This window comes from Dreissena polymorpha, chromosome 6, assembly GCF_020536995.1.
Source record: "Dreissena polymorpha isolate Duluth1 chromosome 6, UMN_Dpol_1.0, whole genome shotgun sequence".
NCBI classification, from domain to species: domain Eukaryota; kingdom Metazoa; phylum Mollusca; class Bivalvia; order Myida; family Dreissenidae; genus Dreissena; species Dreissena polymorpha.
In genome coordinates this window covers 68,442,459-68,503,406 of record NC_068360.1, presented here as the reverse complement: position 1 = coordinate 68,503,406, position 60,948 = coordinate 68,442,459, and the positions used below count along the sequence as shown (strand labels likewise).

Sequence of the window (60,948 nt, the reverse complement as noted above, 5' to 3'; positions counted from 1 at the left end):
AAACACAAATAAAAGTGTGTTCCTATAATAAAAACAAATACAAAACACAAATACAATTTGATAAAGCTACTCTAACACACTAACAGTTGTAATACGTCACAGTGCGCCATTTATTTCCGGTTAATCGACTTCCGTTACATCGATATCCGGTTCCAGTTCAAAATTTAACTGCTGCGCTGACGCGATATTTAAAATAACTATCAGTACTAGTCAATAATTATCCAATCATAAACTTAAGCGTGCGCTCTTAACGCTAGCAGCAACGAACCGATATCGATAAACTCGATGAACTCTTCTATCCGCAATATATGTAAAATTTACAGGTCTATACTGAAAACCTTTACAATATTCCGAATTAAATTAACGCACGACCGCGAACGATTCGAATCACGCTACCTTGCAAGGATTTTCTTTATTCACCTTCTTTATTTTGCAATGAAATTGGTTTATACTAATTTCATTGAAAAATAACTTTCAACAAAACGGTCACGTTCACCATATACCTCTGCAATCATAAAAAGCACGGGTATATCGAGCTAACTGTTAATAAATAAGGACAGATTGGGGGTTAACTAATTCTGCTTGTGACTAAAAATACAAACTGGCTTTTACTAGCACTAAATACAGTAATGTGTTTTATAACTGACAAATCTATATAGCAATATATTGTTTAAAGGATTAGTTGTCAATGTATAGAAGTGTTTTGCTCAAATGCAGGGGCGTAGGTTAGATTGCATGCAACTTAAATGTTAGTGTTGTGATTCCTAAATGTATTGTTTAAAAAAATGAAATATAAAAAATGGTGTCAACAATTATTCTCAAAAGTACAACGAAAATTAAAACGCTCACCACACCACCGTAGAAATGAATCGTCAACAACGAAACAGAATGTTCACACACTGTCACAAATACACTTAATGTCAAAACTCCAGCGTAGAATTCTCTGGTCTTGTGATGTAACTGTCAAAAAGAAGGAGGAGGCATTTTAAACGTTTCGTTCCCGCGGGTTCCCAAATATCAATGGTACCGTCTAGAAGAACCGGTCTACCAATCTGCACTGCATTCCATTTGGCCAAACATCAGAACACGTTGGGCGCCATTGTCGTCCGACCTAGCTACGCCTATGCGCTCTCGGATAAATAGACAACAAGTCGTGGATCTTTTGTCTGATAGATTTGGATAGGAATAAATCCCTGTAGGTTATAATTAAAGCCTACACATATGGATAGTATTCAATGTGCAATAAACATCGATCAGCCTTGTTCAATGCTGTGTGAGTTCTGCGGTGCTCGTGCAGAAAAAGCGGGAAGATAGGTTACATTCAACTATGTTAGATTAAAAAAAAACACACATATACCCTACACTAAATAACCTTAATTTCTTTTACTACTTCTGTACTATCGATCTAATACAATTATATTTACACCCTACGACAATAATATGATTATAATCCATCGTAAACACACACAATAATCGTTCGATGCTTAAAAAATATTTAATCGTTAAATAAAAACCCTCCAAGTCCGAATTCATGTTGTCCTTAAATCCAAAGCGTCTAGCTAGTTTCGTCATTTAAATTACGTCACACGAGATACGTCATAAATTGCGTAATCAATTGAATGAAAATAAAAGTACGGAAAGCTGGTTCTTCATTAATTTTAGTGAAGAACCAAAATAGTATTATAGTATGACTCAAAATCTGTGCCAATCTATAATTTAGTATAAAAGTAAGATATATATTATAGACGTTAATACACGGCTGAGCCGGGCCGGGCAGTGATAATCGGCCCTAGGTCGCAAACCAGGATTATGCTCCCTGCGGGCCGATTATCACTGCTCGGCCCATCTCAGCCGTGTATTATCCTCTAAATAATCCATCGTAAACGCACACACTCGTTAACTCGTTAAACGACTGCGTACCCAATGACCTGAATGACGCAATCAGGGGTGAAAGGCCAAAAAAAGTAGTCCCTATGTTCTAAAAATAACTGTGGAGTAAACCTTATTTAAAATTAACCGCGGAGAAAACCTTATCTTTTCTTAATGAGTCGTATTTGTTCTATAAAATCATTTAGCTGTAGGATAAAAAGGTTTACAAAATAAAAAGTGGGATAAATAGAATAATAGATTAGTGTTGATTATAGATCAGGTTTATGATGCTCGGCACGAAAACGAAAAAGCACTCGCCAAGGCTCGTGCTTTTTGTTTTCTAAGCCTCGCATGATAAACCAGATCTATAATCAACACTTACCTATTATTCTCTCTCTATATATATGATGCTGTACTGCGGCCTCGTACCTACTACCCAAAGTGATGCAATACCAATGCGCTACCACTAGCCCACGAAATCCCAGAAAAAAAGACAGACGCAAGCGTATTTAACCTTACTGTGAACAGGGCGTTTCACACCTTATCATGCATTACAAACGGACCTTTTCTTCGCAGATCTAAAGGCTGAGTGATTATTATGTATAGTAACTGAATCATAATATTCTTAAAGATGAACTTAAAAAAAAAACACTGTAAAATGCAGAAGATAAGTTAAACACGACTGGCACTTGAATACATATTTAACATACATTTTAATTAAAAAAAAAACATAATTGTGATGTATTAGATAGTTTGCCTTGCTGCCATAATTAAATTCAACATATATGTTGAAAAACAGAATTTTAATTGAAGAATATAGCAAAATGCTATAGCAAAAAAGGTACCAAAACGTAATATGTGCGCTTTGCACAGTGCCTTCCGCTATTGCGCATTTTACAACTCTGTAAAGTAGACGGAGTAAACCGGGCTCTTTGAGTCCACCACCATCAGGAACTGGTCGTGGTAGCCTGATGTCTTGAATATTCTTCTCTTTTCACACCACTTTCTTTTTTACTATCAGCCTCACATACCTTGATCACCCTCACTTCATTGATCCGTTTCGTATGTCCCTCTCCCACTCTCACTCATTTCTACTCCTGCTCTTTATCTATTCACTCCTCTGTATTCGCTCTTTTCCCCCACTCCTCACGCGCACTCTTACTGGCTATTGTCATGTCCGTCTCTTCTCTCACTCCCACCTGTCTTTTTTCACATTCCAATATGTCTTTACGATTAGTCGAATTGGCATTCGCGGAAAGTTTTAAGGGTCACGGTGCCTATCCAATACGGATAATACAGGACACTTTTGTGCGTTTCCACCTATCACGCGAAACAGCACCGGGTCATATCAGAACATATTGACTACTTTGAGGTCTGTGTTCTTTTATTTTCAGTATCCTCTTCTTTAAGTTTAAATTTTACAACAAACCAATATTCCATGAAACAACTAGAACATTCATTCAGTACATTTTATATTCGTGCTTAATAACAAAAACGTCAATTTGCGGTGGGAACCTGTATTGCCCAACAGTTTATGCACAAAACATTTGTAGAAACGGAAGTAAAATTCAGACATGGTCCATATAAACAATAAAATTCAAACTTCTGAGCTAGTTTCCTGATGATTAAGGCAGCATAATTCTTGTGAAATTATTGCCATGACGAGTGACGGTACATTTTGTAGAAAAACAGTCTTTATATGTCGATTGCTGGCACAGGATAATGCATAAAGTCGGCACCGGATAATAGCCGAAACCAATGAACGTAAAAAGTGCCAAAGAATTTTAATTAGTATTGATGATTTGTAATCATATGATATGAAATTTAGCGATAATGGATCTGCGAAAAAATGTATCGTATCGTTCATGTGAACTACGATGTTTATTGAAACGGCCCCCTGGTAAACATTTAAAGAAATTCTCGATTTTACATTATTTAATAAATGGGCCTGTTATTTCTCGTCTCTCAGCAATGGTCGTTTTAGATTATTTCATGATCGACATTTAGAGCTATTATCTATTTTATGTGTACACGATGTATTATTAACAAAAAAACAAAAGTGTTCATTTCATTCTTCACTTATTACTGTACATGTATTCTATTTCTTTCAGATTTCATCGCCCTTACATCTGACTCTGAAGTTCGAAATATATTATGGTGAGTACAGTCTCAGTTGATAAGTTTATTCATTGGACTTAAGGCTAATGTTCGATATTTCTTTGATTGGATATAGCAGTAGACTATAATTAACTTTAAGTTTTATTGGAACAATTAAGAATTCATCCTTCTTTGATCACCTGCTATGCTTATGCTAATTTATTTCAGGATTTCACGACGGACTTGTGTTTTTCGGGTTTGAAACTGTAGATACTGAAGAGGAGCAGGATGGTTTTGTGTTTTTATCTGTAACTGTTCTCCCTGGTAATGAAGACATATACAATGTTGAATCTGGAGTGGATAATTTATTGTTTCAGGTGGACTGCAACAATAATGAAGGTGAAAAGGGCCACTGAGCAACCATGAGATAATTGTTTACATTAAGAATGTGCAGTTGAAATCGCCGTCTACAATAGTAAGAAGAAATCGTATGAGTGAACAATATGTGACAACAAATATGTAGGACAAGAACTGGCTACAAACGACATTTAGTAAGCCACCCCAGTTGAGGTCACGAGTGCACTGTGTGCGAAAAAGTGTTTTATTCCAATTTAACCTAAAGCATCCATGTTTACGGTATTATCCGTATTGTTTAGGCACATCGTGGGTGTTGCTGACGGCTTGCAGATGGGAGAGGTTTGGGTTTATTGATGATATAGTATTGTCGCTGATACTTCGAAGAAACGTACGCGAACCAAAATCGCCATCAATCGATAACTACTATTGCACGATTGTGAGACGGTTGTGGGGGTACAATAACATAGAATTTGTGAATTTGGATTGTCCAATTACGGCGACCCTAACCGCCCCGGTGTAAGCTTACCAGTACTAAGCGTCACGGCGGCCCTAACCGCCCCGGTGTAAGCTTACAAGTACTAAGCGTCACGGTGGCCCTAACCGCCCCGATGTAAGCTAACAAGTACTAAGCGCTCATTACGGCGGCCCTAACCGCCCCGGTGTAAGCTTACAAGTACTTAGCGCTCATTACGGCGGCCCTAACCGCCCCGGTGTAAGCTTACAAGTACTACGCGCTCATTACGGCGGCCCTAACCGCCCCGGTGTAAGCTTACAAGTACTAAGCGCTCATTACGGCGGCCCTAACCGCCCCGGTGTAAGCTTACAAGTACTAAGCGCTCATACTTTTGCCTGTATCTGGCACATGGCAAACACACTGGAATCAGTGGTAGAAGGAGACAGGCCGTCAAAATAATTGCATTACCATTCCGCACATACATAAGTTGTGGTGCCGAGCCGGGAATCAAACCTTCAATTAATATAATGATAACAACTGCATAGAAACATGGTAAACACGGCTGTAAGATGGAGCCAGGTTTTCAGCTCATAAACCTGGTTTGTAAGGTACCATAGAAATCTTAAACGATCTATTCATCCACATAATTTCATACTTTTTAAAACATGTTTAGAACTGTGTTTTCAAATGCAAACCATATGTACATATCAATACAATAAACACATATTTACTTCTCTCATGATTCAATTTGGTTGACTTTATTTTATCGTCAACAGTCTTTCTAGTATACCTCATTATTGTTTATGAGCTATATTTTAATGGTTTTGTAAACATGTCGGGAAAGTTAAAAAGGTGTCAATGGAATGATCAAGTCACGCGCCCCGTTGGCATGATACGTACGGCGACTGCACGAACCCAGAGCTTTGTCATTGACATTGTTTTATTAAAAAGAAAAGCTTAATTCAAATCTGTTATCTTTTATTACATGCATTTCTTCTGTTGTTGGCAGGTTAAAAAACACAATGAATTTTATTTTCAATGTATATAGGATTAAAAAGGAATGCGAACGATGTCATACGCTAAGCAGTTAAGAAATATTAGACTGTTGCTGTAAGGTGTGCGCTGGTTCTCAAAAAACGGGAGTCAATTTCTGTCACAATAACATCATGGTGGGATTGTAAGCTGATCTCGTCATTGACATATATATGCAATCTTATACTGCGCAAATGCAGAGACAGTCAAGCAACAGGCAGAGCGGCAGTAAGTTAACGCCCTCATTTAACTCACATCTACTATATAATTATTAAACTTCTAGGCGTGAGCTTTTCTAACTCATGCTTCCTGGCACGACCATATTGAATCAGAAAAAAACAAGCATGGTAGAAAATAAATCTAATGAGATCTTTTTGTGCTCATAAAATATTCTAAGAATGTTCTTATGATATTTTATTTGAGTTCAAAATCCGTTACAGTGGGTTGGAAAATATGTTTGCCATATGGTCAAGCTTTAAATGTTTACAAATATGACACATTCGTTTGAATACGTGTTTAAGTAAGTTTTTTGCGGAGGATGATGATATTAATGTTGTTGTTATTGTTGATGATGATGATGTTGTTGTTGATGATGATGATGATGATGATGATGATGATGATGATGATGATGATGATGATGATGATGATGATGATGATGATGATGATGATGATGATGATGATGATGATGATGATGATGATGATGATGATGATGATGATGATGATGATGATAGCTTCAAAAACATAATCAACAACCCCAATTTCAAATTGTTATAAATTGTATGCTGTCATTACTTCAGATTAATATTTTTATGCTTGCAGAAAATCACAAAGTGAAAACACCAGTAAAGCATAAAGAACTGTTAAGTATGAACACACATGTATGATTACAATAAGATCAAATAACGATATGTACGTGGTAATTGGTATGCCTTAATCAGTTGAATACGCATCATGAGAAAAGAATGAGATTGGATAGATGGGGAGATAGAAGACGGTAGATGCAAATGTTGAGATAATTTCAGTGTTAGTAGAGAGATGATGTAGACAAAGTTGAAAGAGTGATGTAGGAAGGAAAGTAAAGATAATGAAAAGAGGGTAATAGCATAGTGAAAAAAGACAAGTTAGAGTGATAGTAGATGCAGAAAGGGATTATGTTATGCCAGAGAGGTCAAAGAGTTAAAGTGTGCGTGAGAATACTGCGAAGATTTAGAGCATAGATAGAGGAAAGAGAGAGAATAGTAGAGTAGAGATTGATAGTGTTAGAAGAGGGAGATAGGAACAAGAGGAGTGATAGAAAACATATCAATTAAATGAACATGTAGAGGTAAGTGAGGCTGTCAGCTGGAGAAAAAGTGGTGTGAAAAGATAAGAATAGAAAAAAAAATCGGGCTACCACGACCAGTACCCGATGATGGCGGGCTCAGGGTGACTCCGTCGATTGGACAGAGTGGAAAATTCCGCATAGCGGACAGCGCTCTGAGTAGCGCAAAAGTCTCTGTTGTTTGGTAAGTTTTTATTGTACATTTTTATATTTTTCAGTAAAGTTTCGTTGTCTCAATATAAATGTAGAATTTAATTAAGGCATCGCAGTGAATTAATATATTTACTACAATTATGGTATCTGGATTAAATGTTTGTTTAATATGCATTTAAATTACGTTCACGTTTAAATTATCTGTTGCATTTTACAATTTTATTTTTAATCAGTTCATCTTGTTATGTTTCAGTTACTATAATTAACGATTATTTAGGCTATAGATTTGCGAACAACAGAAACTTTTGTAAGCATGATAAGGTGTGAAAGGCCCTGTTTACGGTAAGGTAAAATATGCTTGTGTATGTCCTCTAGTAATACAGGGATTTCGTGATCTAGTGGTATAGCACTGGCGTCGCAGCACTTTGGGTAGCAGGTTCGAGGCCGCAATGAATCTTCACCACACGTAACATGGGATGTAGTAACGAAATAACTCCTTTTCCTATGACGTATTATTATAATATTAATTTTATATAATTCAACTATTAACTAAATAAGTGTTTAAAACATTCACAGACACTATAGTTCACGTTGATTATTTATATATCATTGTTTTAAATAGGGGTGTTAAAATGTATGATTGTTTAAATGACATTCTAGGTGTGTAATGCAAAAACAGAAGATATTGAATCGATTCATGTGATTCGAACCGGTGCCTGATACACTTGATTTTGAACTCCATGAACTCGTTCAAAAGTATTAATACAACTTTTGCCTCTACGTCAAACAAAAATACATCTGCCACCGCCTGGCTGAGACTATAACATTTTGACGTTATTTTAAGTAAACCGACCAGAACTTTAATTGTGTACCCGTACACTTTCCACGAGAAATACCTGACGTTGTTTATTCAGCATATCGTTCGCGCGCTTTTATATCTTTGGACAAAACTAATTTGTATTGCAATTAAATAGTGAAATGATGGTGTTTAATGATATGTATGTATAGTAACTGAAACTTAACAAACTGTAAGATGAACGTTTTAAAAATAAAACTGTAAAATGCAAGAGATTTTTTTAAACACGTATCATTTAAATGCATATATAACATAAATTTTGATCAAGATACCATAACTGTGGTGAAATAGTATGTTTGCCGTGCTGCCTTAATAAAATTCACATTTATGTTGAGGCACCTAAACTTAATCGACCGAAGAATATAGCAAAACTCTATATAAACAAGTTTAAAGACAGACAAGTGTGTGCTACTGAGAGCTCTGTTTGCTATGCGGATTTTTCAACTCTGTCCAATAGACGGAGTTTGCCGGACTCTAATAGCCCATAATTATCGGGTACTGGTCGTGGTAGCGCGATGTCTTTCATCTTATTCGCTCATCACAAAACTTACTCCTACTATCTGCATCAATTACCTCTATATACCTCATTTAAAAAGGCTCTCGAATCCTTAAAACAAAGGAGAACTAAGCATGAACTGACCCTCCTCTACAAGATGTATACTTCTCTATCACTCAATATTTGTGTGAACTGATCCCATCATGCGTGGGTGAAGGAATGGCATACCCGCTTCGTAATTAAGACAATATACTCAACATTCCTCGTAAATCACAGCTTTGTTCACGATTGTTGTAACTTAAATGAACATCTATTCGAGAAAAAAATATTGTCGCAATATTATTCAATTAAATACATAGTAGTTGCATTCTGTTTTGTGTACACCTTATCTGCAGCACTTCAAACTGTCAGAAAAGAGACATAGCATAAGCCTTAGGCTTTTAGTCAATTCTGTTATATTACACATTTCCTAGTGTTAAGCATATGTTGTCAAAAGTAGAAGGTATGATTATATTGTATTGTATTGCTTTCATGTTGTATGTGAAAAGATAAATACATACTGTTTCAACAAAACTCACAACGGTTATGTTTACATCTAAGTATTTTTGTTTAATATAATGTTTTATTATCTTATGATTCTTTTATACATCTACCGGCATGATGAATAATCAATTACAATTTTCGTTTTTTTATGAAGCACTGAGAAAATCAGTTTTGTCTTATTTTATTCAGATATTCATAAGACAGACATCATATAATAGTGCATTGATACGAAGTTCAAACACTTTTTACTGTTAAATCAGTCACTTTCTTTACTGACATATTGAGTATTTTTACCATTTTTTATAATTTCAGTTGATGTGTCTGTTGTGTATGGTTGTTGTTGGTTTTTGTGCAAGAATGTAATATAATCATTTTCAATACAATCAGCATTTTCATCTTTATAAATATAATAGCACTCATAGTTAACTATTATCATCGTGTTTTACTTTATATAGTCATCATCGTTATACTTTGTATAGTCATCATCGTAATAGTTAACTATTATCATCGTTATACTTTGTATAGTCATCATCATTATACTTTGTATAGTCATCATCGTTATATACTTTGTATAGTCATCATCGTTATACTTTGTATAGTCATCATCGTTATACTTTGTATAGTCATCATCGTTATAGTTAACTATCATCATCGTTATACTTTGTATAGTCATCATCGTTATAGTTAACTATTATCATCGTGATACTTTTTATAGTCATCATCGTCATAGTTAACTATTATCATCGTTATACTTTGTATAGTCATCATCTTCATAGTTAACTATTATCATCGTTATACCTTTTATAGTCATCATCGTTATAGTTAACTATTATCATCGTGATACTTTTTATAGTCATCATCGTCATAGTTAACTATTATCATCGTTACACTTTGTATAGTCATCATCGTCATAGTTAACTATTATCATCGTGATACTTTGTATAGTCATCATCGTCATAGTTAACTATTATCATCGTTATACTTTGTATAGTCATCATCGTCATAGTTAACTATTATCATCGTTATACCTTTTATAGTCATCATCGTCATCTTAATCACCGTCATGTTAATATGACTCACAAAAGATTGCAGACGGAAAGTATTGATGTTCACGTGGATTTTGACAGTTACATTTGAACATACATCATCCTGATCACTTTGCAGGAAACCCAAATAGATTCTAGACCGTTTACTAATTGTAGATAAAAAAAATCTCATTTTGTCGACGATTGCTAATCTTTCCCACAACGGTTTACGTCCTCAACGCCATAAATAGTGTCAGCAGTATTAAATTGTTCGCTGTATTTAATTAACCCGCACGTTCAATGGGAGGGCATTCGTTCGTTTAAGTGTGCATGAGGGCTGATTGGGATCATTTAAGAGACTTACTAGTGATCGATTGGTGTTCTGTGTTCAGGCGGATTATTAGACAAGGCCTCTATTTCTCAACAACAATATTGGTTGCAACGGTTAACCCTACGCTTTATATTTTGTTTGTAAACTGAAATTCTTATATTCATTCATTTATATATGTTTATATAATTATCACTTGCACACTTTAGTAGTGTCGTCGACTTTTGATTCAACATCTGTGCCGAATGCGAAATACTGAAACGTTTATATTTATCATAATAATCCATTTTAATAATTCATACTTCATTGTGTTTGTATTAACACAATATCAAACATATTCAATATTGCTTTCTCAAGGAATTGATAATGGAAACGCACATTTATCATCGCACAGACTGGGACCTCATTAAGCTGGAACTAATTGTGGTTATCGGAAAACATTCGTACCAGTCTGGGATTCCAGCAAACAGAGTTAAACCGTTGTGTGTTTTAGTAGAAAATGAACAGATGTCTGGAGTTTTAAATTATGTGTGCGTTTACCTTATAAATATAGGAATAAAATGCTAATTTAATAGCATCACATATTGCTTATGATTTTTTTACTTGCAGTTCACCCCGTGAGTAGGTAGTGGTTTTCATAAGTAGTATTTCTCGGCCAGGTGCACGAGTCGCTCGTGTCTTACTTAGAGCGAATTTAGCTAGCTGCTATCCGCCATGTGAAGGAAACATTGAAACACATGGTTCTATCGATGAGCAAGCATACAGAGAACTGGCATTTATCTATACTCATTAGTGGAAGTATTTGTACCTGAGAGATATTGGTAACGGCGCGTGTGATGCATCGTTTATGATGAAGTGTTTTACATACAATGTGCATGATATATTATGTATATGATTGTTTGTATCATGTGCAGCTGAATTTATTATTGGATTATTGATTGATATCAACTGGCTGCGAATAGTTGTGTTGAATAGGAGTGGATGTTTAAGCTATATTCGAAATGTGATGATAGATCCAGCAACCGTCGGTAGGTATGTCTGTCAGTCGATCAAGCTTTCATATCTGTAGGATGAGGGGAATTTTTATACAATATCCCATTTTTTATTTCATTCATTTATTTAAAGTTATTTATTATGATGTAGTTACTTTACTTATTATTAATGATAAACATGTATTTCAAGATTAATGCCGCAAACTTATGTTTTTATTTTAAACATCTACGTAATAAATAATTAAGCGCATCTTCTTCATCATCAGTGTAGATTAGTTAAATAGAGGTTATTTGTTGGATTCGGTGAATTATCGATTTTAATTCACTCGTGATCATAGAATATAATATTTTCACGAATGCCTACCATGCAGTATTAATGCGATCTACATGCATAACATGTGGTATAAATATGATCTACACGCCTTCCATGTTGAATAAATGTGATATTAATACTATTTGGTATACAAGTGATCTGAATGACTACCGTGTAGTATTAATGTGATCTAAATTACTACCATGTAATATCAATGTGATTTGAATTTCTGAATGCCAACCATGTGGTATAATTGTGATCTGAATGCCTACCATGTTGTATAAATTTGATCTATATGCCTACCATGTAGTATAAATTTGATCTATATGCCTACACTGTTGTATAAATTTGATCTATATGCCTACCATGTTGTATAAATTTGATCTATATGCCTACCATGTAGTATAAATGTGATCTGAAAACATTCCATGTGCTATAAATGTGATATACATGACTACCATTTTATAAATTTGATCTGAATGCCTACCATTTGGTATAAATATGATCTACATGTCTACTTTGTAGTGTAAATCTGATCTGAATGCCAACCATGTGGTATAAATGCGATCCGAATGCCTACCATGTGGTATAAATGTGATCTGAATGCCTACCGTGTAGTATAAATATGATAACCATGCATACCACGTTGTAGAAATGTGATCGGAATGCATATCATGTGGTATAATGTGAACTAAATTCCTACCATGTAGTATACATTTGATCTAAGTGCTTAAAGGGATCTTTTCACGCTTTGGTAAATTGACAAAATTGAAAAAAGTTGTTTCAGATTCGCAAATTTTCGTTTTAGTTATGATATTTGTGAGGAAACAGTAATACTGAACATTTACCATGGTCTAATATAGCCATTATATGCATCTTTTGACGATTTTAAAACCTAAAAATTATAAAGCGTTGCAACGCGAAACGATTGAATAATTTGGAGAGTTCTGTTTTTGTCGTTAAATGTTGTGAAACTACGAATATTGCTTATATAAGGTATAAAATACTTCATGCATGTGTATTTGGCGGAATAGCTCAGTAGGCTAAATCGTTTTTACTTCAGGACTCTGGCGGGACTCTAGGGGTCACTGGTTCGAAACCTGGTCCGGGCAATGTTCTTTTCCTTTTTTTAATTTTATTCTTGATTTTTTACTGGAGCTTTTACGATCCAATGTTTACATTTATCGATATAAAGCATTTAATGAATAAGTTAAAAAATGCCAAAATCTGTGAAAAGGCCCCTTTAAAATGTAGTATACATCTGAACTTCATGCCTAACGTTTGGTATTAATTTGATCTACATGATTACTGTATAGTATACATGTGATACATAGACTTACCGTGTTGTATAAATATGGTCCTTTGATTGTGTTTTAGGTGGTCTGCCTTGACGCTATCAATCCGGAACAGAGAACTGTGAAGTTGGTAGCTGGATTTAGTCTATTGGAATCGAATGATACTAGTATAATCCTCGGATGTTAGTTTCGCTGTTTGGAACAACCGTGGGAAACATACAACAACGTATTTTGATAAAGATACACTGACATGAGATGTACGTCCATATGTGTGATCGATAGACCGATGAGATACAATGACAGAACTCTAGAACTTTTTCTGGGCAGTCGTTTGGCGGCTGGGCATGCCCGTGGTAGGATACTGTGTCAAGAGTGCTGTTTGGACACTATGCTGGGGGCATTCGGACTTAGTCTCGTCGCCTTATTGGCCTCACTTATAGGTAGGTCAAAACTGCATGTACGATATTAATAAGTATGTAAATTACTTTATTTGAAACGATACACACAAACATTACTGGAAAGAACACGATACACACAAACATTACTGGAAAGAACACGATACACACAAACATTACTGGAAAGAACACGATACACACAAACATTACTGGAAAGAACACGATACACACAAACATTACTGGAAAGAACACGATACACACAAACATTACTGGAAAGAACACGATACACACAAACATTACTGGAAAGAACACGATACACACAAACATTACTGGAAAGAACGATACACACAAACATTACTGGAAAGAACACGATACACACAAACATTACTGGAAAGAACACGATACACACAAACATTACTGGAAAGAACACGATACACACAAACATTACTGGAAAGAACGATACACACAAACATTACTGGAAAGAACGATACACACAAACATTACTGGAAAGAACGATACACACAAACATTACTGGAAAGAACACGATACACACAAACATTACTGGAAAGAACACGATACACACAAACATTACTGGAAAGAACACGATACACACAAACATTACTGGAAAGAACACGATACACACAAACATTACTGGAAAGAACACGATACACACAAACATTACTGGAAAGAACAACCAGTGGCATAGTCTTGCCAGTGTCTTGTTGGGAAAGAAATATGGTTGTGAAATGCAATCCCCATTTATAATTGATATGACTATAACTCAAGCTTTCGGCCAAAGAAAGCTTAGATGTTTAGATGTAAAGATCCGGCTTATGTCTAATGCTACTTTTTTTAATTAAGGCAAATAAAAACCTATTTTGCGTAACTATTCTGCATATGGATTGATTATGAAAATAAAGTGAACCCATTGACATTTCTACACCTTTACATTGAAAATATCAAAGACAGGTGTAAACGTGTAAAGTTGTACGCCCAACGCGTGCCACTTTGTTATACAGTAAATTAAATATGGATGTAAACCATTTATGATGAATGTTGATATAATTGATAAATCGATATATAGTACATACCACATTTAAAATTCATGTTAATAGTTAAATACTGGTTTAAGATATAGAAAGCAAAGAAAATAAGTATGTTAAATAATCTGATGAAACATGCCTTTGAATTGACACCATCTAAAAAAAGTTGGGTTAGCTCGTTGCATATACTGTTGTTAAATTTAGAGTTTTTAGAAGTATGGATACACCAAGGGGAAGGACAAAAAGAAGTTTTCTTGTCATTATTCAAACAAAGAATTAATGATTGTTTTTATCAAAATATGAATTTGAGATTAACGGAATCTAGAAGAGCTTTGTTTTACAGGCATCTTAACATAAACAATGATTTAAAAATGTACCCCACAAGCACCTCACATGAAAACCATCGCATTGCTTTTTCTTAACTCAGGGTATCATATCATCGTTAAATAATTGAACCTGGCAGCTGGCATAAACCTATTGCTACTCCTTATAATGAAAGAAAATGTACAGATTGTAAAAACATTGATGACGAATATCATTTTATCTTAGAATGTTCTTTATTTAATGACTTAAGAAAGAAATATATCGATAAAAAGTATTGGTTGCGACCCAATGTGAAAATATGTATTGCACTTATAAATTCACAAAATGCAGTAACATTAAGAAAACTAGCTTCTTTTACATTTCTCGGTTTTAAAGTAAATAATTAACACCTTAATCAATAATATAAGTAATGTCATTTATTATATTAAAGCTCCTATATATCGTGACATATTTCATTATGAATTATTTAACTTAACTTTACTTACCCTGTATAATTAAGAATTTGATATGAAAAAAATAATTTATGTATGTTTTGCTGATGTTTATAATACTTTTCTTTCTTACGTTCAAATGTATTCATCGTACAAAGAAAACTATGATGTGTTTATATGCTCATACTGTGTGATCGGCAACTATATCATGATCGCCTCTGTTAAAGCTTATTTGAGAAAGTATATAATGCATTTTTCGAATATTATTATTTCTCACTCATAATGGGCTTTTTCGCTTTTTTTCATGATTTCTGTGTTGTTCATGTACGTTTTATGTGTGTTTTTTACTTGTGAGCGCGTGCATGGGTGGGGGCGTATTCGTCTGCGCGCGCGTGTGTGTGTTGGGCGGGGGGGGGGGGGGGGGGTGGAGGGGGTAGCGTGTGAGCGTGTGCATGTATTTTTTTTTTGTATTTTGCTTTGTCTTCGTTTTTGTTTATTTTATTGTGAATATATGTTGCCCGCATGTGCCCAATATAGCGTATTGGATAGAAACAAACACCTACCATATACGTTTATATGCGTACATTCCTGATATTTACACGCTATAACGAATATAAAGTAATTAATGTCCATAACATATATGTATATTCGAACGGCAAACATGTCTACCTAGATATATATGACACTACATATAATCGCACTATATTTTTTCCACACAAGTCATATTATGTATTTACGATATTGTGTTCTTCCCTGTTTAAACATACAGGATTGAAGTTTTTGAATGCGAAGTTGCTTTTCTAAGCGTTGAAGTGTTTTACAAAATATTTATTTCCTGTAAACCTCATTGCATTTTGAATATACAAATCTTACGATGGTACTTGTGTATTATAACCAAACGCACAAATGTCGATACCCTTCAGCCATGCAGACCCCGCTGTGAGCTGGAAACCCTGCAAGGTTGAATATTATGTAGTTCAAGAGAGTGCAAAGTTGAAACAACTGGAACGTTGGCGGAAGAGCTCGTACTTTAACATGTTTTAATGTCAATATAATATACTATATAATTTGAATTCGTACGTATGTCAGGGAAAGGAACAGTAAAGAACAACCGTGAGTATACGATATAAAATATATTCTATATAATGCAACATGATCATAAATAATTATTAAATATGACTATAAATATTTAATCGGTGAGGCGTTGTAAAAAGTTAAGTGTTACACACAAGCTGTATAGGTTTAGAGATTCGATTGTGAGTCTGTTGTTCCTGATACGCCATTCTATACGATGCACAGTATTTTTGCTATCAAAACTACGTTTACATTTCTGCAAAAGGCAATGCTGTGTCACTAGTATTTACAAAAAGGCCTTATATTTTAATGATTTTGACAAACTGGCCGAAATTGTCAAAACATTTAATTTGATATAAATATAGGTCAATACCTGAGTAAAGACAGCTCCGCCGAAAAATGAAGTTAAATTTCGATCGTGCTTTACAACTGTTTAGCCCTAAACCTTGATTGTTATTGTATTTGTATGACATTAATGTTAGGTACTTTGTACGGGTTTACCAGTTCTGCTCTTAGCTACGCCACTTCGTATATCTATAATTTCAATTTTATTCGATCTTCTTACAAGATTTTTGTGTTGAATTGCTTCTGATTTTCTTCAGTGCCTCGCATGAAGGCCGTGTTCATATCCCCAAATAACCCGTATATAAGGACATTCTTCTGAAAAATGACCTTCAATTCTTAGACAGAAGTTTAGAAAAAATGAATGTTAAAATTTGAACATTTGGTACATTCCATTATATGGCGTGTACGTTTGTTTGTGCACATGCGGAGATGCAGACAGGGTCGGTAGTTTCAGTCTGTGTACTATCAGAGGCGTTTAAAAGTACTCACGAAATTCATGCTTAATTAAATACGCGTTTGTCTTAGTGTTATCGTGTTATCGAATACTGGTATTTACGCAAACACAGTATCGTAATATTTATATATAAAAGTTGTATTTTATAGAGTTAACAGCGGATTTACATGTTGGTCAGTGAGGTTATAATTAGATTTTTTTGAGCTTTTAGTGTGTTGAATATTTGTTAACTATTAAACCTTAATGAACTTTGTGTACGTGCGTACAGGACCGTCATCCGAACGTTTTTAAAGTGTTTGCGTAAAATACACGGTCAAATTTGAAACAATATATCAGTCATTGAGTCAAATACGCGATTTGTATTATAATAAACCTCCGTGCTGTAGAGTTTAAGAGAAGTCTTTTACAATAAGAGATCCCAGGATCAATTATCGTGGCTGTCAAATTTCTATTCACGTTTTTCTGTCCAGTATCATTGTTTTGTACTGTTCCAACATTGATAATAAATAAATGGCATTTAAAAAGAAAGAATGATAGTGATAATGACCCTCTTATTCCCCAGTTAAAATTCCACCAATCTTATACATAACGGAATGCTTAATTCCAATATTTAGATGAGCATTTCCTTCATGCTCTGTTTAGGGAACATTTAAACATATTGTGTGTTGCGCTATGAGCTAATAAGTAACTATCCGTCATTTTGTCAGGTCCATGTGTTTTATTGGAACAAAACGCATTTGACCATTTACATATTATTAAAGGACATGCTCAAAGTGCATCAATACAAATACAATTATTAACATAAAAACAACAAACATAGACATAAACGTCATTTAAAAGTTTTCAGACATCTTGTACAAACGTGTATGTATTCAAGCACCTCCGTTAGAGCAAACAAGTAATAAATAGACAATATACACTCTCAACGCCATTGTTTCATGCTTCTTTTCTACTGCTTTTCATAAAGTACTTTTGAATGCAATACCTGTAGTCATATCTCACACAATGTCATATTGGTTTGGAACGGTATCTTTCCTTTGAATTAATGCTTCCATGACATTGATCCATTGTCATTTCAACATGTAATATCTTGCACGAGACACACAGGGAATGTATCAAAACATAAGGTAGGTATCGATATTCTGCATATTTCGTTTCACGAATACAACGAATTTAACACCCGGGTGGTATATATTTGCTAGAATACGTTTGAGTAAACTCCATTTCGTATCTATAGCACCGACTTCATTTATATTTGTATCAGGAAATCCTCTCAACTTTCAACCAAACTACATCGTTATTGACCAATTAGTGTCTGCATTAAATTTTCTAAATGGAATGTTTCTGTGTACATACAAAACCACAATGATTTAGTACAAAAAGAACAACAAAGATGAATGCTCCAACCCGGGAATAGATATCAATCTTTTTTCTTTAATTAATCCGGTGATTTGCTTTATTCTATTTCTCTGGTGTATTAGGAGCAAAAGATACGATAATTGCATAGAAGATGCTCTTTCTTATCTTTACTGCAACAAATAATTTAAAAACGCAAAAGGCTAATGGTAAATCCATTAATTCTAAGAAATATTAAGATTCCCAAATGAAATTAGTATTTGTATGCGCTACTACCTGTTATAGTCTTAATAAACTTATTATTTGATCTTTAACCATGTCGTTTAAGACAAAAAATATTTTCAGTATGCTTACGCTATAATCCGAAAAAAGACATTACACAGAATTATACTATCATAATTGTTCTATCTATCTTTGATTGTGTGTAAAAGATATTGTGCAAAGCAGTACGTTTTTACTGCATGTGCTTTAAATAAAAAGCAAAGCCAAATCGACAATGACAATTAACAAGAACTCTATGAATACAGAGCACCCGATTATTCTTCCGCTTTGAAAGTATAATGTACATTTTTGTCGGACATCCACTTTTTTACCTATTTAGTTCATTGTAATTAACTTTGAACACTGGTTCTTCTGTTAATCCATCATTAAACACACTTACAGCACAACATCTCTATCCACGTTCAATGTGTGAGCGGAAACCATGTTCCTCTTTTTTCTTAACACTAATCCTATCCCAACTGTCAAAAAGGGAATCTCTCTCTAGGTTTGCATTAAAGCTACATACAAACAAAATTGAAACACTATTCCTCCCTCAAAACTTAAATTATTGAAAGGAAACCTGCTTTTTCTAGCAATTATCTTTAGTCCTACTGACAGTAAACTTGATCATTCGGTATAATAACATGTAACTTACCTACACAAACAATTTCAGCGAGTTCAACCTCGCTGTTGCCTGTTTTAAGAAAATTTTAAAAGTACAAATCTATGCCGTTAAACTTCACTGTTACCTGTTTCATGAAAACACTTCACCTTTTACTAGAAGACTCAGAGGTAATTGTGCTGTCTTATAGAGGGCTCTGAAAGATTTTTGATAGAACAAAATGTGTTGTCAATAAATTTGCAAATGTTTAACATTGTCATTTTATTGATTTTGATAATTTGTGTTCGTGGTTTTGGCAACGTTTGACGGCCACCAGACATTAATATTCATGTAAAAGCATAATCATACTGGTGTTTCAGCGGACATACATCTTGATTTTATGCATTTATTCATGTTATGTTATAACGCAAAACTTCTACAATTTATAGCGTTACAGAAAGAACAAGGCTATTGTCATGCAATATGGTCCCCTACCGGCTACGCAATTGTCAGAAAATCTACCATTTTCAGAATTACTTTTTTTGGGTTGCCATAGCAACCACAATTTTTGACGTAGGAACAAAATGAAATGACGTGCATAATAACCATATTGCCATCTATCCATGTTGCAAGTTTCATGAAAAAATATTAAGAACTTTTTAAGTTATCGCAGGATCCAGAAAAGTGTGACGGACAGACAGACATACTGACTGACACACAGAGCGCAAACCATAAGCATATCGCACGGTGTATAAAACTTCAGTACATAGCTAGATTGACAAAATGAGTTATTTTACGCCCTCGAAAAAATGATCCGCCACATATACAGCAAACAATATAACCGATAACAATTCTATTTGTAAAATTAAAATTATTGCTAGTACATGCGTTCCAGCACACAAATAACTAATCATCGCTAACTTTATGTTACATGTAGCCAGTGGTGTGATATCGGTGTGTACTCCCTCTGTTTAGTAGTCATTCCATCATTCAAAGTTCTCCATCGAATGGCAACTGAGATCAAGTAATAAACGTGATTAGTTCCTGCGTTGTATTGCCAGATAAGCTTCTCTTGGCCTTATCTATTGCAGCGTGGTCACATAAATAGCGGCCCTGTCAGCTTGCAGACGTATTAGCCACCAGCAGGGTCGGGGTAATTGATTGCCCCAACTCTTAATATACTCTACCTCAGAGGTCTGTTGGTTGGTTGCTATTGTGCTTGCCGAATCTAACGAATAAATAGTTTCAGTTTCACATACAAATTAGCATGATGTTGACAAACGGTTGGTGACGATGTTTATAGGCTCCAAACGAGTAAGTCGTTCAAGTAAGCAATAAGCGACTTGTTATGAGAATTATCATTCAATGAATCTTAACATACTTGTTAAGTCCGTAACTTGAACGTGTGAAATCCAGTAAAACAAAATGGCTCGTTTCTTTGAAACTGACAAGTGTCAAAGATATACATTACAGGGCTAAAACTGTGAAAATGCTACATAAATGCAGTATTCTCTCGAGATGAGAATATTGACATTTTCACTGGTGACATCATGCGAGCATAAAAAAGAGAATGATATCCGAACTCAGGTTGCAATTGTGAATCCAAAATTCAGCAGTTCGCATTGCAGCATTGCTCTCTGTCTGACATCAACTGAAATAAGAAGTAAATGTCATGAGTATCTGTTTTCGCAATGTTGGTGCTTTCCGATAGCTGTGCTGTAAAATATTACATATTTCAAGCGTTTGTGAATATAGGTTGGAAATGCAAATGTTTTTTTAGTTAATTTTTAAATTAACGATAGTAATCAAACAACGCAATAACACAATGCCGTTGGTGTAACAAACTTAATTAAATTGTAATCAGAGGTTCCTCGCATCATATACCGTTCATGGAGATATGCTTATTGTCGGCAGACAGCAAGTGGTCCCATGGGAAACATCCGGGACGCCATACGTAGAGGCAGCAATCCGCAGCTAGCTCACCGTGAATGAGGAAGGCTGACCGAAGGTGGATAGCATTTGTCCATTTATCTCTGTGGTAAAGAAGGTTTAAAAAACAAACGGATTATCGCATTAACCGCCAGTGCCGTCATCTTTGCCTTAATGCTGCAATATCGTTGACACCACAGTTGCTAAACGTTATAACCCGTTCTCATAAGAATATAAAACCTTGATTAGCCTATTATATTGTTCGGAAGCTGCAAGGAATCAATGCATCACAAGAAAAGCATGTCAACCAATCGGAAGTTGTGTATGACAATGTTAAAGTTCAAATGACTTCTCCGTGTAATTTCATCAGTGATGTAACAGATCTATCTCCTGTGCGGTATTTACGGGTCATTACGGCAGCAATTACCGCAATTTGCTCGTGAAGACATTTCAGTTTCCAAATACAGACCGCGATTAGTTCCGTGCAGCTGGGCTCACGACATACCAAAAACCGACACTAGCGACATTACCTCGTTGCTGGCTCGGCGTCGTCTTATAGCCAGAATGGGCTGGAATGCGTACAGACATCCTGTTGTGTATTGCTTGTGTTGTCGCTGCCGTTGGTTATTTTATTTAATAATTTGTCGAGCCTCTGTTATACAAGCTTTTAAGAGTTAATAGGTACACCAAAACAAATATGCTACGCCCACACAATGAACACAAACAAAAAACATATGGAAACAAAATCATCACACTTGTATAACATGTGAAAAAACAACTATATTTTTAACAATAATATCTTTATTATTTAATGATCATCATCATCATCATTACTATAATATATATATAATATGTATAATATATATATATATATATATATATATAATATATATAAAGGGTTAATATGGTTTAAAATTGATAAATGTTGTTTACAGTCTGAAAATGATGCTTATGTTTTTGTTATACTCCTCCGGAAGAATCGGCGATATATAGGAATATTAACTCAATATTGTACGATTTTGATTTTTTCCGAATATTTGAATACTGAAATACGTAAATACTCGGATGGGGTCCGTTCCATCAACGATCGGTGTCATTTTCTTATTGCCCTCTATCATACGGAAAGTTTTAGCTAAAAAGTCAACATTATGGTGTATTTTTATTGACTACCAGAGGGCCTTCGATTCTGTTAATAGAAATGAAATAGAAATTGTATTTGTATATATGTATATGATTGTCTTTGCCATAAGTTTTTTTTATTTGTAAATGGCCAAAGGCAAATATTTTGCCGATTTCTAATAAACTGAAAGTAAACTGAAATATCATCATCACATGATATTACATTAATTCTTTTACTCGATATTATGTTTCGTGCACACACATGACAAACGAAGTTGTTCAATAATGTGACAGATTTTCTTCCATCTTATCTGCTGAATAACCGGCGCTTACCCGAGCGGTAGGCTGTGATCGATTTATTGAACGCTATGAAATATGGTACAAAACACCATGCAATCTTTTGGATATTTAATACCAATGTAAACTAGAGCTTCATATGTGTGTATAGCTTCTATGCCTCGGGAAGTTATTAACCGCAACTATTACATGGGTTTCTCTCCAGTAAACATTGTCATGAGAAGTCCATATGCTCTTGCCCATATTTAACCCTTATAGCTGTAAAGTTGAATGTCCATATTAAATAGCCTATAACGTACCCATATAAGACATACTGTCCATGTGTGCATGTCGATATTCCACCCGTATGGAGCCCATATTGCTGTAGAGCTGAGATACATTATTTGAATTGTGTTCATTTTGTACAGAAGTGTTATTTTGCGCTGTTTTGTTATAACACAGTTCTAAGCAACTGTTATTGTATTGTGAACCGTATAGAGAACTACGGAACGCCAGTGCTGCCTTCTCATGGCACTGGTCTTTATGTTCTGTGCATTAACTAAGTTGTTTTGTGTAAACTACATTTTGTCCTGTAGAAACATCATTTCGTTCTGTGCATTTGTCATTATGTTGTGTGCATTTGTCATTATGGTGTGTGCATTTGTCATTATGTTGTGTGCAATTGTCATTATGTTGTGTGCATTTGTCATTATGTTGTGTGCATTTGTCATTATGGTGTGTGCAATTGTCATTATGTTGTGTGCAATTGTCATTATGTTATGTGAATTTGTCATTATGTTGTGTGCATTTGTCATTATGTTGCGTGCATTTGTCATTATGATGTGTGCATTTGTCATTATGTTGTGTGCATTTGTCATTACATTATGTTGTGTGCATTTGTCGTTATGTTATGTGCACTTGTCATTATGTTGTAGGCATTTGTCATTATGTTGTGTGCATTTGTCATTATGTTGGGTGCATTTGTCATTATGTTGTGTGCATTTGTCATTATGTTGTGTGCATTTGTCATTACGTTGTGTGCATTTGTTATTATGTTGGGTGCATTTGTCATTATGGTGTGTGCATTTGTCATTATGTTGTGTGCATTTATCATTATGTTGTGTGTATTAGTCATTATGTTGTGTGCATTTGTCATTACGTTAGGTGCATTTGTCATTATGTTGGGTGCATTTGTCATTATGTTGTGTGCATTTGTCATTATGTTGTGTGCATTTGTCATTTTGTTGTGTGCATTTACTAATTCGTTCTGTACTAACGACATTATGTTTTGTGCATACATTATTTAATTATGTGCCAACGTCGTTATCATGTTCGGATACGTTACACTGGGCAATAAAAGAGAGAGCACTAAAAAAGGTTACATTCCACTAGAAAACGACCGAAAAAAAAGTTGCAAAAACAGTCGTGTTTGACTTTTGACAAGTGTTTTCTTGGTTCGTACATGACATATCTTTTTTTATTGCACAAATCGACTCCGCTTAGAATGGCCTTTAAGAAAAGGTATGGTTATTAGTGTAGCAAACGGGCCCAGATTATTAGCTTATTTTAGGGGGTAACTGGTCTACGATTTTCAACAGCAAGTGTTATATGTCAAAATGTTCGTATAGGTCTGTAGTTATTGAAAACGACTTTCGTTTTCTCCAAATAGGTCGGAGATCGTAAAAAAAAAACAAGATGGCGTACATCATGGCCGACACTTATATGTAAAGGCAAAATTAAATCAACCATATTAGTTTAAATAAATTTTATTTTGAATAACAACACCATAATGTATTTAAAGTAATTTAATATTGTATATTTATACAATACATTATTAACAACAACTCAGTTCATAGATAAAAAAAATGGCAAGGTCAAAACGAATTAGTGTCTATTATAACACTTTTTTACACTTAAATGCAAGAAAATAATAAATAACACACAAACAGTGCAATTTATATTACCAACATCATTTACCGAGTATTATCATAGATTTTACATTACATAACAATCATGAAATATATCAGTTATGCAGTTTGGAACAAGCTAACATGTGTTTTGTGACACATATATAAAACATACTGTTAGATACATTATTATATTTAAGATGAACATGCTTCAAATAATATAACAATCTAAACCAATAATGAACTTTTCATCAACTAGATGTACAATTTAAAACAGGTTACATACTATTAAAATGTTATCTATATTTAGTATTTAAGAAGATAATGATTAATACAAAAAAAACTGTCATTTAGATTGACAAAACCATTCACTGACTATAATATTAAAGGATGTAACATCACAAAACAATCTTTTTTTTCAGAAATGCCTTTTGGAACCACCTCACATGTATTTTGTGACACATACATGTTTTAAATCATACTGTTTTATACATTATTTTAAAATAAGATGAACATGTCAAAATTATTGTGCAATGACATACACTCACATATATGAACAATATAACAATTTTTGAACATACTTGTTAACAATGTTTTATCAACTAGATGTAAATATTAAAACCGAGTGAGTCACAGGTTCTTCCCACCAAGGTTTGCACCTTGACAACCAGTGATTGTCGGGCTTGTCATTTCTGTCGTCAGTTGTCAAAACACCTATATACTGTTTGATTCCAATAATGTCGCTTTAATGGAATTACAATTTGTATACATTTGATTCTTAATATTTAATCACCTAAACTTGTTTTATTAGTAGTTCAATTTTGCAGTACCGCCCCATTAATATTTTTATTTTTACTTTACAGTACTGCCCCTGGATTTTGTTCACGTCATTGTGTCTTCGCTTGTCAATTACGTCATAACTCTTTCTCTGTTCCTGGGTACATTGATTGTTGTGACGTCATACGACCAACTTTCCCAGTTGTAATCTACAGGCATAGGTCATTGGGTTTATAATTTTATTTTCTCTGTGGCAGGCGTTTCTTGTTTGATTTATTTTTTAGCAGTACATAAACAACCAAGCAATGTTATATGGAACTTTTACACCCATTATTGCTGCTAATTCCTGTATTTGTGCGATGATGATCTGAAATATAAACGGCATGGTGCTATATTTTTAAATCTTTTTCTATAAAGAAGGAATGTAGTTGACACTTGTTCATAGTTTCATTCCATCGTTCCTCAAAATGTTGTAACTCTGTTGCTCTGGTAACTTCAATACCATTGAGTAATTAAATGGTAATTAAATTGAATGCGTTTTAATTCCCTTTTATTATTGTTTCATTTGAGTTACAATGCTATGAGGTTAAATTTTATTTACACTTAAATGTATTATGAATATTACTAGGCCAAGTGTGAGGTTGAGCGCTCCAAAACCGGTTTAAACCCCCAATGCTTTGCATTGACCGTTCCAAGGCGGTGACCCCAGCTTTATTCTTATTTGTGTTTATGTTGTTTTGTATTGTGCTGTATTGTGCTCTTTTGTACTGTTTGGGCATTCGGTCACTTGCCTTAAATGAAGGACCTACTAATTGTTTATAATAATAATTCAATACTACTCCAACAGCTGGAGTTTCACTTCTTTATATTGTAACCGCAAATGTCAGACATCAAAGGATTTATGTGGCAATTTTATAATCTTGTCCAGGATACAACATGTTCTCCAGCAGTACTTAACTGGTGCAAATAAATTAACATGACGTATTTAAATTTCTGTCATATCCCTTTTCATCATGTTTAAAATGAAATTTGATTGATATGAGCATTACTAATAAGCTGTTTACAATTAAATACATATAAAGATAATGATCATGAACAATGTAATGACAAATTGTTATGTTGATAGTAAATGTAACGATGTGTCGTTATTACAATAAAGTTAGAAGAACAGAGCATTAGCAGACCGGTGCCCAGGGTCTTCCTGGTAGCTTCTGTGTGACAGTGCTATTGTAGGAATAGGTTCCATACTCGTGGACTGGAGTGCATGGTGACTCCAGTTTTGAAACACTCAGATAGGCTTGTATTGTCCACTGTGTGCATACTGTGTATATGAGTGGACTGTTTTAGGGGATAAGTATTCTAGCCGTCATAGTGAAAGCACGGTGACTGTAATTAATAATCGCACAGGCAGGCGTTTTTTTAGGTGTCTCAGTTATTGTTGTAAGTTTTGATTGAAGTTAATTAATTCATGTTTATATGCCCCCATCATTTGTTAATAATATCGTATCATAAGCCAGGTAGGCTGAAGGAAAATTATTCGTATATCTAAGCAGTGTGATCACACCCCCGTTCACGTTACAGTAAACAATTGTTGGACACACAACAATTGTGAAAGTGCAAATCATGTCTTAAAAAATGCAACACAGTGGCGACAACAAGATTTACCACAATTTATTAATACGCTGTACAACCTCGTCAAAGGTGAACAGGAAGTACGAGTAATAAACATGCGCGACACAGGAATTTGCTCGTCTATTTTCATTACTCATATCGTAAGGCATTCAAAAATATTTGGAAATTAAACCATTTCTTGGTGGATTTGAATGAAATTTAAAATGTAAACATAAAGTAACGTTTCGTTTATGAAAATGCAAATGTTGTTTGTATTAAAAACTGAAAACGTCAAACTTGCTTACATATAATAAATCTTTCAAAATACTAACAGGATGTGATGACGTTGATATCGACCGGAATTTGTATATAAATTTTCCTAGCACGATCTTTCACTGTGTCTATATTTTGATCCAGTCACAGTTGGGAGTGAATTGTTAAACTACACCTTGTTGTTTGTATTATAAATTAAAAACGTCAAACTTGCTTACGTATACTAAATCTTTCAAAATACGGACAGGATGTGATGACGTTGATATCGACAGCAATTTGTATATTAAGAAACAACATGTGTTTATTTCGTTTCTATACACATATCTGAAAGCGACATCAGGTACGTTGTTATTTTCGTATTTTATTGGTCACACTTTTCGGAAATGTAACACATGATTACAAAATAAGGCTTAAAGTTTTTAAACCGTAATTGCGTAAATAATAAGACATGTGCGCATACAGCAAAAACAAAACACACACACTGAATAACGATGATTTAATCGTGTTCATAATTTTTTTGCAAAATCAATGTTCATTTCTTAAAAATATGCTGATCCATGGTTGTTTATTGGTCAACATGCAGCGATTTGGAGTAACGATATTTCAAGTTATATTAATACTTACATTTTACTAAAATGTGATTTTGCGTAAAATTGAATTTTTCGTGTATTTTATGGCTTTTATAATAGTGATTTAATGAAACGCTTGACGTATTTGTTTCGAACGGATTAGACCTAATATCGTATAATTAAAAGTTGTCAAAATTATGTTACCTGTTTAACAGTACACATAGCGTGTCTGTATGGTTTTCTATTCGACCACATCAAAGACGATAATTATCAAAGCACTGAAGGCACTGAAGTTGTTCGCTGTTGTCGTCTTTGATTAGCTTGTGCGCATTGCACAGACTAATCAGTGTGCATAGGCTTATCTTATTTGACGTGCATTAAGCCCCATTTTCCCTGAAAGCAGCCAATATGTACAGATTTCAATGATAAACACTAGACTGGCCAATGTCGACTTACAAGCTGGTATATAAACTCACTGCTAGAGGGTATATACACTCACTGCTAAAGCAGAATCATTTGTCGTCTGCTGCAGAAAGGCAGCGGTAATCGTCCCTTGCAGAGTGAGTTGTGGTTCTTTCCATACTTAAGGCTTCTAAGCACATACTGATTTGCAAAATATGCCCTGTAAATTTAGCTGGCCGCTAACGCGACCAACTAAAAAACCCCTGATGTTGCAGTGTTTCTACGCAGGTATTTAAATCATTCTGCACCGCGCAAATTTGATAATAAATTATTTGAATATTAAGAGAGATGTACAATCTGCTTGTAATATTTATGAACACACGCTGAAACCCACATTTAACTGAATGATGTGAATAAATAATGTCGTGATTAACGGAGCTATTAAATTGAACAATCACGTGAAAACATGCCAAAGAGTTGACTGTATTACTGTTGTAACAACTATTTCAATCATATTGAAGTTTATTTAAAGCAGTCTGTTGTTTCTATTTCACATTGAGTTTGACACCTATTTTTTACTACACGTATATTCAAGATTGTATGGCATTATGCATATTTACCAATTGACGATGATATACTAATGATATCGTCAAGCATAATGATGTACAATGATAAAGATGTACACTGCACACATTTATATTATTGGATAGTGGGACTTTTACAACGATACCGTTCTGCTATAACTACTTCGTATATTATTACTACTATTTATACGTTTTTCCAGCGCTCTCGAAGTTTCACCGAAACAAAATTGTGTTGAGAACAATATTTAACGAAGAGACTTTTTTTTATTATGGAACCATTTAACAAAAATTATAATTTAATATATTTTTTCAATGTAATAAATAATGCGAAGTCAATGTCTTTATAATCTTTGGTACATTTGCAAGATTCCTAATAATGTTTACATAATGGTCTTTCTTCTTGATAGTTAACATGAGGTACGCGATTATTGTAGCGGTGTTCCTTTGCCTTGCTATGTCCGGTATGTTTAACACCTAACATGATTTATTCATAAAAGTTGGACAGATCCGTAAAAAGTTGTTTTTTCATTTAATAGCATATTTCATTCTCATCTATTTACATCCCAATTAAATTATTAATGTAAATAAATTGTATTACCAATCAAATTTAATTATATTGAGGTTTTAATTAAAGAGCTTTTTACTATTTTGCATAAATGCATTTTAAGAATATAAAGGGACTGTCCAACAGATTTTGGCATGTATTAAAGCTTGTCATTAACTGCTTAAAATGCTTTATATTGATAAATTTAACATTTGAACAAAAATCTTCAGTAAAAAATAAGAATACAAATTTAAAAAGAAGAAAAAGCGTTAACCTCCACAAGACTCGAACCACTGACCCCTAGAGTCATGGAGTTATGGAGTAAAATGTCTCCCGACTTTACCACTCGACCATCCACGATCACGATTAATTCGGAGGTATTTTTATAGCTATATAAGCAATCCTCGTAGTTCCCCAAAATATCGATTCGCGTCGAACGACGCTTTTGACTGTTGGACAGTCCCTTTAAAACGATACATTATCATTTGATTTTACCCAATACATATTTGTTAACTAAATTACAAAGCGTATGCCATTCATATCATACTTATTAATATTGCAAATAAATGTCCCCTTTCCGAAGGCCGACGCCCCTTTCCGCAACGAGCTCTTTCCGTTACTCGTATCGTACGGGATTCAACAATATTGTACAATTTAAAGCATTTCTTGGTGGATTTGAATGCAATTGAAAATGTAAACAAAAAGTTAGGTTTCGTTTATGTAAATACCAATAAATGTCTTTCAAAATTTTAAAATCAATAATGGTAGCCCCTTTCCGAAGGCCGAGCCCTTTCCGCTACGAGCCCTTTCCGTGGTGCTCGCCCCTTTACGTTTCTCGTATCGTACGGTATTCAAAAATATTGTAAAGTTAAATCATTTCTTGATGGATTTGAATGAAATTTAAAATATAAACACAATGTAAGGTGTTGTTTATGAAAATACCAATAAATGTTTTTAAAACATTGAAAATAAATTTATAATGTTAAATCATTTCTTGATGGATTTGAATGAAATTTAAAATAAAAATACAATGTAAGGTGTTGTTTATGAAAATACAAATAAATGTTTTTAAAACATTGAAAATAAAATTATTTAGGCCCTTTCCGAACACCGAAAACCCTTTCCGCGGAAAAGGGCCCTTTCCGCTAATCATTCATACTCCCGATGTTTTTCCTGCGAATTGGGAATTTTTTTATTTGAATTGGGAATTAATTTTCATTTTGAAATTGGGAAAAATGGTTCCATTGGGAATGGTGCCGATTTACGGTACTTACTTTATATAGAGGAAAAACGCTTTGCCAAAATTTGTTTTTGTTTCATTTTCTGCAGACAGAACATCAAGGTCATCACTCTGGATCAGCAGACGATTTATTTCATAAATCTATCTTACGGAGGAATCCGAGATAGCCGATATATCACGATTGCAAGGTCTTGTCTTAATAATAACAAAGGGAAGCAATCACAAACTTACTGTCTGAGGTGAAAAGAAACTATGTTTGAACTTAGTCCACGCAAACAAAATAGTTTGCAATTGTGTTTTTTTTTTCTACTTTAAAGACTTCTCATCATTTAATAAGATTTCAACATTAATGACATAAAATTGAAACAAAGCTAAGCAAAAAACATGCCTGTGTTTACTAGTCTTTTATGACTTATTCAATACATGTTAATCTCTAGACTAACAGAGCTTACTGGTAAAAGCTACTATTCGAAAGTAAATTTTAGAAACTGAAACCTAATTATATCTACAATGTTAATATTATTACATTATTTTCTCTATATCGTAATTATATCTCAGAGTAGTTTATTCCATTGGCTCGCTTGCGTGATCTTATTCAATTATTTGACAAATTAGGGGCGGAACATAGGGTTGAACGAGATCCTGATGTCAATGCATACTTTACATTTTTTAAAGGATTATTTGAAAATAAAGTTAATAATTGAACCAATCACAATTTAAACTGTGTTTTTCTCAATATATGTTATTATAAATCAATATATTATTAAAAACAGCACCCGCATGAGTGTTTTTTATTCATTTTATTTCAAATAAATGGTTTACAAATATATATTACAAGCATTTTGCTGCTGTTTTCACTGAAAACGTCTATTTTAATTTATAATGTTATGTATTATGGTATAAAATATAGAAATTGCCATGACAAAATGCTTAATATGGCCAACTATTCAACTTAAGGTGTGCTTTTGGTTTTGGCGGCCATCTTTGACGCCATTTTGTTTCCATGGCAACTCCAACACTTACGGAAAAAATAATACCAATTACAATAAAATTCAGACTTAGACCTGCATTTTGATATATAAAACTTGCTGTTGGCTTTCATAGACTACTCTGGTCCCATATTTAGGGTATCATTTGCTACACTATATGGGCGTCTCTATGTGCAAAATGTTGCATTTATTTTCGCTCAAAGATGTTGCTTGAATTATATAGGGAAACTATTTAGTATATTGTGACCTAACCACGTTGGAAGGCGCTCTCGCAGCTGTTGGCTTAAGCGCCATTTTACCGAGATTGATAGGCGAAAAAGTTTATTTCAAGATAATGAAAGAAATGCCTGATTGTGAATTTAGTAGAATCGGAGTGGAGACCATTTGGGATCGCTCAAGGTTGCGACAAATAGCAACTGGTGGTAGTGATACAGTTCATACAAGCCACAGTAGCACGCAAGCACCATCAGCTACAGGAAATTGTAATCAAGATAAATTTTACGAAGAAATTAAAATTCGATGTTAAAAAGTTTTTTTTCCATAATTATAATATATGAAAGTTACATCCCTGGTTTTCGTCTAATACTGCCATAATTTGTTACATCCTTTTGTTCTAGTCATTCTCAGGGGCGTAAAAATGCGGTGTGTACACCTAAATACAGCAATGTATACATTTCTACGTAATGTGGCGAAATGAGGCGTAATGCTGTATGAAGAATGTGGGGAAGTTAGTGTAATGTATATATCTGTCAGTTACTGGCCAAGAAATGAAACTAAGTGATTTCCAACAAATTAATTCATAATACACGTGCTCATTTCGGTCTCAGATTTTACAATTCATTTTAATGTTAAAGACCTTAGACCTTCTAGATCTATGTAATGTACAAGAAAAAATAACAGATGTCAATAATTAATTGTTATAAGTTATAGTTTTATTCTTAAAACTTTTTATAGTCCAAATAGATTTATACCTAAATGTTTGTCAATTCATTTTAAGTTAGTTTTTTTCTTTCAAATTTAGATAAGTCCGGGGTTGATTATAGTTAAAGCTACAGCTCCCGCTTCAGCTATCTAAATATATTCATAGAAATATAAAATATATATCACTTATCAGTATAGATCTAGTAGTGCCTTATTAGTATTACACATTTTTCTCATCGTAATATATTTTATTATTTCTACCTTTTCTTGATGACTTGCTTTCACTTTAATTACCTCGATAATAGGCAAAGATTTTACTTTTTTTATTTCAATGTGTTATAATGAAATTCATCAGTAGGGGTTATCATATCAATTAAGATAATTGTTTATATAATATTTGTATATTTTACAACGTTTTCTTTGCATTTATATTCTGATGAAAATATATTATTCACGGTATTTTTTTTATAAATTCTATTTACCCGCATGAAAAGTAGCCAACTTGGCTATAGAAAAGGCTTGATAGGGTACATGATATATGTATTGGGATATATACAAGATAGAAAAAAAAAACTTCTTAACATCAAATTTAAATTTTCTTCGTAAAATGTATCTTGATTATCAAGAAAGAACTTGTCAAAAGTCGAAATCGACTGTTTGTGCAACGTTTTTTCGGCCGTTTTCTAGTGGAATGTAACCTTTTTCAGTGCACACCGGTATTCTCTCTTTTATTGCCCAGTGTAACGTATCCGAACATGATAACGACGTTGGCACATAATGAAATGATGTATGCACAAAACATAATGTCGTTAGTACAGAACGAAATAGTAAATGCACACAACATAATGGCAAATGCACACAACACAATGACACATGCACACAACATAATGACAAATGCACCCACCATAATGACAAATGCACACAACATCATGACAAATGCACACAAAATAATGACAAATGCACACAACATAATGATAAATGCACACAACATTATGACAATTGCACACAGCATAATGACAAATGCACACAACATAATGACAAATGCACCCAACATAATGACAAATGCACACAACATAATGACAAATGCACCCAACATAATGACGAATGCACACAACATAATGACAAATGCACCCAACATAATGACAAATGTACGCAACATAATGGCAAATGCACCCAACATAATGACAAATGCACACAACATAATGACACTTGCACACAACATCATGACAAATGCACCCACCATAATGACAAATGCACACAACATCATGACAAATGCACACAACATAATGTAATGACAAATGCACACAACATAATGACAAACACACATAACATAATGACAAATGCACGCAACATAATGACAAATGCACCCAACATAATGACAAATGCACACAACATAATGACAAATGCACCCAACATAATGACGAATGCACACAACATAATGACAAATGCACCCAACATAATGACAAATGTACGCAACATAATGACAAATGCACACAACATAATGACAAATGCACACAACATAATGTAATGACAAATGCACACAACATAATGACAAACACACATAACATAATGACAAATGCACGCAACATAATGACAAATGCACCCAACATAATGACAAATGCACACAACATAATGACAAATGCACCCAACATAATGACGAATGCACACAACATAATGACAAATGCACCCAACATAATGACAAATGTACGCAACATAATGGCAAATGCACACAACATAATGACACTTGCACACAACATCATGACAAATGCACACAACATAATGACACTTGCACACAACATCATGACAAATGCACCCAACATAATGACAAATGCACGCAACATAATGACAAATGCACCCAACATAATGACAAATGCACACAACATAATGACAAATGCACCCAACATAATGACAAATGTACGCAACATAATGACAAATGCACACAACATAATGACAAATGCACACAACATAATGACACTTGCACACAACATAATGACAAATGCACACAACATAATGACAAATGCACCCAACATAATGACAAATGCACACAACATAATGACAAATGCACCCAACATAATGACAAATGTACGCAACATAATGACAAATGCACACAACATAATGACACTTGCACACAACATCATGACAAATGCACACAACATAATGTAATGACAAATGCACACAACATAATGACAAACACACATAACATAATGACAAATGCACGCAACATAATGACAAATGCACACAACATAATGACAAATGCACAGAACGAAATGATGTATGCACCTAACAAAATGTCGTTATTACAAAACGGGTTGGTAAATGCACACAACATAATGACGAATGCACAGAACGAAATGATGTATGCACCTAACCAAATTGCGTTAGTACAAAACGATATTGCAAATGCACATAGCATAATAAAAAATGTACAGAAAAAAATGATGTTTCTACAGGACAAAATGTAGTTTACACAAAACAACTTAGTAAATGCACCTAACATAAAGACCAGTGCCATCAGAATGCAGCATTGGCGTTTTATAAAGAACACTTAAAAGCGTATTATGGATGGGCCAAAATGGGTCCAGTCTGGTTCTAAAAATATCCGTGAACAGGTGCGCAAAATTGAATTTGAAATACGATGTTCTTTGCCGCGCTAACACTGAAGAAAACGCATGTTTTTTTTATTTATTTTACATGTATTTTGAAAAGAACATACGGAAGAGCTTTGCAGGATGGGAATAACCGGCCCGTTGTCGATATTACGGGCCGAGGGCTGTTATACGGCTTGGGCCGATTATAGACGTTAGACGTGTTAGCTATTTTAACCGTTACGAAGTTCACACACCTATGCAAATAACTCACAACTGCCTTTATTGAATCAGAGGTAGGGGAGGATTGCGGTAGAAAGGATTGTATGTCATATTGGAGGTAGGGGAGGATGGCGGTAGAAATGATTGTATGACATATTGGAGGTATGGGAGGATGGCGGTTGAAAGGATTGTATGACATATTGGAGGTAGGGTAGGATGGCGTTTGAAAGAATTGTATGACATATTCCAAGATTTCTAGCCGGTTATCGCCCCGCTATCCTCGCATGTGTAGCCAAGTGCTATACTAACAGAGCTTTGTCATTCGGCGTGACTGTTCCGATTTGGGATCTTTGTTCTGTTCATTATTTTATATTCTAATTTAAAGAAAGATAAACGCAATACATTCAAGCTGTAAATTATGTTTGCGTTTGTGGTGGCAAGAACTTGTTCAGAAACGCTTAAAATAAGTACATGCACGACATCGTTATTGTTTAAATAATACACGTATCAAAATGTCGTTTAAATCTTTTCTTTGAAATAATTGCTCAGGTTAAAATTAGTTTATTTTTGTTTTTGCCTATGAGAGACATTAACTGATATGTTATCGTCAATTATTATTTAATGTCATTCTACACAGTTTTTTTTACCATGTCCTTGTTGTAGAAAAGCATGTGATAAAAAAGTTCTGATGCTCGTTGCCATTAGATACCGTAATTTATTAAACTCGTCCATGAAATTCGTAAGGAAGCTCGCCAAAGGTTCGCTTACTAAGAAAATTCCTGAACTCGTTCAATAAAATATGGTTTGATATGAGAACTCGTGCCAGATCCTGTATGTATGCGTCGTAGGGTGAGGATATGTCCACCCCTGTTGTGACTAGGTCTAGATTAAATAAGAGAGAGAGAAACAGACTACTCACATACTCTTTCTCTCTAGATTTAGTTCACGATATGTCGATATATTGTTGCATGCACTGCCATTATTTATATATCATTCATAGTAGCCCATGTCAATATGTAGTCAGTTCAGATCTATGGCTATCTACATGCTCGTAATGAGGATGTATAAGCAGGTTGCTCCACACGCCTATAACTTGTCTGGTCTGCCATGAGCGTCCATGATGACGGATGGTGGCGCATCACCTGTAACTTGTCTGGTCTGCCCTGAGCGTCCATGATGACGGATGGTGGCGCATCACCTGTAACTCGTCTGGTCTGCCATGAGCGTCCATGATGACGGATGGTGGCGCATCACCTGTGACTTGTCTGGTCTGCCATGAGCGTCCATGATGACGGATGGTGGCGCATCTGCTGTAACTTGTCTGGTCTGCCATGAGCGTCCATGATAACGGATGGTGGCGCATCACCTGTAACTTGTCTGGTATGCCATGAGCGTCCATGATGACGGATGGTGGCGCATCTGCTGTAACTTGTCTGGTCTGCCATGAGCGTCCATGATAACGGATGGTGGCGCATCACCTGTAACTTGTCTGGTCTGCCATGAGCGCCCATGATGACGGATGGTGGCGCATCACCTGTAACTTGTCTGGTATGCCATGAGCGTCCATGATGATGGATGGTGGCGCATCTGCTGTAACTTGTCTGGTCTGCCATGAGCGTCCATGATGGCGGATGGTGGCGCATCACCTGTAACTTGTCTGGTCTGCCATGAGCGTCCATGATGACGGATGGTGGCGCATCACCTGTAACTTGTCTGGTCTGCCATGAGCGTCCATGATGACGGATGGTGGCGCATCTGCTGTAACTTGTCTGGTCTGCCCTGAGCGTCAATGATGACGGATGGTGGCGCATCACCTGTAACTTGTCTGGTCTGCCCTGAGCGTCCATGATGACGGATGGTGGCGCATCACCTGTAACTCGTCTGGTCTGCCATGAGCGTCCATGATGACGGGTTGCTCCACACGCCTGTAACTGGTCTGGTCTGCCATGAGCGTCCATGATGACCCGATCGTGGCGCATCACCCACTGAGTCTCGAAGGGCAAGCATGAATATGTATGAGCTGGAGAGGAGAACGCTCAATTATTTCACTATTGGTCATGTGTGGTTCACGCTCAGTTAAAACGGAATATATTATGCCTTATTGGAAAATACCTTCCCAGATGCATTTTAGACGTTGCCTTGCTTAACAATAGTTATCCAGTCAAACGTAAAGAAAATGAGTGGGTCTGTATAATCGCCGTATATCCGCGCAGCTGTCTGTTTAGTACATGAGGCGAGGTACTTGCAGGTATTCCATTAAACTGCGCCCTTTTATAATTTAACATGTTTTGGCTGTTGATTAATGGTTCAGCTGTTGTTGAGTAAAACAATTGGTAGAACAAACCACGAAATGAAAAAACGACTATTTTGAGCTCGGTGTCTCCTAGTATACCAGTAAAACGCTACTGTGCGTGCAGTATTTTAACTCCCTTCAGTGTTGATCTTGACTATTCTCCCTAGGATGTCTACTTTTAACAAACTGCACTACTACTATGCCAACGCAGTATTGAAAATTGTTACATTTATGGGCATGAATATGAATTCTTGAGAGGTCGCTGTATAATTCTTAGATCTGTTTGATACCTCGTTCTATTGATTTTTTGCAATTGGGGTGGTCTTTGTTTAATGAAAGTCTGTCACTGGGCTTGCTATCATAATGAAATCTTAGCAGTTCTCGAGTAAAGGCTAATATTGCAGTTTGTCAAGAGCAAGTATTTACTGTAGATTGGATCGCGTCTGTCAATTAAATCAAATCCTTGGCCTACAGAGACTTGGCGCGATGATTACGAAGAAGCAGATGCGGAACGCTATTCAATGTGTTAAAACACAAAATGCTAGGCATGCATGCATCTCATGTCGCTGAATAAGCAGACACCACTATGACTCTGGGTATCAAACTGAAATAGAAATCTGTGATTATAGAATTGTATTGTATTTTCACACGAACGCGAACTTTCCCCATTACTATTGCTTCGTGGCCTTTGTGATTATATCGCATTGGACACAAAAACATTTAATTAGTTAGCATAACATTGGAATAAAACATTTCATTAGTTAGGATAACATAGGATAAAACATTTCATTAGTTAGCATAACATTGGAATACGTGTAGAGCGGGTCAGGATTATAATACCAATCATGGAAAGAAATTAGGAATACCGATTTTAAAATGAAACATAATGGTGTTTACGTAATAACTTGCTTTCTTTACTATTGTTGATGTATGTATCAACAAAGTGGCATACCAATACTCTATCGAATCCTTGCTACAATTACACAAATGCTGTTGATGTTAGATTCAAATGTTATTGTGATGTCATATAATTGAAAGTCTATATATTTGTAGTATACCTTTTTGAGCGTAAACCTTACAAAGAAATTTCTATAATTCAGAAAATAATACTGATTTTCACACAAAAAGCTACATTTGATAAATCCGTCCAAATTTGGCAGGATTTTAATTGTTTATGCAGTGTCTACCGTCCACTCGTATGGGTCGTAAACACTACGAAGAGTGTGCTTTTGCTTCCGAACTCTAGTATTTCCGCTCCTTTAAGTGAGGTAAGTTAACTTACGTCGGTTCAATGTGTGAATGTGTCAGGGTCAGCCGGTTGAGACCACAGCAACAGAGCTGTGACATTTCAATGTTGAAGTTGGTTTAACTGTAATAAAGGAATCCTGAAGTGAAAACCACAATGCTTCAACCCATGTGCAGTACAGCTATGAACCACGGGTAGAATGATATCGCGGCACTCGCAGTGAGTGTGTTGATATCGACCCTGCGGTCGTGATACAACAATTATTTCAAGTTATATCCTTTATAAACTTTATTTGTCATTTTATTAATGAACGTTATGTATGTTTTAAATGCATAAAAAGTGTTTTGGAATGCGTTTAAACGAGCACGCATGCCATGGTCATTATTATTAAACTGTGCTCAATAATGACACGTGCACACAATGTCACATGGTATGAGTTTTGCACCAATACTTACATATTTCAGGGACATAGGTCCCTGCATATTTGTATTGCACAACTCGGAACAATTAGCTACCCTTCACTGTATATTAAAATATTCGACTTGTCAATACTCGCTTCACCAAAGAAACATTCATTTGGCCAATAGTTTCTTCATTTCTTAAAGAACATAAATGAACTCATTTGGCCTCTTGATAATTTTTATTTTTGCCCATTCGATGTTATTAAACGATATCGAAAAGAGATGTCTGGGCTTCCGACAGTTTTGACCCATTTATTATACGCGTATTTGACATGGCTATGCCGCGGATTGCGCAAGTCCAGATAACGTGCGAACAGCAAGGGATATGTATTTATAAATAATTCATGTTATAACATATCAAAATCCTGTCAAATAGTTTTTATTGTTAAGAAAAACTCATTCTTTCACTGCTGCTTACACAGATATTGCTTTCGTGAAAATATATTCTTGCTTGGTCGGGCGAACGACTGCTAATTGACAATTTCTAAGTAAACCTGACATTTTACGGTGACAGATATTTATGGGTGACATTATAGTTTCAATCGGCCTTTGTAAACATTGATAATTGACCTGTATGTGTCCATGTGGTACAGATACTGCTATGACTCTTTGTATTCATTGTCGTTAACCTTCTGGTAGTGTGTACTGACCAATTGCGAACTGTTTGGATATATCAACGTGGAAAGGTGTGCTTAAAGGTAGTACTTAATGGTAGTTTCTATATCATTTTAATATTCCAGTCTTTCATATTCACGCGCGTGTGGAATAGCGTTCAATAATGCAAAGTGCTTTTTAATGTCTCGATCTTTAATTCGGGTTTTGTTTAAAAAAAAGAGTACAAATGTATATAATACACATATATACACATATATAGTGTCTTACAAACATATTTTTTCTTAAACTTAAAACGATATCCTTTTGGATTTGACTTGTTAATGTGCACACTTATCACAGTTTTTTAATGTCCAATAGTATGATTATTTGTCTTAATGTTACAACAATATTTGGTTGATGTTAATGTTTAAATAAGAAAACAATATACTAAACAATATCTGCTATCAGTTTTTGTATGTAATGATACTTTTCCCGGCTACACCATGTTGCATGCGATGACATGAATACCATGTACACCGTTAAAATCCGTAGCTGATTTTAAATTTAGATAATAATTGCTATTCGATATAGGTATGGATGTGCGAATCCACTTGTATATCCATCTGGTTTGGACTGACACAATTCAATTTGAACAGATATGTAGAATATTCGTAACTTTGCAAGGTGACTGAGTTGTTCTGTCGAGTTCGAGGCGCGAAATAAGCTTCAAAGTCGAAATGAATGTGTTTATTTATGTGCATAATTATGTTGCATATTACCGCTTGTACTTTTTGCAGCTTAGAGCTATGCAAATCCTAATTTCAACATTGAGACTGCGATTTTGTTATTTTATTACTTTTACTGCTATATATGCTTTTACTCATCATACATTTAAATTGCTGCGTGTGCCTTATATATAGCTGCTAAATTGAATTGGATTTTAAAGTCCAGCAATATCGCTAATATTACATTTCAGTTTATGCTATTTCGGTCCCAAAATAGCTTAACATTACCGTTTTGTCTGCTTTATGTTGGAACTATTTTATTCTTTCATTTTTTCAAATTCCTTTATCGTATTTTAAAGCTTTATTTCGTGCAAAACAATGTCATGTCGGTTTCTCGAGGCTTTTGTCGGGAATCTTCCCAACTTCCTCATTTTTTCTGTTTTAATGAGTGGCATTTTCGGAAATTTGAAGCGGCGTCATGGCATGTATGAGCGATTTGACATATAGCGGATGCTTTTTCAAATTATGTTGGAGGCTTTATTTTGTATCTCAATTTCAAGACGAATGAACGAACTAAAAATTATAATGACTGCATGATTAGTGTTTATTTATTTATTTATTTATTTAAATAACATTTATTTATATTTATTTTAATTTTATTTATTTATTTATGTTTTCGGGTGGGGCCGATAGTTGTTTTAATTATTTTTGCTTATTTAACTTTGGTTAATAATTAATAATATATCAATAAACAGTATTTGACGTTCTGATGCATACGAAACTTACTCAAGGAGCCGACCTGTGGTGTTTTAAAACGCAAATAATGACATGAAGTTGTTGAATTGCAGATTATACATCTCATGCCAACAATGTTCATATTCTATCATGATCTGACATTATTTAGTAATTAAATGACAACTATATTTAAATAGTTGTGTTCGGGTTTGTGGCTTCTTTTCAAAGTTCATTTAACATTGGGGATTTTGTTGTAAGTCTTTTGAAAGAATTACAAGTGTCGTATTTGTCTTGTTGTAAACTTAAGTATTCTCGGATTTACCGTTACTTTGGTGGACGCATGTTGTCAGTATAATACGATATTTGTTAAAGTATGCATATGCTTTCCTGAGACACTATAGACATGAACTGGTATATATGTTCAACTCGATCTGGATACAGTAAAATTGTAGGAAATGGCTAAAAAAAATCAATTATATCTGGATCAAGACTATGACTCTATTTAATCATGTATATCTTAATCTAGCTTTATATGTTCATGTAAATCAGGATTTAGGCTTTTCCCTTCTTTGGATTTCTATGCTCAAGTATGCTCTGAGATTATTACAGCATCGAAAGTATATGATTAAATGGAGCATCACGTATAGTTTGAACGCAAAAGTTCGGAAGGTACTCGCATACTGGACACGGCATGGTAGTGTTTATGGCGCACCAAAGGGGTCGAAACTTTAACTTTTGCTGCAGCAGAAAAAAATGCTGCTCGAGCAGCATTTAAAAGCTGCTCGAGCAGCAAATTGCTGCTCGAGCAGAATCTAGATGCTGCTCGGGCAGCAATTTGCTGCTCGAGCAGCATATTTTCTGCTGCAGCAGAAAAATCCTGCTCGACCAGCATTTATTTTTAGATTATGGCATCAGCCAATAAGAATAAGATTACACATAGGCATAAATCATGTAACGTTGGAGCAATTGATCAACCAAATTGGCATGTTCCTACACGACTTATAGATTTTAAAGCTTAATTATTATTTTATGAACAACTACGAAAAAAGGATGAGAATTTAATAATAATTGATTAAAACACAGACTATGAGTTTGTTGCAGTTTGTCTAAAGTTATTCTAAGGTCTATTTCGTTTCCGTAGAGGTAGCTTATGTCGTCCGTTTGTAAGCTCAAATTTGATTGGCTGAGGCGTTCAAGGGCTTATTCAAAAAATAAATGCTGGACGAGCAGGAATTTTCTGCTGCAGCAGAAAAAAATGCTGCTCGGGCAGGAATTTTGCTGGTCGAGCAGCATCTAGATACTGCTCGAGCAGCAAATACGCTGCTCGGGCAGTAATTTGCTGCATTTTTTCTGCTGAAGCAGAAGTTAAAGTTTCGACCCATTTGGTGCGCCATAAGTGTTGGTATGGATCGTGCATTTATGGTGCATTGGTGACTCTCGCCAGTCGACTCAGCATGATGGCCGGTCACGCAGTAGCAACTGTAGCTGTTAATATTGTTGTTGATTATGGGTTTTTAGCAGTTAAACCATCTTAATATTAAGTGTTATTCAATAGCTTGCTATTAAAGGGAAAACATGCGACCAGTCGCCTGTTACACTTCCCGATAATCGATAGAGGATGGCGGCGTGTACGAGGAACGATCTACTGTACTGAAATAATTCCGCAGTGTTGGTCGAGTGGTAGCATAACTCTTGGGAGAAATATAATCTGTTGACACGCGGAGTGATTTACTTTCAGGATTTGTTTATTATAGCATTCACTGACATGCAAGTATTAGTGTAGCATTTTCTTTATTAAAAGTCTCAAATGTTTTTACCATCATCGGTGGAATAACGAAATTGCTCTGTGAGTTGACTATTAAATTATTGCTACATTGAATTTGTGACATGTTACCTTGTGAAACGCTTAGTGATTGATGGTTGATGCACCTAATGAAGCGGAGGCTCAACAAGAAATGGACATAATATGCAATATATGTTAGGTAAACCACTTGAAATACAATAGACAAATACATTGTATTTAATACATTATTACATTATACTATATGTTGATGTCATTGCGGTTATTATTGATGAATGCTAATACTGTTGAATGCGGGTTGAAATTATGTCTTGATGGGATAATGATCACATCTGTGGCGATGATAAGTTTAATTGTAGCCTGCATACAAAGAGTTCACTTTTTAACAGAAACGTTGGGAAATATCTCTATTACTGTTGCACTTAGAACAAACCCGTGTGGCATCGGTCGCATAGCTGCTAGCACGTGCAATCATTGTAGAACCAGTGTGCAGTCCGTGAAGAACCAGCATGCAGTCCGTGTAGAACCAGCGTGCAGTCCGTGTAGAATCAGCGTGCAGTCCGTGAAGGACCAGGGTGCAGTCCGTGTAGAATCAGCGTGCAGTCCGTATAGAACCAGCGTGCAGTCCGTGGAGAACCAGCGTGCAGTCCGTGTAAAACCAGCGTGCAGTCTGTGTAGAATCAGCATGCAGTCTGTGTAGAACCAGCGTGCAGTCCGTGTAGAACCAGCGTGCAGTCCGCGTAGAATCAGCGTGCAGTCCGTGTAGGACCAGCATGCAGTCCGTGTAGAACCAGCGTGCAATCCTTGTGGAACCAGCGTGCAGTCCGTGTAGAACCAGCGTGCAGTCCGCGTATAATCAGCGTACAGTCCGTGTAGGACCAGCATGCAGTCCGTGTAGAACCAGCGTGCAATCCTTGTAGAGCCATTGTGCAGTCCGTGTAGAACCAGAGTGCATTCCGTGTAGAACCAGCATGCAGTCCGTGTAGGACCAGCGTGCAGTCCGTGTAGGACCGGCGTGCAGTCCGTGTAGAACCAGCGTGCAGTCCGTGTAGAACCAGCGTGCAGACCGTGTAGAACCAGCGTGCAGTCCGTGTAGAACCAGTGTGCAGTCCCTGTAAAACCAGCGTGCAGTCCGTGTAGAACCAGCGTGCAGCCCGTGTAGAACCAGTGTGCAGTCCGTGTAGAATCAGCGTGCAGTCCGTGAAGGACCAGCTTGCAGTCCTTGTAGAATCAGCTTGCAGTCTGTGTAGAACCACCGTGCAGTCCGTGTAGAACCAGCGTGAAGTCCATGTAGAACCAGCGTGCAGTCCGTGTAGAACCAGCGTGCAGTCCGTAAAGGACCAGCTTGCAGTCCGTGTAGAACCAGCGTGCAGTCCGTGTAGAACTATTGTGCAGTCCGTGTAGGACCAGCGTGCAGTCCGTGTAGGACCAGCGTGCAGTCCGTGTAGGACCAGCGTGCAGTCCGTGTAGAACCAGCGTGCAGTCCGTGTAAAACCAGCGTGCAGTCCGTGTAGGACCAGCGTGTAGTCCTTGTATGACCAGCGTGCAGTCCGTGTAGAACCAGCGTGCAGTCCGTGTAGAACCCAGTATGCAGTCCCTGTAGAACCAGCGTGCAGTCAGTGTAGAACAAGCATGCAGTCCGTGTAGAACCCAGTGTGCAGTCCGTGTAGAACCATCGTGCAGTCAGTGTAGAACCAACGTGCAGTACGTGTAGAACCAGCGTGCAGTCCTTGTAGAACCAGCGTGTAGTCCGTGTAGAACCAGCGTGCAGTACGTGTAGAACCAGTGTGCAGTCCTTGTAGAACAAGCGTGCAGTCCGTGTAGAACCAGCGTGCAGTCAGTGTAGAACCAGCGTGCAGTCCGTGTAGAACCAGTGTGCAGTCCCTGTAGAACCAGCGTGCAGTCCGTGTAGAACCAGCGTGCAGTACGTGTAGAACCAGCTTGCAGTCCGTGTGAAATCAGCGTGCAGTCCGTATAAGACCAGCTTGCAGTCCTTGTAGAATCAGCGTGCAGTCTGTTTAGAACAACCGTGCAGTCCGTGTAGAACCAGCGTGAAGTCCTTTATAGAACCAGCGTGCAGTCCGTGTAGAATCAGCGTGCAGTCCGTGAAGGACCAGCTTGCAGTCCTTGTAGAATCAGCGTGCAGTCCGTGTAGAACCGGCGTGCAGTCCGTGTAGAACCAGTGTGCAGTACCGTGTAGGACCAGCGTGCAGTCCGTGTAGGACCAGCGTGCAGTCCGTGTAGGACCAGCGTGCAGTCCGTGTAGGACCAGCGTGCAGTCCGTGTAGAACCAGTGTGCAGTCCGTGTAGAACCAGAATGCAGGCCGTGTAGGACCAGCGTGCAGTCTGTGTAGGACCAGCGTGCAGTCCGTGTAGGACCAGCGTGCAGTCCGTGTAGAACCAGCGTGCAGTCCGTGTAGAACCAGCGTGCAGTCCGTGTAGAACCAGCGTGCAGTCCGTGTAGAATCAGCGTGCAGACCGTGAAGGACCAGCTTGCAGTCCTTGTAGAATCAGCGTTCAATATGTGTAGAACCAGCCTACAGCCCGAGTATAACCAGCCTGCAGTCCGTGTAGAACCAGCGTGCAGTCCGAGTAAAACCAGCCTGCAGTCCGTGTAGAACCACCGTGCAGTCTGTGTAGAATCCGCGTGCAGTCCGTTTATAATCAGCGTGCAGTCTGTGTAGAACCAGCGTGCATTCCGTGTAGAATCAGCGTGCAGTTTGTGTAGAATCAGCGTGCAGTCTGTGTAGAACCAGCATGCACTCTGTGTAGAACCAGCGTGCAGTCCGTGTAGAACCAGCGTGCAGTCCTATTAGTAGATGGATTATGTATCGTTTTAAATGTAACTTGTGAATTAAATGTTTTTCAATAGATTGCATTGACATGGTTGGATGAAATGCACTACTGATAATAGCGCATATGCAAAACATACATGGACATTGTAGAAAATCAATCATAGAGATATATTGTATGTGTTCAAGCAATACAATATTTGTATAAGCACGGTGTACTTAGGTTTTGAAATAGTTTGTAATTTATACTGCTTAAATTTCTGTTGCTCGCTTGTGGTCTAACTATGTCAGGACACGCTGGTGTTATATAAAAACTACCAGCGTTCTAGTTATTGGTCGATAACAACTCGGGCATGTCATTAAAATTCATGTTGTTTTTCATCGAAAATCAATGCAAAATATTGATCACAGATTTATAGTCATGTTTTATGACAGAATGTGTTTTGCAGACCAGTTCACATTCCGGTAAACATAATTATCAATATTATACCGTGTTTGCATGTCCCGGGAGGGAACAGATGTCGCAGTATAATAAAGCTCGTGTCACAACAGGATACATAGCACACATGTACGTAAGAATTACACATAAACAGTATAGCGACTCATGTCAGCTTAACGGTGTTCAGCCTCTGGAAATATTGTACATCATGATAACAACTGCCATATGCGCCAAGCTTGTCCGGATGACTAATACGCTCATATAAAGTTGCGTGCATTAATATGACCGGTTCTGGATGCAAGCTTCTTTGAACACGCGTATGTGCAATTTGACGATAAAATACTATGTGAACACGTGCGTTTAATTCTGAGTGCTATCGGTCCGTTTATCGGTTGATTGATTGGTGCTGTAGCGCAACTCGTCACGAAGTGTTTGTTAAGGTAATTGAATAATGGAATTATTGCCCATTGACTCTTAATATGCAAAAACGCAAATTGTTTGTATTATTAACTTTTTAGCATAGTAGAACAAAGTCGGATATTTTACTAGTATATTATATATTTATTTAACTGTTATTTTCTTTGAATTCTCGGCGTAAATTGTAAGTAGAAGCATTATCAATTTATTATTGAAGTAAACTAGTAAGTTTATTTGTACGCCACTCAGTTCTGTTAATTTAAGCAAGATTGATGGTTTTATTTTAGTTCGTTAGTTCGTTAATTACTTATATGGGAAGTAAGTAAGTAAGTTGTGTTGATTGGATTGCTGGTTGGTAGTTTGAGTCGTTGGTTCGTTGTTTGTTTGTTTGTTTTGGTTGATTTGTTGGTTGGTTTGTTTGTTGGTTGTGTGTTGGGTGGTAGTTTGGCAAGGTGGGTTGGTGTGATAGGGGTGTGTGCATGGGGATTTGTGGTGGATGGTGTGAAAATGAATAAGTAAGTATGTACGTGAGTGAGTTAATAAGTTTGTTAGTAAGTTAGCTCGCGAGTTTAGTAATGTTTCCTTGTTTCCTTGATCCGTGTTTTGCCACTACAGTACTTAGTTAGCCAAGTGGTTAATAAATTACTTAGTTAGGTACTTAATTATTGATATAATAAGTTCGATATGTCAATCAATGGGTCGGATAAGATGCGGTGTCACTTAGTCGATATGGAGGTTTCCAATTGTTTTCAGTCTCCTTTCTTGAAACACAAACACGATATCGCGTGCATTCTAAGTTAATTCGGATGCCGTTTAAAATAAGAAATATTTTAATCGTCTATTTATTGTCCAAAGTATTTGGTTTTGACAAGACCTCGACCCTGCTGATCTGTGCTGTACGTCGATCAGAGTGACGGTTGACAGTATGCGTCGCTAGGCTGTGCGTCGATCAGAGTGACGGTTGACAGTGTGCGTCGCTAGGCTGTACGTCGATCAGAGTGACGGTTGACAGTGTGCGTCGCTAGGATGTACGTGGATCAGAGTGACGGTTGACAATGTGTGTTGCTAGGCTGTACGTCGATCAGAGTGACGGTTGACAGTGTGCGTCGCTAGGCTGTACGTCGATCAGAGTGACGGTTGACAGTGTGCGTCGCTAGGATGTACGTGGATCAGAGTGACGGTTGACAATGTGTGTTGCTAGGCTGTACGTCGATCAGAGTGACGGTTGACAGTGAGCGTCGCTAGGCTGTACGTCGATCAGAGTGACGGTTGACAGTGTGCGTCGCCAGGCTGTACGTCGATCAGAGTGACGGTTGACAGTGTGCGTCGCTAGGATGTACGTCGATCAGAGTGACGGTTGACAGTGTGCGTCGCTAGGCTGTACGTCGACCAGAGTAACGGTTGACAGTGTGCGTCGCTAGGCAATCTTCGTTAATTCTCAGACTTGACTAAATTAATGTGAAACATGTGTTTCAAGCGATGAGTGCAACGAGGAAACAGTCATTCCATGCAAATACTCGAAGTCGCACTGTATCTTAAATCTTGAAAAAAAATTGAGACATGAATTTAAAACTGATATTTTTGTGTAGGATTTGAATGTTTACGGAAGGAGAGCGTACATGCATCAGTTGTTCCTAAAATATCGTTAGTTCCCTCTAATCAGTTTATAAACAATTTCAACGAATCATCAACTGCATTTCAATTTGTGTCTTATAACTTCAGAAAATTCAACTTCAACAATAGTATCTGAATTTGGAAATATTTATAAAATCGATAAATGTCTATGTCGTGTACTATTGTTTCTAAAAATAAATATGTAGTTTTTGAGTTAAACATTCGTTATAAAAATAGACGTGCAAGTTAAAATATAACCAATATGTGTTTTAAATGTGTAACATAATATCAAAGGTATGCTGCTTTGTTTGTGTTTTTATCATACTTAAGTTAGTGTGTGTTTATTTTCCAAATCATTCTAACAATAAGCCGCACACTATTTTCGATGACCAGACTGTTTCCTGAAGTTTGCAATACATACCGTACTGTATACGGAGGACGTACATATCCTCCGTGATTAAACATCAAGTTTTTACCTTTATAGCTCGCTCACAATTAAGTTACTAGGAAAACATACTTGACATGAGTTATTGAATAGAATTATAAGCCAGCGGTATTGATACTAAACGCCCGGCGTCAATATGCGTATTGTTCAAAGGCTTCGGCCGCTTCTGAGTTTGGAAACACATCTTTCATTTCGAGAGTAAACATTTGTGGTCAGCTTTTATTGCTTCTGTGCAAATAGTGCGATCACTTTTATGCTGGATTTTCAGGACAATATCTCGCTTTATGAGATTCTGTTATGACCTCTGTATTTGATTATGTTACAAACTTTTCCCAAAGGTTCTCTTTGATTGATTTGTAGGATATGTATGGCAGGTTTGTTATAGAGGACGCCATGTCTAAGATCAGTACTGTAAGTGTCTTCAAAACAGACAACAATCGATAGTTTTTAGATTTTAGATAAATGATTTTTAACCAAAAATGATCATTATACTTTTCTGCTACCTAATTCATTGAAAATGTTCGTATTATTCATTAAAAGCATGATCAATCAGGGCGGTATATTTTTCCTCTGTAACATATTTCTAAGACAATGATGATCAAATTAGGTTTCAATATCCCCTGCATGTTGACCAGGGAATTAATGTACTTTATTTTGAAACTTAGTTTCATTCTTTAAAAACCGTCTTCTCGAAAATGTGTTTGTGTGCCCCCATATGGCATGTTTTCTGAATATATAAAACTGGTATGTTTACAGAAATTTCGTTAAAACCTGCCTGTTTTCAGAAATTTCGTATCGTGTCTGTTTTCCGCAATTGTGAAGTCAATCCCATGCTTCAGGTCAAAACGATAGATCGAGGCATTCGGCATAAACAGTGACAGCACTTTTTTTTCTTCTTTTTTTTGTCTATTAAGAAAACGTGAAATAATAGCAGACATTAAACAACACATATTTGCTCCTCATCCGAAGAGAACCAAATTATCTAATATTATGATAAATATAACACAAAAAGATCGCCAAGAAGCACGGATCATATTTCGAAATAATGCGACCAAAAATGTTTCATGGGTGACAAGCCATTTGGATTAAGTAATCATGTTTAATTAAACTGAATCCTGTCTATAAGTTTACATTCTCTTCTTGTGTAAGTTATGTCGATATCCTGGTGATAATGTCGCCTCTGAACGTTGTCCGAAACTAACAGTGGCTGTTTTTAGGCGACATGTTTTTTTTATACAATATATGCGTGAACAATTTCGGACAAAGACTTACGCATGTTCATAGAAACATTTGACTGTGTTATAATTGCGCCGGTTACTGAATTCCTCCAGTAATGCATGTTTCAATATAAATACGAGAACTTACTAACTACATGTATAATTACACATAGTGTTGACAACCCTCTACTTGCCGCCGTTACCATGCAATGTTTTCCCTCTACTTGCAGGTCGGACATTATGATGTACAACTATGTCACGCAGGCCATATTTCTTCTGCTTGAAGGTACGAACAAATTGTAAAAACTTTACAATACCTTTTAGCAGATGAGCGCTTCGAACCGTCAAGGTCCTCTGTTGAAATACGACAATTCCTGGTTTCTATATGTGCTGTAGTTGTCGACATTAACGTGTATTAGTACTTTGATATTTCAGTCGTACTCGTATTCTAACGGTTCAATTGTCATACAGAGCAATAACATTCCAAATTTAAGAAGCCGTCAACACTCAGCGAAGCCGAGTTCCATTTTATGTTTGATGCTGCAAAGGCAGCCATATCATTAAAGAGTCCATCCCTTGCCGCGGAACCTTGCCCTCGACCACATCTTGGGTTAGCGGTCTACGTCTTACTAAAGGGGAAAATGTGATATCCTATGTGGGAAAACATACCTTTAACCTTAAATTATATATGCATAATATTTAAACATTGTTGTATTATACAAGTAGGAATTATTTAAATAAACCACAACTTTGGTAGAATCCATATTATGAAAGAAAGTGAACATTTGAACGTCGATGATGCAATTGTATAAAATGATGCTCAATAATCTGCTTTGAGCAAAATTTATAGATGCATTTTGTTGTGGTTCAGAATTGCCTTTAATGTTTTCATGATGTTTTTATATGCTGCTGCTTATGTGCTGATGTTTCAAGTTATGCTTCAAAATATGTCATGATCGATATTAAAGGACTAATTATATAAAATAAATTGACAACCCGTGTTTGCTAGTATTCCCAGTGATGTATGCGCCTGTATTCGCCTGTATTCGCCTGTATTCCGCTTGTATTCCGCTTGTATTCCCATTAACGCACACGATGATATTTTCAGTATTGCACGTGCTAGCCCAGGAGGGCGAGTGGACGAAGTGGAGCCAGTGGTCCGGATGTAGCGTCACTTGCGGCTACGGCGTCCAGAAGCGACAGAAAACGTGGCAGCCGCGAGTCACCGGAAGTGGAGTAGAGGAGCCGTTTAAATATGAGGACATCATCGAGTGCATCACAAACGTACCGTGTCCGCGTGAGTTCCGTTTCATCAGCATTAGCTTCCCCATCAATAGCTGAATTATAGTCTTCGCGGGCAGTATTATCAGTCGGATATTCAGCTTTACCCTGTTGTCTTTTTTGTCACTAATTACCATAATCATCAGAAGCATCAGAATTGTTGTAACCTAGGTCAGCAGTAGAACTGTTGTTATTTCCATTTGGAGATGAAGTATGATAATAATTGTTTTTTTTTTCTTGATTTAACCCAACAACTTATAGCCGAAGACATGTTGTTTTCATGCCTATTTAAGATTATGTGTATATAATGACCGTTTCACAATTTACTACATTATACTTATTAAGGCGATGGTGTTTGGGGATATTGGGGCGCGTGGAGCGAATGCACCAAGATGTGTGACGGCGGGACCACCAAGCGCATGCGCGAATGTAACAGCCCCTCTCCGGAAAATGGCGGCAAAGACTGTGAAGGAAAGGAATTTGCGGAGACGACATGTAACGACTGGAAATGCCCAGGTTACTTAGTCAGCATTTCGTTCGCCGATATGATTTACTTTCTATAACAAATGAGTCATAAAACCATAACATGATTTTGCATTTGGGCTGATTAAAATGGAAAATGCCTTTACATCGTTATGACATATTTGCAAGTTCGTGATGAATTGATTTATCTTACTTGTGTAATTATACTTAACAAGATTTAAGGGTATTAGCTCGTGACAGATACAAATGTAATGATGTGTGTCAAGCTCATTTGGGTGAGAAGTATTAGATAGAATTAAGTTGTCTATACGTTCTTTTATATAATAGTGATGAGAGATTAAATATGTTTTTGAAAAAAAAGTATTGCGACATGCACAGGAGTGTGGTACTCTTAGTAACTTACTGTTTGTATAACCTCAGATTTGACATTTCAAACTGTGTACATACCAGTTTTTGTCCGAACGCAAGTTGTATTGCGCCCCCATCCAAATGAGGTGACAGAGTGAGACTATAGTTTAACAAAAAGTTTTCCCTCATAGCTTGAATAAATTGTGTCGCGTTCTGAGAAAACTTGGCACAATTCATGTGCGTAAAGTGTCGTCCCAGATTAGCCTGTGCAGTCCGCACAGGCTAATCAGGGACGACACTTTCTGCTTTTATGATATTTTTCGTTTAAAGGAAGTCCGATCTTACCGAAAATTTTGTTAAGGCGGAAAGCGTCGTCCCTGATTAGCCTGTGCGGACTGCACAGGCTAATCCGAGACGACACTTTACGCACAGGCATTATGCCCATTTTTCCCAGAACGCGACACAATTGATAAAAGTGTGTATTTACAATAAATGCCTACATCGTAATGGCAATCAGTAACTCTGGTTCGTTACTTTCGCAGAGCTGCCGCCAAACTTTGACATGTCTCAGTGCAACGAGACGACGTACATGTGTCTGGACAGCCGCCAGTGCGTCCCGACCCCCCGTCGCTGTGACAACCAGCTGCACTGCCACGACGGCAGTGACGAGCACAACTGTGCCTACTACTGGCCGAACAAAGGTACCCGCAACAGTAGTAGCATGCATCTATGCGAGTCTCCCTCTTAGAAAACTGGGCTTAATGAATGTGTGTAAAGTGTCGTCCTAGATTAGCCTGTGCAATCCACTCAGGCTTATCAGCAATGGTACGTTCCGCTTTAAATTGATATTTTCGTTTAGAAGAGACTTCTTTTATATTAAACAATCCATTAAAGCGGACAGTATCGTTCCTGATTAACCTGTGCGGAATGTAAATCCTTATCTTTGGAAACACTTAACGGACTGTCATTAAGCCCGTTGTTTTCAGGACGCGGCTTCTATAAAACTGTATGATAGCATTGAATGTACTAGAGTATAGCAGTGCTTAAGTAAGTAATGCGTGTCAAGCCTTTATTAAGTTAGTTGCAGTCTTATGACAGCTTTGTTTCTCATATAACTTTCCAACATTATGGATACCATCGTCCAATTGTATACAGTATATTTATAATACATACACTGCACAAAACATTATAAATGGAGTTTTCCGAGTAACCAATCTGCCTATCTGCAACCTGTCTATTCAGGGTATCAAACACGATTATTTTCGTGAAGGGTAGTTAATCGGAACGGCGTGCTCGTTTCTATTTATTTATTTATTTATTTATTTATTTATTTATTTTGTATGTTATTTTATGTTATTTACATTTGTATTTTATTATTTTAGTATTATTTTTTTAATTAAATTTATTCATTTTATTTATTTATTTATTTATTTATATATATTTTATTTTTTAGGGGGGGGGGCAAGAGAAGCACGTATTCTGCGTAACAAGTGTTCAAATGCATAGAGATGAATTGTTGAGGAGATAGCTCTAGGCTCATAGAGAAACAAAAGATCAGATGAAAATGCGCAAAGAGGAACGCGGTCGAGTTGTTAGAATACTCGATACTCGCAATATTACTTACATAAATCGCAATATGAGGTCGAACGATGGTCAAAACATAGCATTTTGGGGTAAATTTGCATATCGGACTGCTGCGAACGGTGGTCAAAACTACAAGTCAAAGCGTATTTTTAATTTCTAACATTATTTTGAGACATTCTATTTAATATTGACCGTGATAATACTGTTCGTTATTCTTGATTGCCTCTTTTAGATGTCCTCAAGATTTTCAGTATATATAAACATTTAACTTTTTGAAATGTATGTATGTATACATTTTGTTTACAATTTATATATACTTCATATTTTACCAATATCAAGAGAACGTGTGTAACTGTTGTTCAGTTCACAAGTATACGTTTTTTACTAGCGGAAACGGTATAATTTATTAGGCTTAAGTTACAATACCGCTACACAAGGATAAACAATTTTACAGAAAATGTGTTTTAAACAGCGTATTAACTTAAAAAAAATTCGCAATACGAACCAGATCAAACATTTTTCAATTGTGACTTATAATAATGTCGTAAAATTATAAGTCGTTGTGGAATCAATTCATGCCGATACATGACACGCTGCCCGACATTTTTTTTAATTTTAAAACGTAGGTCCTTTTATGTCAATGGTATATACTGGCTTATGACTATTCATGCTACTATTCTCACTTCAGCGTCCAGGATATGTGCTTCAGAGCTCATGCGATGGTTGCTCGCTTTGACGTTGGTTAAAATATTGCGACAACTGGTATCTTGATACAAATTGGTATTAATAGCTTTTAACAGATATCCATGGAAACATACTTATCAACATACTGCATTTATTAGCCAATCATCTACATCTGATCAGGCATCTTCAAAACAAGCATATTGAACTGAATACCCTTTACACTACATATATTCTACATATTTTTATGGATTACATAAATCTACCAAATAAGGAATTTGAGCGAAAGGTGAGTCAGTGTTCAAGATCACTAGTCCAGACCTTTCAGTGAATGATGTTTAAAGGGAAGAACCTTTGCTTGACATAATCAGACAAGCTTTGTATACCGGGTTGGGTGCTGTTTCTTCAATAAAGCATTCCAGTCCATTATCAAACCAGAGGAGATAAACACGAATGTTGAAAGACAAAGACTTACAAAATCACGTGTTTTAGTTCATCTCTTCGTACGTCTGCGAATATGATCCTGCCATTTGGAAATCCGTCATGAACTTCGTCAACGAGCTATATTTGGAGAGTAAAAAGAATAACACAAAGACATAATGTTAGAATACACGTAGCTGTACACAAACTCTCTGTGTATGACTATGAATTCCTTGTAAGAATGACAACAACTGCTCACTGGTTCCCATGTGTGTGTTGACTGTTAATATGGAGCGCGGAGAAATCATTGTCGTGCCAGTCGAGTGCATTCAATATACAACAATGGACATCGAGACAGTATCGTTAATTCACGATAAAGGTTTGGGGACCTACTTTTACGAGTTGCATGTTGTACGGACAATGAGTCTGCTTATTGTGATATTAATTAAGTTTGAGCTATCGAGTCAAACACCAGACTTTATCATTCCAACTTTGTATTGTCTAGATTTCGCTAAGGTAACAGAAAATAGAGCCGAGCAAGTATAACTACCAAGTAAATGGATATTTCTGTTTTCTATGTTGTACCAACAGAAGGGACCACCAAGTAAACGGATATTACTTTATTGCATTTGGTCCCCGAAAGGACTGCTATGTAAACGGATATTACTTTATTGCATGTGGTCACTGAAAGGACTGCTATGTAAACGGATATTACTTTATTACACGTGGTCCCTGAAAGGACTACTATGTAAACGGATATTACTTTATTGCATGTTGTTCCATCAGAAAGGACTACCAAGTCATTGGATATTACTTTATTGTATTTGGTCCCAACAGAAAGGACTACCCTGCAAACGGATATAACTGTATTATATGTAGTCTCAACAGAAAGGACTACCCTGTAACGGATATTACTATATTTTGTGTGATCCCATTAGCAAGCAGATCGTTCGAGTCTGACTTACATGATTTGCCCAAACAGAATCTATGTTACAGACACATGTTTGTGCACGAATTATTTTAATTGTAAACGTTTTATTGCAAATTATTCTGTATTTAGTTTTATTGATAATAGGGAAATTAACACTCTGGTTAAACTTGTTGTTTTCTCAATTTGGAATTGTTGGTATTACTTAGACAGTGTGTATATGTATATAGATATTTTTGTCAATTTTATTATGAATCAGGTGGAAATCATCATAATATATTGTTGCTTATTCCAATAATGTTCTCGAGATGAGAAAAATGTAAATAAATATTATATTGGGTGTACACGTTACTTACATGAAATTACTTATATGATATTTATTGTAATTAAATTTCCTGTACACATGTAAATATTGCTGGCATTTTGTTCAATAAATATCCGGTACATATTGTCTAATAATGGTTCGACTTGAATGCCATTTGTCGGCTCTTTGCATTAAACTAAACTTATAACATTCAATGAAAATAAATAGTGGGAGCAGTGGTCTAATGGTAAACTAAACTTATAACATTCAATGAAAATAAATAAATTAAAATAGCATCATGTGTATAGTGTATAGACTATGTGATATCAACCAGCTATGTGATATCAACCAGCTATGTGATATCAACCAGCTATGTGATATCAACCAGCTATGTGATATCAACCAGCTATGTGATATCAACCAGCTATGTGATATCAACCAGCTATGTGATATCAACCAGCTATGTGATATCAACCAGCTATGTGATATCAACCAGCTATGTGATATCAACCAGCTATGTGATATCAACCAGCTATGTGATATCAACCAGCTATGTGATATCGACCAGCTATGTGATATCAACCAGCTATGTGATATCGACCAGCTATGTGATATCAACCAGCAATGTGATATCAACAAGCTATGTGATATCAACCAGCTATGTGATATCAACCAGCTTTGTGATATCAACCAGCTATGTGATATCAACCAGCTATGTGATTTCAACCAGCTATGCGATATCAACCAGCTATGTGATATCAACCAGCTATGTGATATCAATCAGCTATGTGATATCAACCAGCTATGTAATATCAATCAGCTATGTGATATCAACCAGTTATGTTATATCAACCAGCTATGTGATATCAACCAGCTATGTGATATCAACCAGATTTTTGTGATTATTGTTGCAGTAATAGACTATTGTTCGTGTTATTTTTGTATTGCTGCGTTAAATTAACGTGCTTGACATACATCTGAAATTATTTTGTAAAAAAAGTCCGGAAAATAGTTTTTATAGAAAGTACAAAGCCCATTACAAAAAATCATTTAAACAGTAACTAACAATTTCTTGGAGGACGATACGAGGATACTCGTAAAATGTTACAACAGTGTCTACTACAATAAGTGAAATAATGTACACACAATCAATGTCTACCACATTCACTACAACAGTAACTAATACAATTAGTGAAATAATGTACACACAATCGATGTCTACCACATTACAACAGTAACTAATACAATTAGTGAAATAATGTACACACAATCGATGTCTACCACATTACAACAGTAACTAATACAATTAGTGAAATAATGTACACACAATCGATGTCTACCGCATTACAACAGTAACTAATACAATTGGTGAAATAATGTACACACAATCGATGTCTACCACATTCTCTCAACAAAATACAATTATTTGTGTTTTTATTAAGCTTAATGATATTTTTTACAAAAACAGGTGTGAACAGTTTCGATTCTTGTATGTACTTATTTCCCAATATTTGGGATCCGTATCGGGAGGCTGAAAATAGTCAAATGGCTTTTGAAAGTTATTTATTAATAATAAAGCCTTTTGTGCTTGGGCAACTAGTTTTTTTAATGCCGATTTCCATGATAAATAAGGGGTAAAAATTAGTCCCATATGCTTGCATACTGGTGTTGTTTTGACTTCTTTGCCCAGAAAATACCAACCTATAAGGTATAGTATAGGGTAATTGTTTTTATAAATTGCAATTCTCCTAATTGATATCTACAAACCCATCAAGTTTGATGTTGAAATATTGTGGCATATCTGAGATATAGCCTTGATAAGTTACATCATACAAAAACAACAAAGGGAAATAACTCTTAGTTAAAAAAGTGCTGGGTTATGGTACTTGTGAATTGCACTTCTTCCAATTGATTTATACACACCCATTAAGTTTCATGGTGAAATGTTGTATGATCTTTTTACAATCAATGTGCTGCCATGTTTTGCCATGTTTGTTATTTCCTTCTCTTTATTAGCATAATATACGTTGAATATCCAATTTGTATTTAGATTATGTTCCAAAACTGTTAACAGCATAATAGTTGATCGCCACCCTGTCGCAAAAATAGTTTTAAAAAATGCAATTACTCGATGTTCGCAATGTTGCTCGAAAATTCATAAATAAAAGGTTCTTGTGAATAGGATTCCATTGCCCAATTGTTTATGTTCTCGCTTATATTTTTTTATAGTTGTCCTAACTTTTTTAATTATATTCAAGAGTAGAATTATTATAGTCAACTAAACTTTGCCCATTATGTGCAAAACACGTTATTCTTTAAATGTCATTATCAGTTTTTGAATAATGTTGATCAAGTTTAAAAAATAATAGACAATCTATTTCATTTTTAACAAATGAAACACCTTTTCGTACAGTATCTCTAACACATGCAATAATTCCACCACTCGTATGCTTCGTACCTCTATTTTGATAACGTCTATATTAATGTATTGGATCACTAGACCAGGCAATTTAATATTATATTTTGAGTTTGCCATTTTTTCTGTGAAACGAATAATGTCATATTGTGTAAGTATTTTGACAATATTCCGGTGATCAAAACGTATCCGTTAAGATGGCAAATATTGTCGAAATGGTTTTGTCTCCTTTTCTGGTGCCTATGTTACAAGAGAACTAATTAGTCCTTCAGCCAAGTATCCAAAATTTAGGTGGGGTGTACCAGTAAGGGGAGAAAAACTACACCTATATATCTTGGAAGATGCATGCCAGTAGCATTTGAAAATGGTTGATAACAGTCTGGTACTGGCAGCTTTTGGTATTTTTTTCTCCTTTGAAGATGGGGCCTCATGAGCTTAATTTTCATAAATTGTCTGGGAGAAATTGAACCGAAGTAGGGTCAATATAAACTTTGACCCCCAAACAAATCCTACAAAACTTTATTAAGTAATCCTGGTAGGGTAGAAGGTCCTTAAAAACATATCAAAAGTTTACCACACTCGGACCTCCAGAAAGTTGTTTTTTCAAGATGGCCGCCAAGATGGCCGCCAAGACCTATTAATGATCATAACTATGTAACTATCCAATCAAATTTGATAAATTTGGTGTCTTTACCTAGGTTTCAAGGGGCAAAAAAACACACACAATGATCATCAGAAATTGTTTAAGTTTAATTTAGTACACACAAACGGCCGCCAAGATGGCCACCAAAACCTATTTATGATCATAACTATGTAACTTTCAACTTAAATTTGATAAATTTGATGTCTATACCAAGGTTTTAGGGTCAAAGAACACATTAGTATCATCAGACAAAGTGTAAGTTAATTATGTTACACCGAAATTTAACATGGCGTCCTAAATAGCCGCCAAGATGACCTCAAAGATGGTCGCCAAAACCTATAAAATGATCATAATTATGCTACTAGCCACTCAAATTCGATTTTGGTGCCTATACATAGGTTTAAGGGGGCAAAGAACACATTAAGATCATCAGATATTGTTTAAGTTTATTATATTACTCACAAATCCAACACAGCGTCCAAAATGGCCGCCAAGATGGCCGCCAAAACATACTTATTATTATAAAATATAACTATGTAACTATCCACTCAAATTTGATGAATTTGGTGTATATACCCAAGTTTCAGAGAGCAAACAACACATTAATATCACATTTATTAGACAAAATGTCAGCTAATTGTGTTAAACAGAAATCAAAGACGGCGTCCAATGGCCGTAAACACAATACGAAGGACTACAAGTCCATAACTTGTTACTGAAACGTTATGGTTGTTATGTAAAATGCCATAGTTTAGGAGACAAGAAACACTTTAATCGAATTGAGGTTATCACTAAGGAATTGAATAATCATAAAATCCAATTTACGACATCTGGAATAGAGAATGAACCAGCACATGACTTCATGATAGGATCAGGTTTTACTAACTTCTGTAGGATCTCCATATTTTGACACGACCAGAAAACGCTGGAACAGAAGAGCATGATCAAAAGCACTGTCAAAGGCGATCTAAACAGCCAAGCTATTCCAAAGAGATTTGGCTCTGCATTTTCTCGTGAATTTATAACCAAAGACCGACTTTCCTATGATATCTCTTATGATCGTTTTCCCAACAGCCTCAATTGCATGAACTTTCACATGTGACCCAGCCACCATCCCATTTACCATGTTTCTGAGAGTAGGGTCAGCTGTGTATGGTGATCAGGTTGTAATCTGTGTCTGCATTTTCTCTAGTTCAGAAGAATCCCCTTTGATGCACGCTTAAGTTGAGTCTGTGTGTTGTGGACTTGAAGTATAGGTCAGGTCTGTGAAATCCTGCATCGCACTGTTGTGCTCGGATGTTGCAGATAGGGTTCAAGGGGTTTGCATTTCCTCAGTCATTCCACTGCCGCGAGTTAGACCACATGTGCTCTATAAAACTATCATCAATGTTTTCTCAATAACAAGATCAATTCCTAGCCCAGCACAGCACTGATGGCTCCTACAAACAACGTGAACACCAATACCGAACTTCCGATAAACGTCCGGGTGCGTGTCCTCTAGGTGGCTTATTTGCTGCAGATATATGTGGTAATACGCAGATTGCAAGTAATGATTCCAGCAGCAGCAAAGATGGATAGCAAATTGGGCACTGCCTAATGCATTAACCAATACCCAGTACGATATGCTTTAATAAACACCCTTGAATTGTTAATCATAAGCTAATAATTCAGCCATACTATCATTGCCTTTGAGGTCTGGGCAATTTCATGTTTCTACT

The 60,948-nt window shown here is 36.0% G+C and overlaps 1 protein-coding gene and 1 long non-coding RNA gene across 2 annotated transcripts; one reads left to right on the top strand and one right to left on the bottom strand.

The window, feature by feature from the left end:
* The first annotated feature begins 7,230 nt into the window (after nucleotides 1-7,230).
* Nucleotides 7,231-56,274, top strand: LOC127836448 (thrombospondin-1-like). Its single transcript, XM_052363092.1, has 8 exons — nucleotides 7,231-7,314; nucleotides 11,141-11,559; nucleotides 13,214-13,571; nucleotides 50,373-50,428; nucleotides 51,251-51,439; nucleotides 51,769-51,939; nucleotides 52,797-52,955; nucleotides 54,527-56,274. The coding sequence occupies exons 4-8, from the start codon at nucleotides 50,383-50,385 to the stop codon at nucleotides 54,607-54,609; spliced, it is 648 nt and encodes a 215-aa protein (XP_052219052.1). The 5' UTR covers nucleotides 7,231-7,314; nucleotides 11,141-11,559; nucleotides 13,214-13,571; nucleotides 50,373-50,382; the 3' UTR covers nucleotides 54,610-56,274.
* Nucleotides 20,089-21,460, bottom strand: LOC127836449 (uncharacterized). Its single transcript, XR_008028770.1, has 2 exons — nucleotides 21,300-21,460; nucleotides 20,089-21,066 (listed from the first exon to the last, which is right to left on the bottom strand). It is a non-coding gene; the product is annotated as an uncharacterized LOC127836449 (long non-coding RNA).
* Nucleotides 56,275-60,948: the final 4,674 nt, after the last annotated feature.

Coding starts and splice junctions, on each gene's coding strand:
- LOC127836448 (XM_052363092.1), top strand. CDS start 50,383: ATGATGTACAACTATGTCACGCAGGCCATATTTCTTCTGCTTGAAG. Junction 51,440..51,768: donor CACAAACGTACCGTGTCCGC/GTGAGTTCCGTT, acceptor ATACTTATTAAG/GCGATGGTGTTTGGGGATAT. Junction 52,956..54,526: donor CTACTACTGGCCGAACAAAG/GTACCCGCAACA, acceptor TTCTCACTTCAG/CGTCCAGGATATGTGCTTCA.